The following is a 72,089-nucleotide window of genomic DNA, read 5'->3' as shown; positions in this document are numbered from 1 at the left end:
AGCCACTCAGGGATAAAGGTTATTGCAATTACATTACGTTAGTGTGGAGATTTGATGAAGTGTTTACTTAAGGGGGCGGTTCATTAGGAATTTGTTAACATTGGACTTGAACACATCCAAGTTGTAGTCCGGAGGGAAGCAGGCAGACGGAACAGAGTTCCACAGGCATGCAGTTCTAAGAAAGAAGCTTTGTTCATGGAATCCACGTTTTGATTTAGGCACAGATATAGAGTGGGGGAAATTTTTCACAGTGGATTCAGCTAGACGGGTGTTTTTTGTGAAAGATTGGTGAGGGGGGACCAGAGATTGGAGTTCAGACGAGCACCTGCCATGGAAATAACGATAAAACAAGGATAGGCTCGCAACGTCTCTTTTGTGGGAGAGAGGTTGCAGGGTAGAGAAAAGGGCATCCCCCACTAAGCCACGAAGTCTATTTTGTATTCTGTCAAGTCAGGATAGGCTGCTTTTAGCAGCTCCTGCCCAGATATGGCAACAGTATTCCATCCTTGGACGTACTTGGCTTTTATATAGATAGAGAATTGCATCAGTCGTGAGATATCTTCTGAAGCAGTAGAAGGATCCCACCATCTTTCCAGCGACCTTGGCAACAGACTTGATATACGTGTTCCATTTCAGATCAGGAGTAAAGTTCAAACCCAGAAGCTTGTTAAAACACGGGGCCTCACCCAGACGAGAGCCATCCATCACAATTGATGCCAGATGGGGATCAGAGCATTGATTATGTAAGGATAGGAGTTTGGTTTTCTTCCCCCATTGAACCACGCGCTCGAGATCAGAGGAGAGAGAATCAGAGAGAGCTGTCATTTACAGCCTTTGATGTGTTGCTGTAGATGGTCGTGTCATCAGCATATATGTCAACAAATGATTTAAGTATGTGTTTAGGGAGATCATTGATGTAGATCAGGAAGAGAGTTGGGCCCAGGATTGACTCCTGAGGGACTCCAGCATTTATAGTGCAGGCCTCCGATTTTTGTCCATCTACCACTACTCTTATGAGCCTATCGGAGAGAAATGATTTAATGATTGAGAAAACATTTCCAGTTATACCATAACTGGAAATCTTGTGAAGTAGACCCTTATGCCATACCTTGTCGAAGGCCTTTGATATGTCAAGAGCAATTGCCCTAGAAAGGAAGCCTTTGTCAAGAGATTCACTAATCCTGTGGGATATAACCGTCAGCACATCTGCGGTAGATCTTGCAGAGCAGAAACCATATTGTGTGTCACTAAGAAGGTTATTCCTGCTGAGGTGGTTGACTATTTCTCTATTTAATATGGATTCCAGTAACTTACTCATAACACACAGGAGACTTATTGGTCTGTACTGAGAGGGAGATGACTTATCACCTGAATTCTTAAATACAGGGCAAACTGAGTAGGTCTTCCAGGGAGTCGGAAATCACTTCTCTTTAAGACAGCATTTAAATAGTTTCGTAAATATGGGAGCAAGTTCTGGTTGAAGCTTTTTTAACACTATAATTGGGATGTCATCAGGGCCAGTTGCTTTACTGGAATCTAGGTTCTTGATTAGCTTGGTGACCTCATGCACAGATATTTGTATGTTACCTAGCTAGTTCTGTGTTATAGGAGGAAATATGGGGAGTTGATGGCCTTCGTCGCATAGGGTAGAATAAGCTGCAAAGTTCTTTGCAAATAGTTTGGCATTGTCTGACGCTGACGAGATGATCTCTGGTCCATTGATAATGTTTGGGATAGAACGCACACTTCTGTTCAGGATCCTATTTGTTATTTGCCAAAACTGGTGGGAACCAAGCCACTGATCAGCTACCTTGGATTTAACAGACTGGGCATATAGCTCTCTTGCATTTTTTATTACTCTTATACAGTGGTTGCTGGCGGTCCTGAAAGCAGCTTTAGTCTCAGTGCATCTATTACGTTGGTAGCTATGGAAAAAGTGATTTCTGTGCGCGATGTACAGAAGCTATCCCAGTCAGTGCAAGATAAAGACCCCAGCTATAGTCATCCTGCTTAGGCTCACTAAGGGGGCCTATACCGTGTATCAGCAGCTCGGGGATGACGCGACTATGGAACAAATTAAAGAGGCGTTGTACGGAGCATTTGGAGCGGACCCTTTTGTTGCCTGGCGGCAATATAGCTCCTCTAATCCAAGCTCATTGAGCCTCGATGATGCCCGCAGCAGTCGACTGGCACTTTCCGGGAGCCCAGACAGGAAGGCACACGCCAATATGCGGTCGCTTGAACCCCCGAAGGGGGCGGCAAGCTTCTTCAGGTCGGCCAGATAAACATCTACCGTCTCCCCTGGCCCAAGCCGTCGTCCAGAAAATTGCCGCCAGGCAACAAAAGGGTCTGCTCCAAATGCTCCATATAACGCCTCTTTAATTTGTTCCATAGTCGCTTCATCCCCGAGCTGCTGATACACGACATAGGCCCCCTTAGTGAGCCTAAGCTGGATGACTATAGCTGGGTCCTTTATCTTGCACAACTGGCAAACGCGTTCGGCTTTCTCTACCCATTCAACCACCGAAGGTCCGTCCGGGGAGCCGTCAAATTCTGGGATCAATTCTAGGTCGAACTTGTCCATACCAGAGATATCTGCCGTAATAGCTTGAAGTTGAAGTCCAATCTAAACAAATTAAAAGTCCAAGGGACAGGAAAGCGGTTCGATCAGTACACACACACAGATATGTGACACGCCACCAACACGAACCAGTGTACACAATTACCAACCTACCGTTCTTTCCTTACTGCTTGCCTTCCAAAACGACCTGAATTTATAGTTGTCGAAGACCAACTGATTTGCATATATGCACGGGATTTTGCGAGAGTTTCCGAGATCATACTATTACAAAACGCCGTCGGCGCCATCTTGGAATTCTTTTCCTATCCTAGCTTCGCAGCGATGACAAAGCACACAAGCACACCTAGGCCGTTTGAACGGTAAGCCCTCATTTTCACAGCTTTCGCCACAGCTTTCTTCTACACTTTTTAACATGTGGTTTAATCCGTAACCCATATACTGAGTGCAATGATAGAATTGTTTTCTCTTTGTAGTTGATGTAATGCTCTTGCTTTCTGCTGTCCCACTTCATTACCTTGTTTAAATTTTGGGGGTAATTCTGGTTTGAGTAGATACTTTCTGATTGGAAGAAGTGTTTTTGTATAGACACATTTATTATTAAAAAGGAAATACAACAAAAACGCATTCGGCAGTTAAACATTTCCATGTGGAAAATTAGTTTTGTAGGTTTTCAATATTTCATTATGATTATTCAGTTAGTAAATGCAAGTATCTCCCTTACATTTTTAACGTATTCTGCAAATGCACAAAACTCGATACTAAATTCATGTAGTAATACTTACTTTTTGTTTTCTGCTTTCGAGTAACTTTAACTGCTTTTATAAAGGAAACTATTTTTCAAAGGTGGATGCTGGATGACTTTGCAAACTGATTCAAGACGGCGAACGGAAGAACAAGTTCGCAGAAATAAATTGATGAGAAAAATTTAAATGAAAATCATTTTGAAATAGACCCAGTCTCTTTGGTGAATAGCATAGATAAAATTAGTATTATTTTGTCGCACAATGACGTAGCTCCTTTTAAGGGAGTTGAAGGCTTCTACATTAATAACCCCTATATCTAGCTTCTAACCTTGTGTCTGACTTTGTGATGAAGTTAAAAACGTTTCATGCAGGTGTTTTGTGGATTTAGGAAGGTTAGAGAATGTCGGTTGGGTTTGAATAACAGGTGTTATGAAACTGAACCGGTGTCAGAATAATTCAAGAAACGTCAGACCTATGTGGGGATAAGTAAGTGTTGGCTGCAACACCGGAGGAGGGAGAAATCAACAGTCGGAGACGAAGGAAGGAGGTCTTGTGCGCACAGGAAGAAAGCACGGGACTTTCGGTTGAAGGAGAAAAGAGGATTCGCCCCGCTGCGTCAGTGAACATATGGACGGATTCTGTCACCAAACCTGAAGAGACATAATGAAGAAAAAAAAAAAAGAAGAAATAAGGCACCAGTGAACTGAAGCCGATTACGCTCTCATGTATGGGCCAACGTCTCCAATTACTAAACACTGCCTAACTCACATAACCAGAAAAAGAAGACACTGAAGTAAATTCAAACCAACTTTGTTTCCACCTAAACCGATAAGTACAAACCAAATGAACATTCTTCTTTTGTGGATTTCTCTCCACGCTAACCTTTTCTCTCACAAATTCACGAAATGCTCTTCTGCCGCAAAAACTACCTCTATCTACCTCCCACCAATAAATAAATAAAGCTGCTTTTTCTTACCCTTAAAATATAATGACTGTTTTATTTATTTCTATGGAGTCAGATAGTTAAACACAAACCTGATAAACGCACTTCTATACTCCACACCCACACGCGGATATCTGAAGTTGGAAAAAATAAAAACATTGTGTAAAATGCATCTCTCTCTCTCTCTCTCTCTCTCTCTCTCTCTCTCTCTCTCTCTCTCTCTCTCTCTCTCTCTATTTCTCTCATTCACTCCCTTTCTCTCTCTTTCTTCATTTAAAGAGAGAATTGAAATATAATTTCATTGTTGTAAAAACAGTTGGAGCTTTCGCCCCATACGCGGATGACGTAGTGATTTAGTGTGCACGCAATGGGTCGACTAAATATTCTCCTCATTGTTAAATCTTAAATAAATTATATATTTTTATAAAAATGCATTAGTTTGCTATTTTTGTACAAGTGTTCCATTTCAGTCTTCGGTTCCTCTCCTGAATGCGTCGAGAGAAAGCTGCCTATAACGACGCAATGAACACACAAGATGCGACCCATGCCAAACAGTTATAGCCGACGACAGATCAACCCGTTTTTTTGTTGATGTTTTCAACGTGTGTCTATCGTTAGATATCGTTGGATATCGTTTATTCCCAAGGGAGCTGGTTACGTTCCCAAGATGTTCTTAAATCAAGTAACCCTGCCGGGGAGGCGATAGTATCATAATTTTATTTATGACCACATTTTAATATAACAAAATCAAAAGCAACGATGCCACAATTTTGCTATCAAAAACATCCAAACTGCAAAATACGACACACAGCTGACACAAGTCGCCTCTTAATAGTCAAGTCCAGAATCTGCTTACAACACACGACGTTACAAATTAAATCAGTTAATCACACGCTCCCCTGATCCCTTCAATCACTCATGGCACGTAGTAATTCTACCATCTCAGCAGAAGTCGTTCTCTTTGGGTCCTCATTGTGTTTCTTGTTCAGCTTCCTGTTGATCATTATCCCCCTCATTCTCTTACTCTCTCCCAATCAAGTTATTTATCCAGAAAATGTCTTGGTATACCGCCCACCTCGATATTGTTCTCGAACTGTGTTTTGCCCATTTTTATGTGCAGTGGACCAAGGTGGTTGAACTAAATTCTCTTCTCCAATTCATATAGACTTTAGCTCGTCAGATAACTCTAGACTGTCGCCATTGGTACTTAAATATCGTCTTATGCAGTACTGTTTCCTAACGCTGCCTAGATTCAGGAGTTCTCTTGAACCAAAATCCTGCTTATGCAGGTGATATTCCCTACTGTTGGCGATGGCTTTTATAATTCTATGATATTGTTTCTGCTGGACAGATAGGTTGCTCTATGATGCTGTCTGGCATACTATCTAACATTTTCCGAAGTATCTCCGAATGGAACGCCATTCCATTCTCCATCAGCACCTCTTCAACTGGTCCATGCTAAAAAAATATTTTCCAATCCTTTTGCGATGATTCTGCTGTTTCTCCTTGAATCCCTCTCCAAATGAAAACTCTCCCTGGACCACACACTATCATAGATAGGTATACTCCTCCTTTATAGAGCGTGACGTCAATAGACAATTGCGTCAAATTAACAGCCACTTGAACCTCCTCTGGTTCATGAATGGTTGGTGGCGGGTCGATCATCCGACATTGATCACAGTTTCTCACCACCTTTTGCACACTATCTCTTGTCACCTCCAGATAGACCTTCTGCACTCCAAAAACCGTTCTTTCTAGTCCTATATGGTGTAGCTCATGCAATTCATTCATATGCGACACATCAAGCTGCTGTCTTCGCCCTTTTTGGTTTAAGCCAGCATTTCTTTTTTACTGTAGTTATTATGTCGGCCTTATTTTCGCTAGAGGATACAAACGTTATATTAAAATTAAGTTGAATTCATCAATCATTTCTCTTAGAGTCCTTAACGTCGTAGTATTCTTTTGTTTTTTGTTTTTTTTGCATTTTCACTCCAAACAAGGGACAGTGTCACTTTCAGGTAGGGGTTACTGTTGTAGAACCAATAGTAATACCCCCATTCAGTCTTCCTCCCACTCCTCTCCCATAACCCTACTTCCGGTTTCGGGCTCACCGCCAAGCAGTTCCGGTTTGTAAGACTAGAAAATAAACGCGTTTCATTCCAGTCTCTCAGCGTTCTTGTTAATCACTAATCATCAGCACATGTAAATAATACAACATGGTGTTAGAAGTGGTTAAATGTAACTAGATATCTACGGTTATAGTAGAGAAAAAAATTTAAACAAAAAAGAGAAGAAAAAAAAACGAAAACCAATCGACCCATCAGTCCACGTGCGAACGCGACGCAGGAACTCAAAAACGTTGTATCATCACGGTGTAAAGTGAACTAACGAAATACACGCGTCAACTGAATAACTCAACAACAAGGAAATAAACGAAGTCACAGACTGAGGAATAAAAGTAATAAAAAAATGTTTAAAAAACACAAATAAAGACGAGACACGACACAAGGTAGGCGATTCGTTATTGTTATTATTTTTTACAAAAGCAAACAAATACCATACGCCAATCAGACACTTTTATAAATAAAAAAAAAATTCTTATTTCTTCAGGTGCTAATTCCTTATCAACAATGGCTTGTCAAATACCGCCCCCTTCTATGGATTGGCAGAGTAATAATTTAGCAAAAGATTTTGATAGATTCGTTCGACAGGTCATGTTGCACTTTAACGGACCCCTCAAGGATGTAAGTGAGGACTTGAAAGTTAATTATCTGTTATTGTGGTCAGGGATTGAAGGACAGGATCTGAGTGACACATTTCAGTTTGAGGAAAGTGAAACACGTAATGTAGAAAATTATATTAAGAAATTTCGTGCATATATAGAGCCAAGATCAAACTTCCGCGTCTCGAGGTATCAGCTTCTACAGTGTCGACAACAACCTGATGAACCAGCCCACGCATTTCTTAAACGATTAAGGCAGATATTGAAACAATGCGAGTACGAGTCCCCCGTTGAAAAAACTCTTCTGGTAGATATTTTCATTTTTGGACTGAACAATAAGTCCACACAAAAATCCTTACTTAAGGAAGGATATAATCTCAACATCGCAGAAGCACTACATGTTGCAGAGACAGAAGAAGCAACATTGAAACAGGTAGAGGCAATACAAAACACGCATAGTGTCCCACAATTTTCCGAAGAAAACCCACAAGATGCCCATGCAATAAAGGCTGGGAAAGAATATCATAACAAATGCTATTTTTGTGGGAAAAGCCATTACAGAGGCGAATGCCCAGCAAAAAGGAAAACTTGTGGGAAGTGCAGGAAGACGGGACATTTTGCAGTCGCTTGCCGCACCAGAAACACAAAAGATTCAACTTGGAAACAAGACAGGCCCCCCAAGAGCAACAAGAAACCCAAGAAACAGAAACGCCCATAATATTACAATGCAGAGCGATGAGAGAAGATGACCACTCACCAACATAGGTATATTTCCATACCATATCAGGGCCAAAAATAACAAAATCCCATGTCCCAGCAGATGCTAGAGAGGCATATGCAGACTTGAGAATAGGGAACAAAAAATCACAAATAAAAATAAATGCGAAGGTGGACACAGGAGCCATGAACAACTTTATCCCATGGGAGTGTTACAAACAACTCAAACATGTGCACTTCTAAACACTCCAATCAAACTATTTGCCTTCGGTGGTGTCCCAATCGACCAAGTGGGTATATGTCACCTAGGAGTCAGATATGGCGACAAATTTACGAGTGCCAACTTCCACGTGGTAAAAAGCAGGGGACCCGCACTACTTGGCCTCCAGACTTCTAGAAAACTGGGACTAGTTACCCTTAATTTTACAATAGGGACCAATACAGTGGAGCATGACCACACCGATTCAACTGCAGCAACGCATGCAAAACCAGAAGGAGACATGAAAGAAAGAAAGCGCATACTGAGAGAGTTTTCTGACGTATTCAAGGGCATCGGGTGCCTGCCAGGGGAGTACAGCATTAAGATTGACCCGTCAATACCTCCAGTAATACACTCACCCCGGCGGGTGCCAATAGCTTTAAAAGAGAAATTCAAAGCAGAGCTAGACTCCCTTGTAGCCCAGGATATAATAACTCCCGTAACAAAACCGACGTCCTGGGTCAACTCCTTTGTGTGTGTCACAAAACCCAATTGATCTGTCAGGCTATGCCTGGATCCTAAAGATCTAAACAAGGCGGTGTTGCGACCACATTTTGTCACACCGACATTTGAGGAAATCATCCCCAGACTCCATGGAGCAAAATGGTTCTCAATAGTCGACGTGAAATCTGGCTACTGGAACATGAAACTGGATAAGAAATCAAGAGAACTAACCACTTTCATCACCCCTGAAGGACGCTATATGTTCAAGCGCTTCCCAATGGGAGTTAAGAGCGCACAAGACGAATTTCAGCGAGCTATGTTTGATGCCTTTAGAGACATCAAGAATGTTCTCTCAATATCAGATGACACTGTTATTGTCGGATTTGAGGAGGATGGTAGCGATCATGACAAAGCGCTCAAGGAACTACTAGAAAGAGCTCGGTCTAAGAACTGCAAGTTAAACCCAGACAAATTAGTGGTCCGCGCACAAGAAATTTCTTTTTTTGGACATGTCATACCAAGGGATGGAGTGAAACCAGACCCAAAGAAGATAGAAGCGATCGTTCAGATGAAACCACCAAAAGATGAAAAACAACTAACAAGCTTTCTTGTGCCAGCAAATTACTTGAACAAATTTTCACCACATCTGGCAATGCTGACCAAGCCGCTCCGAGACCTTCTGTCGACAAAAACGCAGTTCATCTGGACAGAACAGGAACAGATGGCATTCAACAACATAAAAGAGGAAATAGGAAAAGCAATTGTGCTCAAATATTTTGACCACAAAGCGCCAATCAATATACAAGTAGACGCATCATCAGCTGGACTGGGCGCAGCCCTCATTCAAAATGGAATGCCAGTCGCTCTAGCAAGCAAAACCCTGTCAGGGCCAGAAACAAGATACTCCAACATAGAACGTTAAATGCTAGCAGTGGTCTTTGGATTGGAGACATTTCATCACTATGTATGGGGCCAAGCAGTGACAATACAAACAGACCACAAACCACTAGAATCAATAGCCTTAAAGAATCTGGCTAATGCACCACCAAGGCTAGCAAGAATGTTACTCAAAATCCAGGGCTATGACTTCACAGTTAAATACAATCCAGGAAAGTATATCCCAATAGCCGACTGCATGTCCAGGGTATCACCAAGACCAGGGGAACCAATCAGAGATGTAGACATCAACATACATCTACTTAACGCACACCTCAATGCATCTCCAACTCGCCTGCAAGATATCAAGGCAGAAACATTCAAGGACCCAGTACTACAAGAGCTCACCAACACCGTTACGTCGGGATGGCCAGCAAATAGATCCAACTGCCACCCTCATATACAAGCTTTCTGGAACTATAGGGATGAAATTGGACTCCAGGATGGGATACTCCTTAAAGGCAATAAAATAATTATACCTCTCTCACTTCAATCAGACATCCTACAACAACTACATTCGTCCCACCAAGGGATAGAGAAAACACGTTTACTGGCTCGAACAGCAGTTTTCTGGGTCGGTATCAACAAGGACATAGAAGAACTAATTAGAGACTGTTCTACATGTCAGAAGTACCAACCCAGTATCCCGTCAGAAACACTACACCAGCATGAAACCCCTTCTTACCCATGGCAGTATATCAGTACAGACATCTTTGCTATGGAAGATAAGGAATTCTTACTAATGGGAGACTATTACAGCCGCAGCCCATTCATACGGCGTCTCCACTCCACCACATCAGCCGCAATAATTCGACAAATGAAACTCCTGTTTGAAGAACGTGATGTCCCAGAGGTGGTATACAGTGACAATGGGCCACTGTATTCCAGTACAGAGTTTGCAGATTTTGCCAAATCCTACAACTTCAAGCACACTACCTCGTCACCACACCACCCCCGGTCAAATGGATTCGCAGATCTGTAAAAAGCTATTGTTGAAAGCTCGAGAGACAAACACAGACAGCCACTTAGCAATGATGGCTTACAGGGCCACACCACTATCAGCTCAAATCAAATCCCCAGCAGAGTTACTGAATGGGAGACCCATGAGGACCCCACTGATATCGAAACAACAACTAGGAGATGAACAAACAAAGGTAGAGCTTGAGAAAAACAAAGAAGAAACAAAAAAATGGTACGACCGAAAGAATAGCCACCAACACACAGAGTTACAGACCGGTCAACCGGTTTATGTTCAAGACAAAAGAACCAGACTCTGGGAACCCGGAAAGATTGTACAGATTGCTGATGAGCCAAGGTCATACCAGGTGAAACTTGCAAGTGGTGTAATACATCGTAGAAACAGACAGTCATTAAGGCCAACAAAGGGCAAGGCAGCCAATATGAAGTGTCAGCACCAACTGAAAACTTGTTGCGGAACACACAGAGTTCCTTATCTTCACGACGCTATTCCAGCACAAAACCCAAGGCAAACCGATGGTCACCTATCAACCATCCCAAGGACACATCCATCAGTTCCATCGACGCCTGCCAAACCACGCAGATCAAGCAGGCCGAGCAAACCTATACAGAGACTCGACCTGTGACACATAACAAACGATCTATTACCCCCTCCCCACAAACCGTCCCCAGACCATCACAACCCAATATACTTCTCCTTCAATAGAAAGGGAGATGTTGTAGAACCAATAGTAATACCCCCATCCAGTCTTCCTCCCACTCCTCTCCCATAACCCTACTTCCGGTTTCGGGCTCACCGCCAAGCAGTTCCGGTTTGTAAGACTAGAAAATAAACGCGTTTCATTCCAATCTCTCAGCGTTCTAGTTAATCACTAATCATCAGCACATGTAAATAATACAACAGTTACTATATACAGAATTAGTCAGCAAGATGTTTGTTCACATTACACTTGAACTTCTGCATGTTAGTACAGTTGGGGAAGCAGGAATCCGTTAAGCAATTCCAAAGTCTAGAAACTTTGTGAATCAAACTATTAGAGTAGAAGGCTTTCTTACATCTAGGGATCTCTACTCTGTAGGATGGGACTTTGCCGCTTATCAGATTTTTCGGGGGTATTTACGTCGACGACGTACAAGGGCTTGTAGTTCGGCAGAGCATCCACCATTAAAATATTTGTAAAACAGGCAGAGGGATGCAAAATTTCGTGGATGGGACAGAGATTTCTTAGATGACAGTTAAGGACCTGTCAGGTTGGCGACTCTCTTTGGAACCCTGTCAATAAGGGAGAGATTCACCAGCCTAAATGTGACAACAATACTCCATGCATGGGTAAATAGTTACCTTGTAGAGGTACAGAATATAGAATATGTCTCGGCTTCAACTGGTAGCGGTGAGAGCATTAAATATCGGGAGAGAAAAATAGGAACTCTTCCTCTGTAGAGGTTGCGAGTGTGATGGTGTTGCTAATCGGATGTAATGTAGCAGTTTATTATCACCAGTGAATGTGGAAGAAATGGTGATCGTAAGTTACATAAGATAGTGGCAATCAGGGTAGATATATTGGATTTTTATGTGGTATCGTAGAAAACATATGGTACTTTTGTCCAGGGGGAATTTCTGTAAACAAAATATTATATATGGAGATAATAAAAAATTATTATGAATCTATTGCTTTTTTCCAAACTAAAATCGGAACTCCTTATGATTCGAATCAATTAAACTCTTCTTCATTTCACTATCTCCTAAAGTCACATGACATTGGATCGACTATTTCTCTAGATGAGTTCGAAATTAAAGGATAGTCTAACCTTCAAATCTAACCCTTATGATCGACATGGGCATGGAATATGTGCCTACATTAAAGATGGCTTTCCATGTGGTAGGGACATCTCCAGAGAAGATCCTAAATTACCCAAAATGTGCTTCCGCGGTGCACTTGATCACACTACTTCATTTACATTTTCCCTCTATCGCCCCCACAACAGCGGAGTTACTATCTTTAAAAGCATATCTGAGAAAAGTGACCACATCTTCTCTGATTATCCTTTTGCTGACATTCACGTCCGTGGAGACTTCAATGTTCACAATGTGGAATGATTAGCCCACTCAAACAAGGCAGATGATGTGAGGAGGTTCTGTCACGATTTCTCCATTGCTTATGACCTCACTCAAATTGTGCACGAACCCACCCGTGTGTCCGACACTGACGACCAAGACGCAAGTCTCCTAGACCTTTTTCTCACAACTTGCCCTGAGCTATATTCATCTTCCGTTCTGTCTCCACTGGAATCTTCCGACCACTCTGTTGTATTAGTTAAGATAACAACGAAATGTCATAAGTCCTCAGACATACCTCTACATCGACAGTATATCCATACTCTATGGTTGATTGGGATAGCTTCCGTACATTTAGATCAGATCTACCTTAGAGTCCCATGTTTAAAAAGGATGTCCTCTATAGTATTAGACCTGACGGAATGGTTAATTGTGGGTATAGACCGTTTCATACCCTCTAAAATTTTCCATCAAAAACCTAACAGCCAGTCGTGGTTCTTTCCAGAATGTGCTGCTGCCATTGCGCAGAGAAATTACTTTTTCTAATGCTTCCAACGTAATGGATGTACTGAGACTAAAGCTGCTGTCAGGACTGACAGCAACCACTGTAAAAGAGTAATAAAGAATGCGGGAGAGTTGTATGCTCAGTCCGTTAAGTCCAAAGTAGCTGAGCAGCCGCTTGGTTCCCACCAGTTTTGGCAAATAGCAAAGAGGATTTTGAACAGAAACATGTGCTCTGTCCCAACTATCATCAATAGGGCTAAAGTAATATCGTCAGGATCAAACAAATCTAAACTTTTTGCCAAGAACTTTGCAGCTAGTTCTACACTATGCAAACAAGGTCGCCAACTCCCCGTATTTCCTCCTACATCAGAAAACACGCTACACGACATACAAATACAGGGTGTTTCAAAAGTCTTGGGAACATTACAAATGCGTATATCTCATGAACTATTTTATGTAGAAAAATGAAACTGGAGCCATTTTAAAGCTTGCTTAATCAAGTTTTTGGTCATACTAATGATTTTCGTCTTATCTTTCCAGGTGCAGTAATGGCGTTCTTTAAACAAGACCAGGCATTTTGCGTCCTCCAATTTGCAAAGACTGAATCGTGGACATGTGTTCAGCGTGCATTTCGCAGGAAATTTAAAAAAGAAGCATCTGAAAGGAAATCCATTGTCAGATGGCATGCTAAATTTGTGAAAGATGGGTGTTTGTGCCAGGTCGCCCTTCTACTTCAGAAGATGCAGTTGAGCAAGTTCGGACAGCCTTTCAGCAGAGCCCCCGTAAATCAGTGAGAAGAGCCAGCAGAGAACTTCAGCTTGCTCCAGCAACTGTCTGGTGTGTCTTAAGGAGACGACTGCAAATGGTACCTTACAAGCTCAAGTTGGTCCAAAAGTTGAAGGACACTGATAAGCCACTTCGCCGTGACTTTTGCATTGCAATGCAAGAGAAGTTGGAAGATAACGGCTTTGATCACCGGCTTGTTTTTAGCGATGAGGCGACCTTCCATCTGAATGGCAAAGTTAACAAGCATAACACTCGCATATGAGGTACTGAGGATCCTCATGAACTTCTTGAGCACGAGCGAGATTCACCAAAAGTGAACGTGTTTTGTGCAATTTCCAAGAAAGGTGTCTATGGACCGTTCTTCTTTGAAGAGGCAACTATCACTGGTGAATCCTATCTCAACATGCTGGAAGACTGATTAATGGCTCAGTTGGAAGAAGCAGAATCTGATGACTTCATTTTTCAACAAGATGGTGCACCACCACACTGGAGTCTTAGAGTAAGGCAGTTTCTTAACACAAGGCTGCCTGGTAGATGGATTGGGAGATCTGGGCGAGGTGATGACGTTTTCATGCCCTGGCTTCCTAGGTCTCCAGATCTTACCCCGTGTGACTTTTTCCTTTGGGGCTTTGTCAAGCAACAAGTCTATGTGGCGGCCCTTCCAAAAGATATTGACGAACTAAAGGCTCGAGTAACGGCAGTTGTGGGAACCATTGACGTCAAAATGCTGGAACGCGTTTGGCAGGAAATGGACTATCGACTAGATGTCTGCCATGTGACGAATGGTGCTCATATTGAGCAACTTTGAAGATTCCCCACAAAACTTGAAACTTTAACCTTTCTAACGGTACCAATTTCATTTTTCAACTCCTAATAGTTTTTGAGTTATTAAAAATCGTTATGTTCCCAAGTCTTTTGAAACACCCTGTATATGTGCGTGATGTTGCCAAGCTAATCAAAAACAATAATTTCAGCAAAGCAACCAGAATATTACATTTTCTCATTTACTTTGTAAACAGCAGGTAATTTGTATTACTCACTATAAATTGCAATATAATTTCTCTAATTGTCATCACTAATAATAAAAAAAGATTAAAATACAAATAGATTGGTGAAAGAAAACAATTAAATCCATGTCTCTTATATAAGAACACTTACTTTTATTTAAAATAGCAAACCTACGTTGCGTTGTCTGGGACATTGGCGGTATACGTTTGGTAGAGATAAAAGTGTCCCTTTTAATTGTTAAAAATGAAATCATTATATTTTTATGCAAATAGATGTATTGTTGCTTATTTTGCATAAGCATTCAATTTCAGCCCAATGGTTCGTTTTATCACAAACGCCGATAAAATCCTGCCCATAATGACGTTATGAAGATATCTACCAGCAGATGGAACCAACAACAAATCAACCCTCATCAACTCTAGTGATTCATCCTTGATGTAACCAACATCTGTATATGAACATCATGTTTATTCCCCCTGGGACTGGTTGCCGTTTGCAGCAAATAACAACTGCTACAGAGACGTTAATACGTGTGGAAAACGTGACTTACCCTAATCTAAAAAAAAACAAAAAACCTGGATTCGATCCTCAGCGATACTCTCCGCTCTAACCAGGTTCCATCCAGTTCTCGAGAACTGAACGGCTCGACTCCCTTATATTATCTCATTTATGCAAATTAATGCGCATTCGAACCTGCTGATTCGTCGCCTTCTCGTCTCCCATCGCTCGGGTTTCGAGTTCGCACATGCGGCCCCGGCCCACCTCCATGACTGCAGTCACATTCAATTTTCACTACCCCTCCCCTGATTTCATGATCATAAACTGGGTAGTGAAGTAGTATCCGTCTTTGCTAGACACAGCTAGCGCTCACTCCTGCTAGACACAGCTAGCGCTCTACACTCCTGCTAGACACAGCTAGCACTCTACTCTACACTCCTGCTAGACACAGCAAGCGCTCTACACTCCTGCTAGACACAGCTAGCGCTCTACACTCCTGCTAGACATAACTAGCCCTCAACACTCCGCTAGACACAGCTAGCCTTCAACACTCCGCTAGACACAGCTAGCCCTCAATACTCCGCTAGACACAGCTATTAATTTTTAAATCTCTCATTTAAAAACGACTTTCCATGCAAGTCGACTAAATCGCAGTGTAATTCTTTTTAACAGCGACTACTTTTTCTTCAAAAACAAAATCGATTTGAATTGTATTCTCACCAAAATAACTTTCGTTCAAAAACGACACCTTTTTTCTCCTTTTCAGCACAACACGATTTCATGTTAAATTCCGTATTTAAAAATAACTTTTAAATACACACACGTCTTCCGAATCACATTTTAAGTTTTTTTAACAGCGACGACTTTTTTCAAACACATAAAATCCGAATTGTACTTTTATAAAATCATTTTCGTTTTTAAAAAAAAACGACAACTTTTTTTCGTTTTAACACAACAGGATCTCATTTTAAATTCCTCGATGAAAAACGAATTTAAATGCACAAGTCGTCCAAATCGTATTTTAAGTTCTGTGAACAGCTGTAGTAATATCATAGAACTACTTTCATATGCGCAAGAGTTGTGGCCCCTGGCGTATTAATATATACGAGGTTCTCACTTTCCGCTCGTATGTGGGCTAGTCAACATGTGTATATCTTTTCCTTATGTATATATGTATTAATAAATCAATTTGTTCATATAAACGTCTCTGCTATAATTCAAGCACCAACACACCCACGCCCACATACCAATTCAACATGGTGGCAGCGGTGGGATATTAAAAAGAAAAATTACTTTAAAAAAAAAAAAAAAAAAAAAAAAAAAACAAGAAGTGACGGAAAATAAAATAACAACGGAAAACAAACATTCTTTTGAAAACAATTGAATCTGGAATCCGAAAAAAAAAAACCAAAAAACAAACAAAAAAAAAACACATTTTTCACAGAATATAAGTATTTATCAGGTATTTAGATTCATTTTTTTTCTTTTAACACTCTGTGTAACTTCTAGTATTCTGGGCGCCATTTTTCTTAAACTTGTAACTACTGCTACTATCTCTTTTTGTTATTACTGTCTGTATTACGATGCCTCGAAACGATATCCCCACAATGAACTGGCAAACAGAAAACCCGGCCAAAACCTTCCAACTTTTCAAACAACGAACGCAACTGTATTTTATTCTTAATAAAATAAAAACAGAACAACAAATAAGTTATATTTTATTGCAAATCGGGGATGAGGGGCTTAGAAGATTTAATACCTGGACATTATCGGAAGAAGAAAAAAACTCTCCTGAATTTATATTTAATCGATTCATAGAACAGCTCGAGCCAAAAGAGAATTTTAGAGTGAGTAATCGATTAAAATTAATGTCCTACAGACAAAAACAAGATGAATCGTTGGATGATTTCGTAAATAGATGTAGACGACTCACACAAAAATGTTCGTTATGCGAATCTGATCAACAACAACGCATAATAGAACTTAATATCGCCAGCACTCCAATTGTAGATTTCCAAAAGGAGTTGTTGGGAAACGACAATACCCTAACATTAGAAGAAGCTATTCGCATCGGAAAAATGTATGAAGTTTCTAACATAGATCTAAAACAACTCAGGGTTAGGTTTAATAGCAACGAAAATAGTAAAACCACTATCCAGACGATAAGAACATCAAAAAGTTCTAAGAAATTTAATAACTGTTTTAATTGTGGTAGAAGCCATGAACTTCGTCGTGAAGCTTGTCCAGCATCTGGATCAAAATGCAAAACATGTGGTAAAGATAACCACTGGGCAGCAGTTTGTTTATAAAGCAAAACAAAACCACAGCAAAGATTGAAGTCACGAAGCAGAGACTACAAAACGTCAAAGCCGGAGTATCAACCACAACATCGGAGAGATCAGTCCAAGAAAAGACGGCCCATCCAAGCTGATGCAATATGCAATACTCAAGGAATAGATGAAGAACTTGAAAGCCTTACTTCTAACAGCATCAAAACGTTCTCTATCACTCAGAGCGACGAAGCTTTTGTTTATGTAAATATTAAATTACCTAACAGAAACGGAGTCCACAGGTTGAGGGTGAAAATTGATACAGGAGCCCAAGGTAACACATTACCAGTCTCTACATATCGTAGAATGTTCCCGGAGAAATTGGATGCCTATGGTTTCCCAAACATAGAAAAGAAAACAAGGAAAAACAAACTAATAGCATATAATGGTACTCCGATAAAATGCTATGGTGGCATCATTTTTTTTATTATTATTTATTTGTAGCTACAACTAAAGGAAATGGCTCGGAGGGGTGATAAGCAAGAAGAGAGAAAAGCGAGTACTCACCAGAGGTTAATTTCAGCAAGTGCTTGGAGAAATAGCGTCAATTAAATCATATTTATATATGTGTGTGTGTGTCTGTGTGTGTGTCTGTGTGTGTGTGTGTGTGTGTGTGTGTGTGTGTGAATATATAGTCAATGTTCTTAAAGAAAAAAAACTGAGTTCGTCGATGCACACACGTGTTCTAAAATTGTCTTCACACACGTGCGTCTGGAAGGTTCCTTTTTTGTGTGCGGGTGTGTGACCACACGTGTTCCAAAATTGGCTTCACAAGCGTGCGTCTGGAAGCTTCCTTTTTCTGTGTACGGGTGTGTGTGTGTTTCAGAATGAAATTTGGGATTCTTTATTGATTCTTAAAATCACTTTTTTGTTGTTACAGAATAGTTTTAGACCAGATGTTATTTTAGTCATTTATCTGGTGAGAATCACGTAAAAAAAGAGGTTTTTTTTACTGCTTATTTTTCTTGTTTGTTTGTTTTGCTTTATTTAGCGTAAACTATTTCACAAAAATAGCTAAAATGCATATTATCGGCATTTCTTGGAAAGCAGATTTATATACCCTTTTTTTTTGTAAGGTTCTACTGTAGTTTTGGAAAGGCTTTTTCTTCTTTTTCTTTTTATTTTACTCTGTCACGTTCTCATCGTTTTCGTTTTTTTTTGTTTGTTCATTGAAGATTGCGTGTATATACGTACGTCAGGCGTTCACCAAATTATAGCGGTTACCATAAATTTTAACGACATTTGAAAAAGGGTCACCATTTCGGTCGGTCCCCTTTTTGAGGCACTTCCGACATTAGAGAGACAACAAGAGTGCTGAAAAAGAATGGTTGTGGAAAAGAAAACATCGGGTTATAATTAAGTGCGACGAGACTTTAGGATTGATGATGTTTTATAAACGTTTTCAAGATATAGGGTACAAAGAAGATGGGACATTTCTTTGATAAAAGTCTTTACCCAGGGAAACTGGTTTGTCATGTGTTGATGCTTCTATCGTTTCCGCATGTCTGAGACAGATTTCTTCTTTGTATCACCCTCCATGACAGTCCTCTATTCTGATTGGCTGAAACCTCTGGTGACGTTGAGAGAAGAAAGGAAGTGAAAAGTAGATGAGTAGGGAGAAAGAAAGAAATAAGGGAATCATACTTAGCAGCATCATAGTAGTAGTTCACTACAAAATCTCGAGTCTCTAGACCGAAAATTGACAGAGTTATTTGATAAGGAAATGCACACACACACACACACACACACACATTTGACATATATATATATATATATATATATATATATATATATATATATATATATATTCCAGATTGAAAAATGAAAAGTTGAATATATATACGTGTCAGTGGATAATTATATTTTAAAAATAATATATATGCCGCTCCCCATTTAAGGTGGTACCAAATTGGTCAAAGGGAAAATTATTCCTAACTCGCATTTAAGTAAAAATGCAATTTCGTATGAATAATTGAATTCATTCAAAAAGTATCGCTAACAAAAACAAATAAAAACATCTCTCTCTCTTTATATATATATATATATATATATATATATATATATATATATATATATATATATATATATATATATATATATAAGAGCAAATAGTTAATAAAACATGTTAAAAAACACTTTGAAAAAGAGTTAAAAACATATTTAATCTGAAAAGGAAACACTTAATAAGAGGATCGTCTTTAATCCGCTGAGTTTCGAAGAAATACTTTCCTTCTCATATATATATATATATATATATATATATATATATATATATATATATATATATATATATATATGTGTGTGTGTGTGTGTGTGTGTGTGTGTGTGTGTGTGTGTGTGTGTAAAGAGAGAGAGATAGAGATACAGATACAGATACAGAGAAAGACACAGAGAGAGAGAGAGAGAGAGAGAGAGAGAGAGAGAGAGAGAGAGAGAGAGCGAGCAAGCAAAAATTCAACATGACCATGTATTGTTATATGTACACGCGATTCATTTTGAATTTGAACCAATACTTAAAGTCGATTCTAATCGTTAAATAAAACAAAGACCGTTTTTTAAGAAGGGATCAATTTTTCTTTAACACCGATCGTTGAAATATCTTTATCTTTTGTACTGCTTAATTTTGCAGAAATGATTTAACATTTCATTTTCAGCTGTTTAATCAAGTGTTTATGTTATTAATTACAAATTATTTGGAGGTAAGTAATTATTATTTATCAGCACGGTTGAATATTGCAAACAGTGCAACATAAAAAAAATGCGAAATCTAAGGAGACGTGAAAATTGTTAAAATTACAAATGTATTCGCTTTCGTACTTATGCATAATACGGACAGTGTTACTGTTGAAATTAGAGCGTTATTATTCAGAAACACATGTTTAACATGAGGAGGAGACATTTTGTAACTTTACTATACTTTAATCTAACAGTTTAATTTAGAAAAGATAACGTAAAAATTGAATTGAACTTGAAAATCCTATGTAAAAAGATTACACTGTCCGTATTCTACAGAAGTACCGTTTGTGTATTTTAATCAAGTTTCAAGTGTTCTTTTTAGTTTATTATACACTTAGTGTCAGTTTTGTTAAGTAAGAAAGAGACAAAAAAATAACGGTAAAACTATACAAACACCGTGACAGCGAATTAACCCTACCCCTACCCCTAACCCTAACCCCTAACCCTAACCCTAACCCTAACCCTAAACCTAACCCTAACCTTAACCCTAACCCTAACCCTAAACCCTAACCCTAACCCTAACCCTAATCCTAACCCTAACGCTGTCACGGTGTTTGTATAATAATACCAAAATAACGTGGGGCCTCGATAATCGTCCCCAAAAAATAAAAAATTAAACCGAATCACAACTAATAACTGGCATCAATCGTGTTCAAACGGACTAATTTTATTATTGTTTGTATAACATTTATTCGTTGTATTTTTATTTTGTTCGTCCCGTTTTTGTTTTATTGGCTATTGTTAAAATGCCACGACCCTCTTTAGTCACTTGTTTACTGCCTGTAACGAAAGAGGATAGCTACTTTTCTCAGAACTGTTCTTTACGGTAACTTTAATATGCTGGTAAATCGGAAGCTTAACTCATTGTTCTAAGGGAGGTAATTCTGTTTTACTTAGAGATTTGTTCATTTTTTTCCCCGCGATAATTTGGGACGCTTAAACCAACGCAAATTTAATGAATTGTAAGCAGTTAACATTTTTTAAAATGAAAACATTACATAAGAAACTGAATTTTTATTAAAGAAAACTGCTTTTTTTTTCGACTAGCATAATAATCAATTGCCAAAAGACGCTTATTTTAATTTTATTCTTTTGGTGCTGATTCGCGCTATTTTTAAAATCGTATTTCCAAGTTTAATTAAAGTTTTACTATATGGTTTGTTTTTTTTTTAATTCAATTGTAAGGTTAAAGTATAGAATAGGTACAAAACACCCCCATGTTAAGAATGGCTTATTAAATAATAACGTTATTTCAGCACGGATCAATAAGTGCACTAGTGCCATTCTTTTTTTTACTACTTTTTTTTTTTAATTGAAAACGAGTTTTAAAAATGTAGTCATGGCCAAAAAGTGAAAAAAAAAAAAAAAAGCAAGCTGTTTTTTTTTTTTTTTTTTTTAGCGAATTAAAATCTATTAAAATCCATCATTCTTGAGTAACTTTTTTGTGCTCCGGAAAGATAAACGCCTTAATTCTATCATATTAAAAGCAGAATGATATAAAACCTTTTCTATTATTTTTAATGGAATTTTACATTAAAATTTTTCACAATCACGCCATTGGGCGTCATCTTTGTCTTGATCGCTAAAATATTAAAATATTTTTTTAAAGTTTTTTGAACCAAATAATTGTGTTTTTCGTCTAAATAAAATTTAGGATGATTTACTATAGGAATATGCAAAAATATTATAATATAAGTACTTGAATTTCGAATAATTCCAACTTTTTATATCACTCTATAGATTTGTGTTGTAGCGAAGTTAAAAGAAAACAAAATTCTATGATAGCTTAAAATTAAGTACAGGCGCCTGTAGGGGAATAAACAAACTATATTTAGCCATGTATTTTTTTAGCATTTCATCTGACGATAAGTGAAGAGTTTAATTCTTTTTTCGGTACTCTTGAATAATTTGACCCAAATTCTCGGGAATTCCTGTCAAGCATGGATCGGGCGAGACTGGCAATTATCGGTGTCAGTCAAATGTTGAAACGCTAACTCGACTTTTTATTTTATTCATTTAATTTTTTTCTCTTGTGTTTTTAGTAATTTTTAAGGTGATATTAAGGGGGCGGGGGTGACTTTTTATTTTTCTGATTAGTTATTTATTATTTAATTATTCTTTTTTTTAATTGAATTTTTGGCCGTTTGATTAACCAATGAAAAAGCGCTATCTAAATGGAAGCAGACGACATTCTAATGGAAAGAAACGATTAAACCAACAAAAAAAAAAGAAAAAAGAAAGCTGATAAATATGTTTTCAAACACGCCAAACAGAAAAATTAAAGGCACGAAAATAAATTTATACATGTTAGAAAAAAAAATGAAAACATCGATGCAGACAATCTTATATTGCCAGAAGAAGAAATTGTTGTCCCCAAAAAATGAGGTGCAAAACAGAAATGTTTACTTAACACAGATCGTGTGTAAAGGATGGTGTCTCCTAGAGATGTACAAATGGACAGTGCCAACAAAAGAACTTGACTGAACAACAAGTCTTGAAAAAAAACAAAACAAGAAAAACAAATACAGTTGCAAAAAAGAAAAGAAAACAACAACAAAAAAAACAACAAACTTGTACTTAGACCTAACAATTATACAGTTAAAAAATCTTTTCTTGGAGAAAAAAACAAAACAAACAAACTTTCTGTTGATAAATATTTTGCAAAAAACAAAAAAACAAAACAAAATATTAAATACTAAAATGAAATAAACATATTTCCATTTTTCAAGGTAGTTTTATTTCGTTGTTATTTTTTATTATTTGCATTTGTATTTTTTCCGTTTTTTTTCTTTCTCATTAGTTTACGTCTGTTACGATGCGCTCAGCTGACACTGATAATTGCCGGTCTCGCCCGATCCATGCTTTATGGGAATTCACGAGAATTCGGGTCAAATTATGAAAGAGTACCCTTTTTTTCATAAGCTAGAATATATATATATATATATATATATATATATATATATATATATATATATATAAGCAAAAACAAGACTCCAAAAAAGGTGTTGATAGCAACAAGAGGTTTATTACATTTTACGTTACAATTGTTTCCATGCCAAATTGACAATTTCAAACAGTATGGCGTTTGAAAATTTTCACAAAAACCAGCATTTCTTCAGACATTATGAATAAAAACACTCTTTATAATAGAACATTATTTAAAGTAAAAAAAAAAAAAGAAAACTTCCCTTAACGGAAAAAGAAGCATGTGAAAAACATACACTCTGGAGATAACCTCCGTGAAAAGCAACTTATTATTATATGAAAATTTACTGGATTACACAAACTCAGTATATTAAATACAAGTCATATATATATATATATATATATATATATATTCAGTTTTGGGGAAAGAATGCCATCAAAGTGCTCAATTACAAAGAAAGATTTTCAATATAAGAGCTTGAAAATAGGACACATAACCCCTTCCATAAGCTCAATGAGACACTAAGTTACATAAACAAAGGATTTTGTCATCCCCCTACAATTTTTAAGAACATGGCTGCCAATATCAGCAAAATAGTCTCCATGCTCTCATCAAATGCTGGCATCTTCAATCAAGCTGCCCCATATTACAATGAGGCGCTCCAAAAAAGTGGGTTCACAGAAAACATCATATACCAGGCAACCCAACATCAGCTAACAAAAAACTAACATAACAGAAGGCAGGACATCATTTGGTTTGCACCTCCATTTTCCCTCAACATAAAAACATGAGTAAGACATTTATTCCTGAAACTGCTGGACAGAAATTTCTCTCTACAAGATAACTGCACAAATTATTCAATAGGAACACAGTTAAGACCAGCTACTTAATCACTCCATCAATAAAAATCATTGTAAGCGAACGCAATGAAAAAGAAGGTAGTACATTCGTATGACACAAAGGACTTTTCAGCAAAGATTTTACATGCATAACAGTTCTTTTAGGGGAAGAACAAGAATAAAGACAGCATTAGCTGCCCGAGTATGGCAATGAAAAGACAACAGAACACCATTCATCCTTAAATAGATGAATATAGAAAGAAGGGCGGCATACTCACCTGCTTCAAAATTGTGCCCCTTTTGTGATGCGGAGAAATAGTAAACCATAAGGGCTATAAATGGCCCCCAAAAGATCTGTTGAATGTCCACAGCAAATGCTTTAAGGCCTGTGTACATAGGAAACAAGCGCCCATACTAAACTGTGAGAACTGAACAACAAAGATCCTACATAAAGGAAAATCTTAGAGTATTCTAAATACAGTCAAATTAAAGCATAAAATAAATTAGCAAAATTGACAGCAGATATTTAGGCCAAAATTTTTAATTAAAGAACAAGCAATTTTTTACAATCGATATAAAAAATACCATAAACTCAAATATATTAAAGTATATGCCTAGATGAAGTGAAATTATATAGGTTGAGAAAGTGCTATTATAAAAGTCTCGATATTATAATTCAGTAAATTATTATAAATTACATAGGACTACACTGACTATAAAGTAAGCAGAAATGTTAAATGGTGAAAGCATATTTTTAGATATATAAATGTGCGTGCATGTGGAGATGCATGTATATATGTATAGTTCTGTGTGCGTATATGTATATATATATATATTTATATTGTTTGCTTTTGTTTTTGTGATACGTTTTGAATGAATTAAACAAACATCTAAGTAAATTGTGATATATCCAAACAGTCGTGCTAGATGGACGAGCAGATAAAGGGTTTAGGCTCATTACCGTGGGGTCCTGATTTCAAATCTTGCTAGATTCAGCCACTCTGATTAGTCGTAGACGACGAAACACGTGCGAGTGGATAATTATATTTTTAAAATAATAAATATGTATGTATGTAAATGGCTGTTTTGGACAATTTGACATAGAATGGTATAAAATATTTACAGATATATATATACAAGAATTCAGTAAAAATTAAGTAAACAAATAAATAAAAAAATTTAACCAAAGAGATAAACAAAAATTCGGTAAAAATAAAATAAATAAATAAATAAAACTTGACCAAAGAGCTAGATAAATGAATACCATCTTCCAAAATAAACAAAAATATAAGAAAATATGATATATAAAAACTCAAATATATCAAACTAAAAAATAGAAAGAACACAAATATAAAAGAATCTTTAGGGTAAGTGAATTTAAGACCTCGACATTACAACTCAGTAAATTAAAATAATTTACATAAGAATATACTGACTATAAAGTCACTTAGAACCTGATATTATTTAAATATACCCAGGTATATAGTAACCAAATATAAAAATAAAATAATAACATGAAATACTGATCCGTTAACTTTTAAATAATTAAAATTAAAAGCATATAATACATATAATAAAATACAAAAATTTAATGATTCATGAGTTACCCCCTTCAATTGAAATAAGAAAAAGATTTAAAAAATTAAAAAGATACATTAATGTAGTGTCTGCACAAATAATTAACAAGAACATGGAAAGTAAAGGTATACAATAATATATTAGGCAGAAAAGTTATTTACATATTTACATGTCTTCAGATATACTTCAGTTGGAGATATTCTGACAGGTGGCGTGTTGCATGTCTTACTGGAGGCAACATAGATGTCTTGCCTATTTGGCGGTCATTGAAGAACTCCCCCGGTATTGGTAATTGATACCTTTATATATCTCACTCACTCACCTATGTTAATTAATGAGCGTCTCCACAACAATTAATTACTTCCCTTAGACTCGTCAGAAATAACCGATCAAAATCAGAAGCAATTTTAATTAAGAACAAAATAGGACAAGATATTAAACAAAATAATCTAACATATATTTACAAAAATATATTAAATAAATAATTGAAAAATTGATATTAAAAAAAAATATATAGAAATAGGGACAGACAAGATATAATTAAATAAAAATGAACATTATTAGAGATAATATGTGCGGTCTTAGTTTTTCTTTAGAAAGATAAACAGAAAAAAATATGTCGGATATTAGCCTAGCATTATTTACCATTTACTGGGCCTCCTTATGTTAGGCTTAAAATCCACGGTATCAATGTTTTTCTGACCTTTTGTATAGCTATATATATATCCATCCATCCAGCGTTGCAATAGCCAAGATTGAACTCACTACACGAGTTTGTAGTGTAATTCAAATCTTGCCGTAGCCAGGGCCATCAAGGGTATTTTTTTAACTATAATGCCATCACTAGACAGGGTGCCTACCATGGTTTAAGAGAGTCTCATCTACCCTTGAAAGAAGGATAAACTGCACCAGTTTCTCAACCTGGTATTTTACCTCACGATACATACAGCGCCTTGCCTTCCCAAATGGTCAATCATCTGGTACTGGCCAGGCTCAATGTTGCTTAACTTCAGTGATCTGGCGAGAACTGGTTTGTCAATGTAATTGTGCCATATATATATATATATATATATATATATATATATATATATATATATATATGTATATATATATATATAGTCATCCACATACAGTACTGTTTCGCTGTTTCACAGCTCATCAGTGCGGCTAGACAGGCAACTGCCTCAAGCCAGGATCGAAACGCGACCGCCCAAATGACATATATGGCTGATGCTGGGTGGGTAATGAATTAACGACGTTTTGACATCATCCAAATGCCTCCGCTTGATTCGTTTACACAAGGAGCGTCACTTAATATGCTAATGGCTGTTTGTATATCATTTCCCGATATGCTCAAGTTGCCTACATAATCCCTGAAGTAAAGCAACGATGAGGCTGGCCAGTACCAGATGGGTGACCATTTTGGGAATGCTAGACGTTGTTTGTGTTGAAAACAACTCCTGAATCTTCTATCACGGTTGGGCATCCATAGGTGAATAAAAAAAGAAATTGCCAAAAGAAATTATCATATTTTTAGAAAATACGCAGTTATTTATCGATTTTTTTTTCTTTTTTGGTATTGATTCTTCAAAGCATTTTCTATTTAATTGTATATTAGCAATATTAGGCTCACTTAAAAATAAAGTATTAATTTGTTTTTTGAAGATTTAAAAACAATTTTTTCGCAAAAATAATAAAAATATATAATTTCTTTGCTAATCTGAAAGATAATTATTATTTACATATTCAATGAATTTCACACTTCAAAACACAAAAAGATAAAAAATAAAATACATTCAAAATTCGGATTTTTAACTGAAAAATCTTATATGTGCATAGTTGATTTTTTTTGTTTGCTTGTTTATTTATCTACAATCCTCACTCTCTCCATAATACAATATATTTGGCTCAATTTCGGCTAATTATTTTAAGCATATATTTACTCATAAATAAAGAACAGTGATTTTGTAGGCCTATATATATATATATATATATATATATATATATATATATATACTAGCATGGGTGCCTGGTGTTGCCCGGGTGTTTGGAGGTGTGTATTGAACAAGATAAGTGGTTATAGTAAAGCAGGATTGAACCCGTACCGCAAAGGAGGAAAAGAACGTGAAAAAAAAAGTAATGTCTTTGCTGTTACGACCATCGCACAACCGGAAGTGACGTAGGTTTAAATTAAAGCTAGAAAGTTGAAAGAAGGGGATGACTTTCGAAAATATCGGCGAAAAAAGCAACCTCTCACTCTAGAAAAGTGCCCAGTTGAGGGTGAAGAAATTAATGTATTAGCCAATTTTTCGGTATTTGTTGTCTGAAAAGTCGAGCTTCAAAACGATACTGATCTTGTAAAATTCCGTCGCCTATGTCGAAAGTTTTAGGCAGACATAAAAACATACATACATAGATTTATATATTTGTAGCTATATTTTCGACCCAAACCGATTAAAAAGCTTGCCTTATCTCTGAATACCCTTTATGTAAAATTTCAAATGTGTAGACCAGAAATTGTCTGAGTAATTTGGTAGAGACCGCAGAGGTCAATTTAAAAAAAAATTGACCCCTATTATGACTCCTTAACATTTATTGTTTTTGGCTCAAATCAAGTTATTAAGTTAGATCCATGTCCAAGGAACCTATATCTAAAGTTTCAAGTGTTTATACCCAAAGTTGTCGGTGGAGTTAGGTAGAGTTCTCAAAGGTCCAATCGTTGAACTTTGACCCCTTAACAGGAAAGTTCCTGGTGGAAAACCGATTACAAAGATTTTCCCAAATCTCACTACCCTGTATATCAAATTTTGAGTCTGTAGAGTGAAAGTTGACAGAGTTATTGTGTAGGGAAATGTACACAGACAGACAGATACTTTCACTTTTATAGATATATAGATAAATATCGATTATGAAACAAATTACACCATTATAAAGTTCATTCTACACTTAATAATCAGTGAATATTTCGTATTGATTTGATAATTACTTGATTTTTGGTAGATTTTTACAGAGAGACTCAGTCAAAATATACTCGCTTCCTTCTTTCGTTTTGGCAGTGCCTATAAATATGTAATTTGCAACATTACAAGACAGAAGAAAATGCGACGATAATTGCAGAGCAATTTTAATTTGCTAGGTACGTACATTAATAGCAAAAAAAAAAAAAGATAGTGGGACATAGTTTTGAAAGCCGTGTTATCATAATTTTTTTTGCAGGTTTCCGACTACTTTTTGATTATATTTGAAAGATTAAAGCCTAAAGTTAATTTCGCAAAGGAAAAACATTTTTACTCATGAAAAAACAAGTTATAATGAAAAATGTTTTCACGGGAAGAGTTGGAAATGACATTTTAGCTAAATTTTGAAGTTAAATAAATTCATTGTAAAAATCTCTTGAAAATATATATATATTGTTTTCTGGGCCTATTTAAAAGATAATTAGTAAAGTTCTAACATACTGAATTAAATAAAAAACACCTTGTTTGTATAAAAATAGCTTAATTACCACCTCCTCCCCGAAGCAAGAGATTCTGGCTTTACACAATCACAGCAAATGAAAATTCGGCTACCATTAGTTCCAAGGAAGCCTACAATGTCAGAACGTAAAAAGGCTATCTGGAAATAACGTCTGTTCGTCAAAGGAAGGGAGGGAGTGCAAAACTTTTCTTTTTTTTCAGCCGTGCATCTGTATATTCCTATTGTAGACATTTATATCATTTTTACCATTTTTTAATTTAATTATTTTTCTGTGTCTCCGCGTTGAATGTTTTTATTTTTTATTTTTCAAGATTATATAAAAATTATGTTACACTGAAGATTACACGTTCATGCAGGCAATGAAAATACTAGAATCTTACATATAAAAATTATGCTAAAAATGTAATCTAACAAAAGAGGAAATATTTTTGGCACTTATAATTTGCTATGTGGAAATATTAAATAAACAATGCTTAATTCAATGATAATACTTTAAGTTGGAGAAATTAATTTTCATTCAAGTTATATCAGTTTTGTTAATACGAACTTTAAGGGATTTTTGTAATGTTCCTGAAAAATTTATTTTTTATTGTTGCAATTTACGATGCTTTATTTTCATAAAAAAAAGCAAAACTAAATTCTTTAATTTCTTTTTACTACTGAAAACAATAATTTTCATAAAGATGTTTTTTCTTTAAACAAAATAATACATTTCAACTAAGATTTACATAAAAATAATGGTAATCATTATATTCCTTAATCATTACATGATAAATACTGAAAATTTCATTAAAATTGGTTAATTTTCTGATGTTTATTGAATTTGTAAGTAAAGGGAGGGGGTCAAATTTTTATACATTTTGAGCATTAGCTATTCATTTTGCACATACCTATAATTTGCTTGTCGAAAGTCATGTTGCAGATTTAAAAAAAATTCATTTTCGTTTGTAATTTTTTTTCTTTTCTTTTTTAGTTGCATCTTTTTCTTACAATATCTCAAATTCTGTTGGCTTTAGCATTCCAACTTCTTGTTTTAAAAAATGAACGGATCTCTTAGTAAAAATAGAGTTTTGCTCAGCACAATGAAGAATTGTAAAATGGTGTCAATAAATATTACCATGGCCAATAAAAGTTACTTTTCTGTCTATCTGGGTTAATTGTTTGTGTATTTTTAATGCTTTTAATTACATCTGAAATGTTCACTTTAATAGAACAAAATTATTCCGACGATGAAGAAAAACTAAGGAGGTAGAAACAAGAACAACTGGTAACAAGGACTGTGCTGTCTGCTCCACAAAGAAGTTGGAGTAATGAGTTGGTGGAAGAAGGAAACTAGAACTGAGGTTTGCAATAACCTATCGCCAGTAAACTGCTCAGTTTTTTTAAAACTGATTCAAGGCAGTAATTGTCTGTATTTTTTAGATGAGTGTTTTCATTGATTTAGATTGTCGGAATGACTTCCTCATCTTGGTTGCTGTAGTCACAACGTTTCGGCCGTTTTGCCGTCCGGCCTCCGGACAATCTCAATCAATGAAAACACCTCGTCTCAAAAATACAGACAATTACTATCCAATCGGTACGGACCCGACATTAGGATTGAATGGCGACACTTAGAAAAGCATCATGTGAAACTGGCAAGACTCGCTAACCATCTAACCTTCCTGTACAGATGTAGAGACTTAAAACTCATACCAGCAGGGTTGACATTACAAACAACAGTGGATTTCAGGAAGGCACATACAGTCGCGGAAAAGGTAGGGCATGCCCTCGTTCAAGAAAGGATCCAACACACCTGCTGGAATAAACAAAAACTAAGGAACGAAATCTCCGACATCTTAACATCGTTCCTTGTCAAGGTGACTCAAGAGGAAGACAGGGTGAGAATCCAATCAGATCTGGATAAATCGTACAGACAAGAATATGAGAAGATTAAAGAACGCCAAATCAAGAAGCTCACAAAACTCAAAGACCAGAGAAATGTAACATCAAAACACCGCTCACCTGTGAAAGCGGCCATCAACCTCAGCAGCCGCCAACTGAGTCACTCAGAGGAAGCAGTACTAAATAAAGGTATCAACTTCACAACAACAGCCAAACGCGTTCCATTCTAAGATATCATAACACACATGGAAGATATAGCCTTGAGAATCCCATCAACCCAAGGTGATGAAATAAGATGGAAAGTGAGACAAGTACTTGAGAAAGCCAAGCCTCCCAAATAAAACATCTCTCGGGAAGATAGGCTGGCTAAAAGAACCCTACAGAGTGACAGCAGTATAATAATTCTGCCAAGAGACAAAGATGATGTTACTGTGGTGATGGACATGTCGGAGTACTCTGAAAAAACGGCAGATCTAATTGCAGATGGTAGCTACGATAAAATAAAGCAGGACCCAACTTTGAAAACCGAAAGAAAGCTGTTACAAATCCTTACCAAAACAAGGAACACATCGCTCCGATGAGATATAGACAGCTGGTCCAGCATTACAGTAAGCTACTACATATGTACGGTCTCCCCAAGATACACACAGACGGTATTCCACTCAGACCCATAGTGAGCTGCCGAGGCTCAGCATGCCACCCACTGAGCATGTACCTTGTGGATATAATAAACCCATAAGTAGGCAAGTCAGCAACACATGTAAAGAATTCTGCCCACTTCACGGAACTGATCAAGGGAGCACCCATCAGTACAAACCAAATGGTAAGCCTAGATGTAGTTAGCCTGTTCACTAAAGTCCCAACTAGTGAGGCACTAGCAGTAATTCAAGACAAACTAGCTGCGGACCTCTCCATAGGAGAGCGCACATGTGTACCATTGCCAAACTTAATGGAAATGCTGACATTCTGCATAGAAACAACCTACTTCAGAATGGGTACTGACCTATATCGACAAGAGGAGGGGCTAGCTATGGGCTCACTAGTATCACCGGTGATGGCGAACATATACATGGAATACTTCGAAGACATGGCCTTAGGTTCAGCTCCCTTAAAACCAACCATGTGGCTAAGATACATTGATGACACCTTCATACTCTGGCCCCATCAGGAAGACATCCAGGCTCTCCTAGACTATGTGAGCTCAATAAGACCATCGATACAGTTCACAATGGAGAAAGAAAAAAGATAACCAACTGGCCTTCCTTGATATACTCATATCACGCACAGAGCATGGGTTTAAGATATCCGTATATCGCAAGCCTACCTTCACCAGACAATAACTTTACTTCAACTCACATCACCCATACAGTATCAAACATAGAATCGCACGCTGCCTACAACATCGAGCAGAGACAATAAGTAGCAACACCATTACATACCACCAAGAAATGGTCAGGTTGAAGAATACCCTCCATTTTAACAACTACCCCGATAGCATACTATCCACCAGACGTGTTAATAGTATAAGAGAGGAGACTGAAACCCAAAAACCTCCAACGGTCTGCCTACCATACAAACGAGGCATCTCCGAAAAGATTCAGAGAATATGTGCCCCCTACAACATCAGGACGGTATTCAAGAGTGAGTCAACACTCAGACGACACCTGGTACGAGTGAAGCCCCGCATGGAGGAGAACATGACCAAGAACTGCATATACTCCATCCCATGCAGTTGCAGAAAGGTTTACAAGGGTGAAACATGCCGCCCCCTTTAAGTAAGTGTGGAAGAACACCAAAAAGCGGTAACTAAAGGGGAGATTGAAAAATCGGGTATAACGAACCATGTCTGGATGGAGAGGGGGGAACCATCGCCTCCGATGGGATGAAGTAAAAATAATAAACAGAGAGACCCACTGGAAAGTGAGAAAACTTAAAGAAACAGTTCACATGCTCGGACATAACAACCTACTGAGCAAACCAAGCATAGCGCTGAATGCAATTTAGACACCTCTAATAGAAAGAGAAAACCTTGAATAACAACATAGGTTTAACATTAACAAAAAACAACTAAGAATTGTCCTAGTGACATATGGCCGAGTGGTCCTAGACATTGTATCAAAGTTTACAATTACCCAAAGGTGCTGAGTTCAATCCTGAACGAAGGCAGTAAAAAGTAGCATTCAAAACAGAGAATCAGCAACTATGTCCCAGAGCCTAGCTGGAGTCCGAACACGGTACCCCCGTAATAATAATAAAGGGTTGGGGTCGAGACTCCTAACAAACGCTTCCCCAGTTTGATACAAAACACCTGATGAAGGCCGGAGGGCAAAACGGCCGAAACGTTGTGACTATAACAACCAAGATGAGGAAGTCAGTCCGACAATCTCAATCAATGATTCAAGGCAGTCATTTATAACAACAGGAACATGTCTCACACCCCACTTCCTAGTCTCTCTATTCATTTGTCGTTTTTGCTAATAGTTTGGATTATTCTCCTTATACTGACCCCACAAACATAAGTAATCCTATTTTTTCTCACACTCAGAAAAAAGAAAAAGCTAAATCAAATCACAAAAATATGTGATCAGAGAACTACTGATACAATATCTTATTAGCCGTAGTCCACTACTTCAGATATAAATTATGCAGGAAGCAAAGTGAGTCTACCCCAACGTTTTTTTTTATGATTCTCATTCTGGGCAATACCACTTTTGTCCATTGGGAAGTTCTGGGTTGATACCAACACATCGGAAATTGAAACATTTGTTGCATGTATCAACACCGATCATGTTCTGATTTTGTTGCAAAGAGTTGCATAGGGAACACAACCAGATCTACTCTTCAGCAATAAGGGGTGAACCAGAAGACTCCTCCACTTCCACTGCAACAGGAGGGCCATCAGGAGTTTGAGAAAGTTCCAAGGGATATAGATGTTTCAGGGAATGTACCTCCCCAATCTCATCACCATTTTGAAAATATGCTGCCCTAATAACACTTACCTGGGATCAGTTTGATAATTGTTCCTAAGTCGCAAAATGGTCTTAAGACATCGCTCACAAGTTCCTCCATAACAAAGAGAGAACAGGGGTGGTGGTTTTGAATTTTAACCTACAAGAACCTTACTTTTTTTTGATAATATTTAAGTAGAGAGACGTAAGTTTCTCAATACATCATTTTACAAGTATGAATGCCCACTACCAGTGTCTAATAGGCAATTAACTGACACATTTCATTCTGCAGGAGAAGATGAGAGAGAAGCTGCATGGATATCCAGTCAAAATTGAATTGTTTACATCCACATGGAAGGAAGTAATAACTAGTCCTATGAACGAATTTTGGAGATGTACTCTGGCCTATAGTGAACGTGGACTCGGCAGAGGTACTGCACTTAAATTTTTAATCTCTTGCTTGGTTCACCAGCTTGTTCTAATATGGAAGACAACAGTATTCCATCGCTGGAATATTTGACTTCTTGTCCAAATTTTCTCAAAAAAGTTTGTTGCTGTTTACAAACCTACATACAATCATATCGACAATCCAAATGTGTTTCTATATACATGGCATTCCTGATATTATCATTGTAAATAATGGACACCAGTTAATATCCTCAGAGTCCTAGCACTTCTGCAACGAATAGGGTATCTAACACTGAAAGTTAACCTCTTTTATTCCCAAGTTAATGAAGAGATAGAGCAGTCCTTCACAACAATGTTGAAAACCATCTAGGCGATAAATACACGATAAGAGGACGGGAGAGAACATAGTTCACACCCCATGATGGTAGAACTTCGGCTAAGTTACTCATGGGTAAGGAAGTAAACAACAACATACTAAGATTACAAAAGAGGCCTGGAAACTAAGCTTGGAGAATAGTATGGCAAAAAGACAGATCGCAAAATCGTACAGATCCAAAACATAACTAAATAAACTAACATTAAAAACGAACTTTGTACGAAGTTCCAAAGCAACGCCATTTCTGCAAGTCATCTTTTTTCTTGACTATGTTTAATTTGAATGCCTTACATTTCTGGTCGCGTCATAGAGTAGGGGTAAGACGTCAGATTTTCTTTCACTTTCTTTTCCGCTTTTGCATCATGAGTTCTAGCCTGCCTGCTTACTATCACATTTTTTTACACCTCCAAACAACCGGGAATCACCGAGCACTCAGCCTAGTCTAAAATATAATACTTACAAATATTTTAAACCAAAAAGAGCAATATCTTTGCAGAAAAATTGAAAACTACAAGAAACTCACACTCATACTTCTGAATCCCATATAAAAATTGTCACTTGATATTTTAAGTATGTTTCAGCAATGATTAATAATATATTTCTTTACTCAGAATGTTCCTTATAGTGAGACCATGAATTCACCTGCTCCAACCTTATGGAGATTTTCTTTATTTTTGGTATCTTTGTATTTTCATGGAGGGGGATTTATTGATTTGCACCAAAAGTTATTATTTTCTGGTAATTTTGGTTACAGGACCAAAATAACAGGGGTACATTTTTGCTGTAATCCAATGTTAATATCTGACATTACGTCTGGCTGCTAAATAATTTTCTTTGAATCTGTCTGTTATTTTTAAATTTATTCTCGACCTATTCTATCTTCTTCTTTTAATGTTCAATTGATTTACACCCGTTATACTAAAGTAAGTGGGGTGGTTTGGACAAAATCCTCCTTATCAAACCAATCAGAGAATTCACCTTCGCTGTGAGATTCTCCAATTCACACGGAAACAACATGATTTAATTTGAAAGTCATTCATGACCAAACCCCTTGTAAGCAACCTGACAGTACAACTGATTTTAACAATTATAATTCTATTTGCATCTGGATTTTTTGGTCTATTTTGCTATCGTTAGGCAGTAATGTTGGAATACTATGAACATGGTGTGATTTTCAAATCATTAAGCGTAGCTTCCGTCATGAAAGGGAACTTTAGGAGAAAGTGGTTTATTGAGTAGAAGTGAACCATTGGAGAAAGTGAGGTTTTCTATCATATTTCAGTGTAGGAACATGTGCTTCAATTGCTGATTTGAACCATTCAATAGCCTTATTTGCACACTGTTGCATAGTAACAGAAAAGATATTGCGCTCTTTCTATTATTTCTCACAGTTGCAGTAATTCTTACTTGGACTTGAGTGACATGATCGTTATAGATCTCAATTATACAAATAATGTAACTAAGTATAATTTCCTGTTATTTACAACTAACAAAATTATATATTCTAAAACAACATATTTACACTTTTACATTTCCAATCAAATATCTCTCACTCACTCACTCTCTATTTGAGCCATGTTATGTTAAATCCCTTTTACAAATTCCCACAATCAAGTCGTTTTTTAATCTCAATGTCACCAAGTAACCCTAAGTAAATTTCATTTCCTTGCAGATATACTCGTCAAATATTTAACAATTAAATATATTACATTAACGACTGGTCAAATTTATATTCAATAATTAGCTTATGTAGTTCAAGTAATAATAGTATGAAGTACTTAATTCTTACGTTGAGGTAGAATAATGTTGTAGACCAGTAAGAATTCAGAAGAAAGACACAATTTAATATTTAGTTTAAACAAAATATATTGAATAGAAAAGAAAATACAATACAGAATGTGATTATATGCTTGCCCAAATGCCAAGTTTGCATGACATGTGCACAATCCAAGGAACATATTCTCCCAGTCATTATAGTAAGTGGAAGAGTTCATTTTTATCTGTAAGGTGGACACAACAAAAAGTATGCCTTAATAGAACTTTTGTTATGGTAATGTTTTTTTTTATTACAGGTAATTATTTGTGTAAAATTTTTGGTTATGCATTTCATAAAAATCACATAAGAACACACATGCTAGAAAGGCCATATTCTTGTAAAATGTTATATATACATATACACATGTATATATATATACAAAAATGCCTATATACATACATGTATATACACACTCATATATATATATACATAAATGCATATATACATCTTATATATGTATATCTATATATGTGACATCACATACATTTATATCAATTCACACAGTAAGTCTAACTTTGATTTCAGCAAGTTGACACTGAACTTTTATTTCTTAATTTTAACTAACTATATTATATACCAGTGAGTCTATCTGACTAATATTTTATAGTTATTACATGTGAGAATAAATCAATACAACAGCAAATAGTATATATTAATATAACTTATATTTACATAATGTTTTATAGATACAAACATGGAACAGATCAAATTTATTATTAACAGATTGTTTAGCAAAAGTAAAAACATTATGAGGCAATTTATTTTATACTGAGGTTCAATAGGCATTAAAAGATCTTTCTTTTTATTGTAGATACAAGCATGGAAAAAGATACGATACTAAAACCATATTCCTGTAAAGTTTGTGGCTATGCCTTTGATAAAAAGTCCAGCTTAAAGAACCACGTCAGAACACATACTGGCGAACGACCATATTCTTGTCAAATTTGTGGAGCCTCGTTTTCCCAGAATTCTCATGTAAAACCTCACATGCGAATACACACAGGAGAAAAACCATATTCTTGTCAAGTTTGCAACTCAACATTTTCAATGAAATCTAGTCTTAAAATGCACATGAGAATTCACACAGATGAGAAACGAGAGAAGCCATATGCGTGTAAGCTTTGCACAACTACTTTTTATGACAATTCGCATTTGAGGACACATATGCGAATACACACAGGAGAGAAACCATATTCATGTAACGTTTGTGGGGCGGCTTTTTCACTGAATTCGACTTTGAAAACTCATATGAGAATTCATACCGGAGAGAAACCATATTCTTGTAAAGTCTGCGGTTCTAAATTTGCACAGAATTCAAATTTACAAACTCATCTAAAAACTCACACACATGAAAAACCCTATTGTTGTACAGTTTGCGGGTCATATTTTTCAATGAATTCGAGTCTAAAAAGTCACATGCGAATACATACAGGAGAGAAACCATATACTTGTGAATTTTGTAGTTCAACATTCTCACAGAATGGTCATCTAAGAAATCACATGAAGACACACACAGGTGAGAAACCATATTCTTGCAACGTGTGTGGCTCTGCATTTTCACAGAATTCTGTGTTTAAAATCCACATGAGAATACATACAGGCGAAAAACCATTCTCTTGTAAAGTTTGCAAATCTTCTTTCTCGTCAAATTCAAATCTAAAAACGCATATGAGAGTACACACTGGAGAGAAACCTTATTCTTGTACAGTTTGCTTATCTGCATTCTCTCAGCCATCTATGTTAAAAATTCACATGAGAACACATACAGGTGAAAAACCATATTCATGTCAAGTTTGTGGAATCACATTTTCTGATAGATCTGCGTTAAGAACTCATATAAGGATCCACACTGGTGAAAAACCATATTCTTGTCAAGTATGTGGCTCTAGATTTTCCGTGAGTTCTGCATTGAAAACTCATATGAGGGTCCATACGGGTGAGAAACCTTTTTCCTGTAAGATTTGTGGATCAGCTTTTTCTGTGAGCTCGACTCTGAAAATGCATCTGAGAATACACACTGGGGAGCGTCCGTATTCATGTAGTGTTTGTACCTCTACCTTTTATGATAATGCACATTTGAAAGCACATCTGAGAATACATACAGGCGAAAAACCATATTCTTGTACAGTTTGTCATTCGGCATTCACACAAAGATCCAATTTGCAAACTCATATGAAAACCCATTTCCGGGACAAACAATAATCTTGTAACGTTTGTACATCATGTTCTATATCTTTTTCTAGTCGTAACAAAAAAATGCTGGTATATATATTGTAAGTTAACAGAATAAACAAATATACAATATATAAATGCTACCAAATATAAGATAAGATAATACTTTTCTTACTTTCTTGATAATTTTTTTTTGTTTTCACACATTTTAAAGTCATTTTTGATTAAAAAAGACACGTATCCTTTATGTTAAGTAAGAAAAACTATGGCTGCAATTATGCGTTTTTACATGTTAAAATTAATGCAAATGCACACATGAGAGAAATATAAGGACTTTTAGAATGATTGAAGAGGGACATGGTCTCTGAAAGAAAGGAATATTATACTAGTTATGATAAGAGCAAATGGACTAATGAAAAAAATCTTGAAAAAATTGACACATCCTCTGGAAGACTAATCTGTATCAAAATACTGTCAGTTATAAAAGTGAAAATGTCTATCTTTAAAAAAGCCTACGAATATAAATTTACATCAGAATAAAACCATGTTTTAGCTCCAGTAGAGAACCGTTTGTTCTATTCGAACTGATATTGATGTAAAATAAAAATAATAACCAAATTTGTAATAAAACAATGAGATAAAAAGTTATATGAATATTCTATAAGAGAGGGGTTGAATGCCTACATGACACCCTCGAAAGTCTCTAGTTTTTTTACAGGCATTCATCAGAATAAACTGACAAAGATTATTTGCTGTAGGCATAAATGATAGATTAAAATTGATAGCAAAATCATAGATAATAAAACTTACAAGAACATGAACAAACTAATCTAAATAAAATGTCCCATTCATTTTAACTATTTTATCGTCAGAAAATTTGTATTCTTTTTAATGGAAAAAAGAAAATGAATTCCAACGTATTTCTTTATGACATTGAAAAGGGAAAAACTCAATTAATTGTTTCAGTAGCAGGAAAGAAGTTTTTCAGACATTTCATTGAATAAGTGCTTAAATGCTTAAGCTTATTTGCCCAAAATCATTGTTTTAAATGTCAAGATTATGTAACAAAGCCAGCAAAGCAACCGATACTCTATGGCTGACTGGGATAGCTTCGATACATTCATATCTGATTTACCTCTGCACTCCATGTTTAAAAAGGAAGTGTCCTCTATAGTATCAGATCTGACCGAATGGTTAATTGTAGGCATAGACCAATTCATACCATCTAAACAATTCCAACAAAAACCTAACAGCCAGCCATGGTTCTCCCCAGAATGTGCTGCTGCGTCTATTGCGCACAGAAATCACTTTTTCCATACATACCAACGTAATAGATGCACTGAGACTAAAGCTGCTTTCAGGACTGCCAGCAACCACTGTAAAAGAGTAATAAAAAATGCAAGAGAGCTATATGCCCAGTCTGTTAAATCCAAGGTAGCTGATCAGCGGCTTGGTTCCCATCAGTTTTGGCAAATAACAAATACCATGTCTTTACTCTGACAGTACTCCAGTTTTTCTGTTTTCTTTTCCACCTGCTCTCGAATAGAGTGGAATTTAATGTCAACATGTTTAGCCCTTCCATGATGCTGTGGATTATTTGCCATACATATTGTTGACTGATTATCCTCGTAGATAAGTGTTGGTGTAATTAAAGTTCTTAATAAAGCACCTTGAAGGCGCTGCATCCAAACAGCCTATTTTGCCACACTTACTAATGCCATGTATTCAGCTTCAGCTGCTGACAATGCAACACAGGTTTGCCTTTTACTTCTCCAGCTGACAGCCGCTCCACTTAATTGAAACAAATAACCAGATGTTGATCTGCGATCATCTAAATCACCAGCCCAGTCTGCATCTGAGTACCCCTGGAGATTGGTAGCTTTCTCCTTGTCATACAATAAACCGTACCCTCGCATACTATTTAAGTAACGAACGATATGCTTTACAAACTTCCTGTGTTCCATTGTAGGCTGAGAGCAGAATCTTGCAACATTTCCGACAGCATAGGCAATATCAGGTCGTGTCCTTGTTGACAGATACAGTAGGCTTCCAACTGCTGATTGATATAATTCTTTGTTGACCAGCTTACTTACTTCAGTTGCCTTCATTAATTTTGCCCCAGCATCAATTGGAGTTGATACAGGTTTTGAATTTTCCATCTGGAATTTTTCCATGATTTCTGCTGTATATGCTGGTTGTCCAATCCATATTTTCCCTGATTGAGGATAAACAACCTTAACACCCAAAAAATAATGCAGTTTTCCCATGTCTTTGATCTTGAATTTTCGATATAGTTTTCACAAAATCTTGAATATGTGTTGGGGATTTGCTTGCCACAATTATATCATCAACATAAACAGAAACGATGAAGATTTCTCCTGCTGAAAATTGTATGTAAATACAGGGAACTACTCGAAGTTCATCTTTTTCAGCTGAAAATCTAATGTTTCATTCCAACATTTTGTAGATTGCTGCAAGCCATAGATGCTTTGCTTCAAGCCATAGACGCTTAGCTTCAGTTCAGATGTTCTTTTCCTTCAACTTTAAAACCCCCCATGTTGTTTCATGTAGATTTCCTCCTTAAGTTGACGATTTAGGAATGCAGTGATTATGTCCAATTGATGTAGCTTCAGGTCATGTTGTGCTGCTAATGCAATAACAGTTTGCACAGATTCGAATCTGACGACTGGGCAAAAGGTCTCGTCATAATCAATTCCTTGCTTCTGAAGAAAACCAATAGCGTTTCGTCCACTCGGCAATTCCGTAAGATCCCATACTTTATTAGTATGTAAGAAGGACATTTCACTTTCCATTGCTTTCATCCATTCATTTTTCTCAGGACTGGAAAGTGCTTCTCTCATCGTCAATGGGTTATTTAAACTATGCGCTATGTAAACCCATTCACCATATCTATCTGGAGTTTTCTTTATTCTTGATGATCTTTGAGGTACTGTTTCCTGTATTTTTTCACTAAGTCCTTCCACCTCCTGCAAGTTGTCATCATCATCATCATAGCTGTCTTGATATTTAATTTCTACTGGAGATGGGTTTGCTACTTCCTTTTCCTCCTCTTCAGTAATGTAACCTGTTTCATTGAATATGACATCTCTGCTATGGAATACTCTAGATTTTCTGGTATTATAGAGTCTATGCCCCTTTACGCCAATACCATAGCCAAGAAATATGCTTTTCTTTGCTTTGGGATCCATTTTATATATTTCATCCTTTGGTACGTGGACAAAAAATTATATCCAACAAAGCATAAATGTTTCACATTAGGTTTGTGATCCTTCAATACTTCATATGGCGTCATACCCTGTACAGCAGTTGTTGGGCTCCGGTTTCGAATATATGAAGCCGTGGATAAAGCCTCTGCCCCAAATTTCTTAGGCAGCTTCGAATCTGATAACATTGCTCGCACTGTTTCCACTAATGTTCGATTCATTCTTTCTGCTACTCCATTTTGCTCTGGAGTTTTGGGAACAGTATATTCATGTCGAATACCCTCCCTTTTCAAATTCTTCTGAAGTGTATTCTCCACCATTGTCAGTGTGTAGGGTTTTTATATTATGTCCAGTTAATTTCTCCACTATGGCTTTCCATTCCAGTAACATTTTAAAGACACCACTCTTGTGCTTGAGCACGTATATACAAACAAATCTTGATTTATCATCAATAAATGTTATGAAATATTCCGTGCCACGAAGCGATTTTGCCTCTATCCTTCCACAAACATCGCTACACACAATTCCTAGGAGTTGAGTGGCTCGCTTTCCACGAGATTTTGGAAATGAGGAACGATAGTGTTTTCCATCCACGCAAGGTTCACAAAAGTTTATATCCTTGGTTACGTCATAGTCAAGGCCAGTTACGAGCTGGCCCTTTACTAGTTTTTGTAAACTATTTTCTGCAAAGTGGCCAAAACGTCTATGCTAAACCCCCTCTTTTGTGTTACTATCTTAGCAGGAGTTCGCTGCATGGATTGCTTCATTTACGTTACTGCAGTTTAAATAAAAGACGCCCCCAATGTTTGAACCTTTAGCTACTATTTTTGTCTGTTATCCAGTATTCGACACTTTAAGTTATCAAAAATAATGTTTTTCCAGATGTAGTGGCTCTAGAAACACTTAATAAATTGTTAAATTGTAAGACAATTTGGGAACGTATAAAGTATCATATAACCTGCATTTTTAGTATTTCCCATCTGATTCGTTCACATTCAGTTCTATTGTTCCTGTTCCTAATGCCACAACAGAGAATCCGTCACCAAGGGTAATTTCCTCTGTTACATCCAATTTTCTAAAATTAATGAATTTCTCAACATTATAACACATGTGACATGTTGCTTCGGAATCCACGATCCAGTTGCTCCTTTTATACTTGGATAATAACGCATGATGTATGAGGAGTCCAACAACGCAATCAGTAGAGTCACTTGAGTCACCCTGTGTTTTCTTAGTGAAAAAAACTTTCTTTTTCCGAGGGTTCGACTAGAAATTCCCGTTTGTATTAAGTAAACGACAGTCACGTTTAATGTGTCCGTTCTTCCCACGGTGATAACACTTTGGACCCTTTTTGTTAACGTGGTGTTTAGACGCCATGATTTTCAATTCGGTATCATTTAGTTCCCTCTCTTTAATCTTGGTTTCCTTATGCAGCAATCGTTCAGTGACTAACACCCATTTAGGAACGCCCTGGCTTGCTTCGAGTGCTGTTACCAACATATTATAAGAGTCTGGGAGCGTAGCCAGAAGATGAACAATTCTATCCTCATCATCAATTGAATCGCCAATGACTGCTAATTCATCAAATATTTCCATGATAATTTTGATGTGTTCATGTACGGAATAGCTGTCTTTTAATCTAAAAGAATATAATTTTCTCCTCAATGCTAACTTGTTCGCCCACGTCTTCTTTTGAAACTGATTAGCCAATTTCTTCCAAACTACTGCGGGACCGTCAGGATTTACAAGTAAATATAAGAGTGAAGTTTCCACCGATAGCACAATCTTCACTAATGCACGATCCCTTCTTGATAAATATTTTATGTGCGATGCAGAATCTGTTCGTTTATCGGGAACTATTTCCGTTTCATTAACAATGTTCCATAAGCCATCCTTAATTAAAGCCATTTGACATTGGACCTTCCAAGTATTATAATTTGTACTATTCAGTGGCCCAAGTTACTAAGTTTTGTTTCCATCGCCATTGTACATTTAAAACAATACAAAACTTTCACTACAACAAAATTTAAGATGGCCGAACGAGAAAAAAAAACGCCACGTGTTCTATTATCTTTAAGACGTTGACTGGGCCCATAACCAATGAAAAGGACGGATTAAACAGTTAGACAAGTGTACATGCCTCGCTTGCTTCAATCTTTATACTCCATAGTAAAAAAATAACCAGAAACATGGATTGTTAGCGTAGAGTGAAAAACGCACTAGACGTTCTCTTTTATCTACATTGAAATAAAACAAAAAGTACAAAGGGAGATAATCCCTACAGAATTTTCTTAGAACAAGACCATATTTTAACATAAATGACCAAAAAAGTGTTGCTACTTTTTATAGAAATAAAGTAAAAGTGTAAAAGACTTGTTAGTTTTTACTAAACATATACATTGTCGTTTCTTTGTGTTACAATAGCTTAAGTTATTTCAGTCTTGTTAAACCTCCAGCCAAATGTTTTTTTTTTCTTTTTCTAAATTTTCAAAGTTTTGTAATCGTAAAATAAAACCGAGGCACTTGGTATCTTTATCTGAGAATTGATCCTTGAACAGCTCGAATATCAAATTACAGTATAAATGCGTTCGAAATGTTTACATCAAACTTTTACTTAAAACCTAAGCTACTCGCTTCGTAATATTAAATAACTGAATTATAATGTTAGAACCCCTGTATAACAGCACAGATAACATTCTGTTAATCTAAGTTTTCAACAAAACATGTGTTAGCAACTAAAAATGTGACCGACAGAAAGGAAAAAAAAATTCAAGGGGGAAAGAAAAATTAAAAAAATAAAATATTACTTACTTGGCTTACAGTTCTTTTTTTCAAGTTCATCTCCGTTTGGGCAGTTCTTTCTCCTTCCTTGCGATTATAAGGTTTCAAGGTATCCTTTTTTCTTCTTTCTTTTCTTTAATTTTACCTTTTTTGTATAAAAAGTCTGGTCAATACAGTGCCAAAAATATCTCGTACCGTTGCCCGTGGACCAACACACATTGTGCGCAGTTTTAGTCGCAAAGGACACCAAACAAAGAATAGGAAATAACTCCAACTCGCTTTTTGTTGGTACAGCAACATTTATGTCCTCGTCGTTTCGGCCATGACATTACCTAGTAATCTAGAACGTTCTCTATGTTTCTTACAAGATTTAGAACGTTATCGTATCTCCTTGGTGATTGTTCTCTTCCTCTTTCTGTAGTCTTTTCCCCACCAGAAACGTCTCTTTGCATGCATCTGTGCTATGTTCCACTTTCCTCTTCAAGTAAACCCTGACTAAATATTAAAAATAACAATATTTAAAGCCCAAATAAGATCTCTGTATGATTATATAATAGTAGCTTATACGAGAAACGGTGCACCTTAACTTGTTGTTATCTATATTAACAGCATGAGGATGGACACTCCACCATACTATTAATATATGGATACTTGTCTTTAAATCAAATGAGACCAAATGAAATATATATTACTAGCGGGGCAACCCGACGTTGCTCGGGCTCGTATAAAAAAAGAGGAAATTTAATTTGATTTTGAATATATTTGTTACTGTTAGGAGAGAGGAATTTTTAATGCTTGAGATTCTCGTTTTCAAGTATATTATTATTATTATTATTATTATTATTATTATTATTATTATTATTATTACTACTACTACTGCTACTACTACTACTCCTCGTATTTACCATGCCTCCCTACGGGACAGAGTTATACACCAGAGGCATGTTTTTAATGTGGAGAAAAGGATCGAAAAGTGTCTCCGTCGTGAAGGATTTTTCCTAATCCATAATAGTATAATACTACCCTCCTCCTATTACGAATTATTTAATTGCCTTTTAATAAGAATTATTAAATTGCTTGTTGTAAGTACAGAAGGATTAAAAAAGATCCCCTCCCAATATTAAGAATGCCTTTCTAATTAGCAACGTTTTTATTTCCACACGGTTCATAATCCGTAATGGTATAATAGTACCCACGCCAGAAAGATCCCCTTCCCGATAATAGTAAGTTTTATATTTTACAATGTGAAATGCGGTAATCACGATGCTAGAAATATTTAGACCGGAAAAATAATATAAAACTACTAAAAAAAAAATTTTAAAAAAAACAAAAACAAAAAAAAAAACAAAGTAACGATGTTAAACTTGGAAAAGAAATCTGAAAAATGGAAACAGGGAAAAAGAACATCGAACGGAATGAAACGGAAGGAAACGAAATGGAATGGAATGCAAATGATATATTCTATCTTTATGTATATAAAAAAAGAGAAAATGGTAGTAATTTTTTTTTACTGTAAAGAGGAATAGACGTTGATTAACTAATATGATGCATCCCCCCTGTCCTCTTTGCGTTTAGAGTGTCATGTAGAAATGCATTGTCTACATTTTGTAATCGAGTAAGTTTGGTCCTTGGCGTTAAATGGTTTTAATCACTCCTAAAATGAATTGGTCGTAATCGAAGTAGTGTAAATTTGATATTTTACATTTTGAAATGCGATAATCACGATGGTATAATTAATTTGAGAACAAAAGTAATATATAACAAACAAAAAAAAAAAACGGAAAAATAACGATGGCGAGAAGAAAAAATAGCGATGGCGAGCTTCTCCAAAAATCGGAAAAATGTAAACATAAAAAACAAACGGGGAACGAAACGAAACGAAATAAACCGGAAATGATGTATTGTATGTTTATGGGAAGAATGAAAAAAATTGGAAAGATTCCGTTTTTATTTATTTATCGTAGTGTGACAATGTATTGAAGGAAATGGTAATTTAACAACATAAAAGTAAGCGTGGTGCGTTTCCCCCAATAGGAAGCATTTCAGTTTTTGTAAGCAACTACTGAAGCCGAAGTCGGTGTGCGTTCGTAGAAGTTCCTCGTGAACGATCAAGCAGCGGTGTAAGTGGGGAGCGGGGAAAGGAGGAATTGAATAGAGAGAAAATATTTTACAACTTCCATTAATTCTAACCGATTTCTGCCCTGGACTCTCACCAGAAAAATATAGGAATGTACGATTATCGTGCAAGTGTAGAAGTAATAGGCCTATAGCACACCTCAGATAATCTGCTGGAGTTTGTGCATATTACATTTGCATGAAATGTCTTGGTTTTAAATCCTATTAAGGTCAAACTCAGAGGGGGAAAATGAGTTCATTTTATTTATATAGATAGCTAGCTAGAGATAGAGAAGAGATAATGTAGCTAACTAGTTATTAAGTGAGAGGAAAATTAGTCTTCCTAAATTCTTTACTAACGCAACCTTTGAGAAATAAAAATACTGTAGTGGAATATTCGAATAACCATGCATTTCATATAGAAATCAAGTGTTAGCATCAAGAAAAGATCCACTTTATTTTTAAGAACTTCGACCGAAGTAAAATGAAACAATAAAAAGAGAAAACCATTTTGTCAAGTTTGTGAAGCATCATTTTCACAGAGGTTCAATTTGAAAATGCACATAAAACTACATGCAGATATATACCCGGTTAACCAAGAGCAAGAAAATACAAACAATTTCACTCCAAAGAACGGGTTGACTAGCAAAAAGATCACTCGATTGAAGTGACTGAAATAGTGTGTGAATGTCTTGCATCCAGTAAAATTACTCATCTCAACAACAACAAAAAGATAAGAAAATTAAAACAAAAGAAAAGATAGTATAGAATCTGTGAATCATTATTTTCGCAACATTCCTATATAAAAAGGACATCGAATACACACAAGAGATGAGGAAGAGATATGTGAGACCAATGAAGATTGAAGAGGTCTGAAGGAAAGGACTCAGCTGCCGAAAGAATAAATAAGGAAAAGAAGGATATAATAAAAATTCCAAATAAAAGCTAAAACAAGAGAAGTTGCGATTACCTTTTATATTTTCTTTTATTAGGCCATTTTGAATTTAAATTTGACTTTATAATTTAATTTTTTTTTTTTTTTTTTACAGCTTTGAAGGCTAAATTATATGCGACTAATACCCCTGCCCGGAAATGTTTCGGTCGAGCAATGCTGGCTGGGTATATACAGCCGATATATATATATATATATATATCTATATATATATATATATATATATATATATATATATATATATATATATATATATATATATATATATTAGTGATGGGACGATTCAAATATCTTTCCCAATTCCGATTCTTTATAAATCTCTAAAGCAAGTATAAAGTTATTATTTTCCCTGATTTCTGTAAAAAAAAAAAAAAAAAAAAACTCAGATATGCAGGTATTTTCATAATATTAATGATCTGTAGATTTTAGCTTTACTTTAGGAAACAAAGTGTAGTATCTGTTCTTCAGATGCTGCACTTCTATTTCTTGTTCTCTTTCGGTGGAGGAGAAATCCTTCACGACTGAGACAATTTTTATTTTTGTACCTTTTCTCCACGTTAAAAAACGACCCTGGTGTCTAACTCTGTCCCGTGGGGAGGCATAGTAAATAGGTACTTTAGGAAAACTGGTCCCTTATTTCATAAATATCGATTGAAAACACATATTATGACCGTTCTTGAAGGAGATATTGTTTTTAAAGTCGACTATGCACCCCCATAATATTTAAAATAAAAATTTTAACTCTTGTTTAAAAAAAACAAACTTAATCACGGAGTTAAGACACGAAAAACGAAACCATATATTTATTTTAAAAATACTTTAGTTTTAACACTTTTTGTGTTATTATTACGAAACAAAAATAAAAGAAAGAAAACACGTATTACCAAAGAAAGCAAATATTTTATTTAGAGTAATTAATTTACTTTAAACACTTCTTTTGGTCAAGATAAAAGTGTAGTATCTGTTCTTCAGATGCTGCACTTCCATTTCTTGTTCTCTTTCGGTGGAGGATCAGTCCTTCACAACTGAGATAATTTTTTTTTTGTACCTTTTCTCCACGTTAAAAAACGACCCTGGTGTCTAACTCTGTCCCGTGGGGAGGCATAGTAAATAGGTACTTTAAACACTTCTTGTGTTTACGAAACAACAAAAAGGAAAACACGGTACTTATGTATTTTTGGTACCGCGCTGAAATAATAATGTTATTATTTCGAAAGCCATTCTTAACATGGGGAGGGGAGAGTATCGTTTAAAAGTCAAATTACTCGGCAAATAAGTAACCAACAAAATTTTTTTCGGAACAGAAAAATATTTGAAAACGAAAACATTTATTGTATAAAAATGGATCAATATATATAACTGTAAAAACATTTATTTAAAAGTCTACGCAAGAAAATATAATTTTAATAAAACAATTTTGTAATAAAAACAACATTGGATTTTTATAAAGTAAAATTGCTTTTCTTTTTTTTAACAAATATATAATTTAAATGAAACATTTTTTTGAATTAAAGAAACTTTGAGGGTCAAAAACAAATTAATAATTTAAATGTTTTTTGACCGAGAAACGCCACCTGGCGACAGTTTAGTGAAACACACCAAGAAAAGATGGCCACTATCCGCATACTGCACAAGTGCCTTTTGTTGAACACAAAGTCTTAAAACTAAATTAATTTTTCGGTACTTCACGGGGAACGTGGACCCTGCTAAACGGTGTTTTTATTTAACGATTGCTCCTTCAAAGCGTTTTCTTTCACTTTCGTCGTATATATCGCATAGATTTTATTTTTAATCATGCATATATTTATTTTATTTTTAAAATTTCTTTGGGTAGGGGAGGGTAAATTTGATTCATACTTTTATTTCGTGCTTTTTTTATTTTATTTTTATTTCATTTTATGTTATATTTTACGACCTGCCTCAGCATGTTACAAACACTCCCAACCACCCCATATTAAGAACGGCTTTCGGAATAACCTCTCCCCCAACCTCCCAATGTTAAGAACGGCTTTCGAGGTTGGGGGGTGTTAATTCCGAAAGCCATCCATAAAATTTTAAATACGCTGGTGTCGCTGGCTGGGCTGGTGCACGTCGTAGAAATTTACCCATTTTATTTTATTTTTTTTTATTATTTTCTCCACTAAATATTTTTTGTTAAATTATTTTTTCATACATACTTAAATAAAGCTTCTCCCACCATTTTTTTTAGTCTGAAATAGTACCTTCAAAAGGTTTTCGTGATTAAATAAACTAAAGAAAACCTTTTGCGCATGCGCTTTGAGGGAACAATCATAAAATAAAAACACCGTTTCCGCAAGGTCCACGATCCCCGTGAAGTATCAATTTTCTAAATAAAATATTTGTTTTGTTATTTGATAATACAATAAGTGTTTTCTTTTTTGTTGTTTGTTTCGTAATTACACAAGAAATGTTAAAACCTAAAGTATTTTTTTTATATATATAATATATGATTTCTAGGTACGGGCAAAATGAATGCCGATACTCAAAATGGTGCCCGGAAAACTCGTACCGGGAAAACTCGTCTCCGGAAGACCCGTACCCAGAAAACTCGTACCCGGAAAAATCCCCCCTTTTTGCTAGGTAGGAAAACTGGTCCCTTATTAAATAAATATCGATGGAAAACACATTTTATTACCGTCTTGAAGGAGATATTGTTTTTAAAAGAGACTATGCACCCTCATAATATTTAAAAAAAATATTTTTAACTCTTGCTTAAAAAATAAACTTGATCATGGCGTCAAGATACGAAAAACGTAGCCAAATATTTATTTAAAAAAATACTCTAGTTTTAACACTTTTAACACGAAACAAAAATAAAGATAGAAAACACGTATTATAAAAGAAAGCAATTATTTTATCCAGAAGAATTAATTCAGATTAAATAATTTTTGTATTATTACAAAACAACAAAAAAGAAAACACGGTCTTATGTAATTTTGCTACCGCCTTGAAATAATAACGTTATTATTTCGAAAGCCAGGAGGAGAGGGTATCGTTTAAAAGTCGTTGCGGGGGCACTTGTGCAGTATTTAAAAATATACAAATTTATTTTATTTTGGAGGTGGAGGGGAGGACTAGGAGGCTCGTTTTAAAACTATATCTACCTCAGTATTTTCTTTAATTTTCGGACATTTTTTTTGTTTAAAATTATTTACTAAGTAATGTCGAGTGCGATATTACTTGTTATTTCTTTTTAACTAAATAAACTCTTTAAAATAAGTTTAAACAGCAAAACTACTTTAAAAGCCAAAACGCTAGGTAGAAAACGAAAACTTAGAAAAATCAATTTAAATTTTTTTTAAACAATAAACATGTAAAAATATTTTTTAAATATTATGGGATGTGCATTATTACCTAAAAATATACAAATTTATTTTCTTTTGGAGGTGGGGCTCGTTTTAAAACTATATCTACCTTAATATTTTCTTTAATTTTCTATTTTTAAGCAATTATCCTCCTAAAACGTGATCCTATTATGTCGGACATTTTTTGCACGCATTCTGAACGAACTTTGTATTCAAACTAAAATTAATCGCTTTTAACAGTTGTTTATTTTCAATATATAAGTAAATAAACGTAAATATTATATGAAACAAGTCGGAACTTTTATGTATAGTGGAGATTGTCTTTCAATCACCGCGTTGTTCGAGTTTTTGATCTCCATAAAAAAAGAGTATAATGAGTTCAACTGCCAAATAATCGATAAAATAATATTGAGTTTTCCCCGTAGTATTCACTAAGGAATTCTAAATAATTTTTCTATTATATTTTTTGCTTATTTTCGTTTTCTGCGAACCTCAAAAAAGCGAGTCACGATTTAAAAATCATCCTTTCTAGAACGCACATTATCAACTAAAAGTAAGTATTAGTATTACTACATCAATTTGATATTTTGTGTCCTTTTTACGACGATTGTCTCAAACAAGCCAGCACTAAGTTTTTATGTAAACAGGAGCAGTTTCCCACCCTACATGAAAAAAATGTACAGGTTATTATGTAGAACATGGGCCTGTTGTGTGTGTGTGCTTATGCACTTATGTCACCGTGCTATTTTGTAAATAGTATTTTCAAGTTAAATATGAGTTCACAATATTTTTTTTATTATTTAATTGTTAGGTGGAAGTACAGAAAAACACTCTCCCTTCCCCATGTTAAGAATGTTTTTATAAAATAATGTCGTTATTATTTGAGCACGGTAACATAAGTGTATAAGTATTTTTTTCTTGAGTCTGTCAGTCAGATTTTACTAAACCTTGGCTTATAGTATGTCTACAGAGGCGAGAGAGTAGTGGCACTTGTTTTCATTCAATGTCAGTTTATACTTAGTCGTAGCAGCACTAGGTGTATCAGAAAGTGGCCATTAAAAATGATGATTAGAACTTTAATAATTCAACTTACTATTTTTCGAAGCTTATAAAAAAGCTCATATAAAAATGTAATTCAAATCCTAATTTTGTTTCAATTAAATGTTTTAAAAAATAACAGGTTTTATAGCAAATTATGCAATATTTGTTTTCTTTTAAAGCGTCTTTCTTTAAAAAATATATAAAGAAAATCAACATATTTTGACTTGCTTATAAATATATGTATATATATATATATAAATGCCAGAAAACACTTACCTAAAAAAAAATACTATTAGATGGGTAGTTCCATTCTTCATTGTTAAGAATTTATCCATATCTATATTTTAAATTCCATGTATTTTTTTAAAAATAAAACAATTTTTTAAAGCGAAAGTCGTGGAAAATCGTATTTTCGTAACGTGTTTTGTGCCAAGCTTAAAAGAGCTCCTCCTGCAAATATGAAATTTATCAAATATGGATTCATGAAAGGGACATAAATAATGTCTCTTTTTTTATTGCATGTGTTAAAAAATTAGTATTTTTCGTCCTCCGTAGTTAAAAAGAAATGCACATTGACTTATAAGCTTTTCCCCTAAAACAAAAAATCCAGTTCATCAATTGTTTTTTTTTTTTAATTCTCTTAATGAAATACAGGAGTTTTTGATTGATATATTTTAATACTTCTTTATCAACTGAATTTTTTTTTAATATCTAAAAAAAAAGAAAACATGGAATGAAATAGAAAAAATTGCCGTCAGTGTTCAGTATTTACTTGACGATATAAGCATAAAAATTAAAAAAAAAAAACAAAAACAAAAATCAAGGTGTTTTTTTTTTAAAAATAGGTTTTACACTTTGGACTGAGATAAATCTAAAAAAAACTATATTTTTTGTTTTAAATTAGAATATTTTCTTTATTGATCTTCAATTTGTGATATATAAAACTTTGGTACATAAATTAATTATTAAAATTTTAATAGACATTTCAAAAAAAACGTTTGTCTAAAATATTATATTTGGTTTATTGGAAAGAGCATAAAATTTCACATTAACCGTGAAAATATCGTAATAATTGAACCCATAGAAAAATTTTGATAGATTTTTTAAAGTTTAAAAATTGAAAAATATTTAACTCATAAAATTCAATTGATTTCATTACGCATAGCTGCATGAACGCGCGCAGGCACTTTGTAAACACTGTTTTTTTTAAATAAAAAATAATAGAAATATTATTTTTTAAACAATTTTATTAGTTTATTTTGGAAGTATATTCCATAAAGCAAATAAACAACCCACATTAAAAAGAGAAATGACGAGTTTTTTTTATATTTTAATCGCAGTTTTGTGTTAGGGGTGTCAAAGTTTCCCCCCAAATTCTGACACACCTATGGCAGAACTCATAAACCTTTTCAAGTTTGTGCTATGCTTAGCTTGATTTTCTCCACATATTGTAACATTATCATTTAGACAGAAATTCCTTTGAGTTCTTCTCAATTGATGACATTATCAATGACTTGTTGGAAACTTGCTATTCCATTGGTTACTCCAAACAAAATTTGATGAAACTGATATAGTGAACTAGAAGTTTTGAACGCTGTATATTTTTGTTCTTCTGGCTTATATTTGAGAAATCGGATAAGCCTCAAGGAGAGTGAATTGTTTTATCATTTGGGAGTAAAACATAGCAAGTTTCTTGCTGTAATTTTCAGGGATGCTAGAAGCATTTGTACTTGATAACAGGAATTGAGGGGGTTCTATAATACCTTAGCATACAGCATATTTCAGACTGAATAAATTCTGCACCTGGTAGGGTATTCTCCTGAATTTAACTACTTTGGGCGACAGTCAGGGGTAAAATTTATAAAAGAGAGAGGGGCAAGGAGCGTTTTTAATGGTGGTTAGTCTACAAACATTGAGTGGGGGAAGGAGTTCCTCCAAAAGAATGGTATTTCCACTGAATAATGTTGACTTACCATCGTCTATAGCAGCTACTCATGCAAAATGATCTTTCTTTTTACAGTTAATACATATTGATTTTTGGCAAGCTATTCCGTGCTTTCATTTTCCAAAAAAGAAACATTTCAGTGCAGAGTTGGCCGTGACTGAGTTACTCAATGCACACCAACTGGTCGACATCAACTTCTGTTTCTGCATCTGGTCAGAGAGGCAGATAAGTAGCCGAATTAGATGATAGAAGTTAGCTGTCTCTGGGCTACTTCTAGTGTAAAAGCCTGGTCATATGCTACACACAAATCAAGGGTTCTGTTTTCCAGGAGTCTGTTTGATATGAATTAACAATATCTTGTTAATAAATGCATACCTGATGTAATCATCTTTCGCCTGTGTGACTGTCACTACCTAGGAATCACAGTCGCTGGCAAGTCCTTTCATAGACTGCAAATACTTGTCAATGTTCTCATTTGCTTGTTGTCGCGAGGTAACCTGTAAATCCCTAGCAGAAAATAATGTTTTACAGCTGGAGGAAAATCCCTCTGAAAATGTTAGTAGCCACTCGGTAATCATTCAAATCTGAAATATGTTTGTAGATTGCCAGTAAAATGAGTTTGATTACTACATTTAATTTTAATTCGTCTGAAGGCTCAGAATTGTATACTAGTTCTAGAAAAGTGCATAAAGATTTTTTCAATGTATCCATATATCTGCAGTGTTTGGTTTCATGTGTTCCAAATTCAGTTGATAGGGTCTGAGGTATTTCTCAATTTTTATGTTCTAAGTTAAATAAATTGTAATGAAAAAGCCAAAGTTGGATAAAGCTTTATTCAACTTGGAAAATTGCCAAGACTTTACATGGGCTGACGATGATGTGAAAAAAAAGAATGCTCAAGGGAAGTAATTCACTTCCGGAAAACAGATAGATTAAGAATAGTTCTCTTTTTTAGCACACTAACGTATCTGACTTTATAATAAATAAGCCAGATTCTTGTATTTCAGGAGTAAAGTGTTGTACATTAACTGCTGGAACAAAACCACAGTGATAATATTGTTTGCTGCTTTGAACATAAACATTCACATGACGAGAATTAACTTCTATAAAATCTGCCTTCTTTATATAGGGTCATATTTCCATAATTGAGATTTGGTTTCAAAACCATTTCTGGTGATGATCGTTATGTTAAAGAGAACAGTCATTCTAGGGTCCGTAATAATAGTTGAATAACCATTCATGGTGTGTACCATTCACAGTTTTTAAAGCAATGTGTGTATTAATTACTATTCATCTAGCAAAACATTGTCCTTATATGAAGCTGTTGTGTTTTTAATGCTTTTAATAATCTAACATTATAGCTTTTATACTAGCCATTTCCTTGGAGATCATATGCCTACTTGAAATTCTATATCTTTATGAGAACATTTACACTTTAACTGACATAAAACTTGAATCTGTCTGAATGCATGTACATTGGTATATCCAACATGACAAAGAGTTGAATGAGGCGTTTTATAACGGTTTCTGGTGACATCTAAGGAAAGACAAAGGGGAGGATATTCGTCTATTACTAAAAGTGGAAATCGGGAATGATTAGATATGTGAATCTACTTTACAATCTAAATCAGGATCATGTCCCAGTCGTTCACTAAGATAAGCATCTGAGAAGTTATCATGAGTTGTTTGATTAGCTGAAAAAATAAATCAAGCTCAGAATGAGCATTGGGTGCATAAAACCTCATGCATCTAAATGCCTTATCTTTTATGGTAACATTAAAAACGCAAAATCTCTCATATCCAAACTCAAAAACGACACAATAATATCTGAAGAGCATTTTACTATCCAGGCTAATACACTCAAATGAACATCAAATTATGCTGAATATCAAAGTCCACATGCAGCATTTCTCTGACTAAAGTAGATATATTTTTAGCAGCATATATCCACTTCAAGGTGTTGAATGTGCTACCAAGCCCACAATTTATAGAAACAGGCTATGATAACTTAGATATTCACATTTACGAGATTGAGTGCAATTGTAGTGCTTAGGGTTGATCATCAGAAATGAATATTAATTGGGCCAAGTTGCTAATAGCTTATCCCATGAAATATAAGCCTGTGTGAATATGGATAAAACTATCTTAGGACAAGCCACCAGCATCTAACAAAATACTTCATCTAGCTCTCTCATAAGCAAAAGAGTATTTTTACTGGAAATTTCCCAAAAGAAGATTTATGTAATATTTTATAAACATGATCCTTTATAATTATCAGGGGATAATTTTAAAAGAAATATTTTTCCTGAGGCTTCTTCCCAACCACCTTTTAGTACTTATTACGGTTAACACTTTGTTGAATTTGCGAAGCTAAAGGCGATTCCTATTAACTCCTGTCTACTTCCTTAACTCTAAAACTTTTCATGATGAGACGGAGAGAGCATATCAATCTTCATGTGGAAAAGAAGAAGGGATAATATGTATCTGTAATGTTTGATAATTCCAAGTGGAAGAACTGAGGGTTGGTGTTTTCATAGAGGAATAGAGGGCATGGATTTAAGGTTTAAGCGAAATAAAATGATAAGCTGCTCTTCTGAGCTGAGGAAATTCAATTTATTTAAACTCTTCGAAATGGGAGCGGTAAAAAATGAAAGTACAATTTTGGGCTGAAGTTTCTGTCTGCATCTTTGAGAAACATAAGCTAGTCATTTTTTAAGTAACTTGGGCGTGATATCCTTGTTGATCCTGATTTTAAATGGGTGTATTGAAGTTCGATTTTTCATAAGATGAAATGATGCGGACATTTTTAAAGGGATTGAAGACTGGATTTTGGATGCGGGAAATGAGCACTTGGAATTTTTAAAACCTTTTTCTGTATATTTGTCTTTTTACATTGCCATTTCAGTTTGGTTTGGGTTCTTTTGATATGTTTAATAGTTATTGCCTCTCCTCCTATTTCATTTTCAATATGTTCTGCCATGGTTTAATTTCCCATCTACCAAACTCTACTCATTCTCTTTCTTTCTTCAGAAGTTAATAAATGTGGGTAAAATAGCAGGTTAGAATTTTTTTCACTATTAGGTGACGTTAGTGTTAGTATTACTATTAGGTGACATAATATTAGCTATTGACTACCCTATTTTACTCTATTTTTTTGTGTTCTTAATGTTCCCAAACTCTATTTTTCTTGTGTGGTTGAACTGGCTTTTCTAAGTTGCCACCCCGGCTTTAAGTGGCTCATTTCTCTACATACCCAACTTTTGAGAAATAAAAACCTGTAGTTAAATGTTTTCTGTCCGATAAACGTAAGGAAGTCATTGAAGACTTGCTAGTTATGTAAAATGTCAAAGTTCACACTTCACTATGAATAGACGATAGGTCTCCATATTTTTTATAAAAACGGGGCTAAATTTTTCTGTGTAATCTAGGAGAAACTTAAAAAATGGAAGCTAACTTTCTACTTCACATCTGTTCAGTTCTTAAAAGGTAATCAATAGTTCCCTTTACAACAATCTTCTACATATTTGATCACAAACAATGATTACCATGTATTGTAGCCTCTGGTCTTGATAATCTTCTGTGGCCTCATGTCTTGGGTGTCAGTTTATTGGAAAACAATATACTTTAAAATCCTAATAAGTTTATTGGTCTTTTCATCCTCAACAAACAATTAAATATTGAACATAAATAGAAACAGCCTTTGTTTTTACTTTTTTCCTTCAGAAAATAAATATTGCTACTTGGAATAAAAGGCTACTATTTAGGATTATTTTTAACAGCAGACTGTGGGGAGGTGACATGCAAGATATGTGTTCACAGTACAATCAAACTTAAGCAAACAATCTAGTGAAAAAAGTACAATATTTACGACCAACATAATAGTTGCTAATTAGATAAAAACATAAAAACCAACAAATAAAGAATTAAGCAATATAAATAAGGATTTCATTTTTCCATGTCAAAAGATCTAGTTTTCATTGTGTACTTTTTGGATGTCGTAACTCGTTAACAAAGTTTTACTGAGCCAATATTATCCATCATGGAAACTATTCTTTTAGTTTCTGAATCTTATTATTTCCAATAATTATTAGATTGGTGCAAAAACGATATCGTTTTCTCACATATGTTACTTTTATATATGATTTCTGAATTAATTCATTGATATATATAGACATGTTACATATCATTTTCAAGTGCCTTTTTCACTCTATCGAATCCTGTTATTCGTTACCATTCTCAATCTCTTCATTAATTTTTTAAGGCTTTTCCACAGCATGGACAAAATTCAAATCGCATGATTCTCTTGTTCCAGTTGATACTAGTCTGAAAAGCTGCTTAGACAGCTCATGATATCAATAATGCATTTGGCCCAGGAACCTCTAACAAACGTGTGCCACAATGGTTGTTCAAGAAATTTTGCAATCATGACAAGAGCCTTGAAGATGAAGACTGTTGCAGCCGACTGACTGCGGTTGATAACGAACATTTGAAAGACTTAATTGTAACCAATCCTTGCAAAACCATACGATAAGTTGCTGTTGAACTTGAGGTCGACCACTCAACAGCTGTTCACCTTTTAAATCAAATAAGGAAGTCAAAAAAGTTATATAAATTGGTGCTGCATGAATTAAACGATAATAAAATTGTTATTTTGAGGTGTCTTCTGCACTCCTGGGCAATAAAAACGACCCATTTCTCGAGTGGATTGTGACATGTGATGAGAAGTGGAGCCTCTGCAACAACTGGCAACGTTGAGCACAGTAGTTGAATGCCAGAGAATCTCCACAATACTTCCTGAAGCTGATATTGCACCAAAAAAAGTTATGGTGACTGTTTGGTGGTCTGCTCCCAGTCTCATCCATAAAAGGTCTTGAATCTGGGCAAAACAACTATGGCGAAGTACTGCTGACAAATTAACGAAATATACCAGAAGCTCCACTGTATGCGGCCAGGATTGGTCAATATAAAGGCACAAATTCTTCATGACAAGGCTCGCCCACTTGTTGCTAAACTGACTCTGCAGAAGCTGAACGAATTGGGCTACGAGACCCCGCCCCACACGCCATGTTCACTGGACTTCTAGCCCACCAATTATGACTTTTTTAAGCATCTTGACAACTTCCTGCACAAAAAATGCTACAAAAATTCAGATGATGCCAAATCGCCTTTCAATGACTTCATAGCTTCCGGAACTCTGGATTTCTATGCTAACGGAATAAATAAACTTGTTCCTTTTAGCAAAACGGTGTCGATTCTAATGGTTCTTATTTCAATTAATAAAGTTTATTATGAAAGGAGTTATGATCTTTTGAAATTGAACATCAGAAAACGACAATATTTTTGCACCAATCAACATCAAAAACCACTTTTTACCCCAAATTTTAGTTGTTTACTTTTATTAATGTTATTTTCACAATTGCATTACAATCAATGTTTCTGGACTAGATAGTCGTTTCTTATTTCAATAACAAATCTTTCGTTTTTAATTTGCTCTTATTAATGTTTTCCTTGGTTGTTAATATCAATTCCTTTGAATCATGCTTTCTTTAAATCGAACTTGCCATTTAAATTTTTTTAAAGTCTTATTTAAATGATATAGGTGCTTTAGCATCTATATGGAATTACGTTTTAGCATAAAATTTTAAAATAAGATGTATAAACTCATTTTGAAGTGTTTTATAAATTGAAAAGTTACCCAATCAATGTATTATTTCTTAATTGCTTTCAATCTGTGTTCGGGTAAGGAAAAGCATTTTCAAATATAAAATATTGATGCATTTTCATTTTTTATTAAATGTTATCCATATCCTTCCTTCAAATTAAAGTCCAATTTGCAGTTATTCCGTAAATAAGAGTAAATACTTTCTTGCATTTTATTTTTTAGTATATTTTAAGTTTTTATATTTTTAGAAATTACATATTACAAGAGAAGTTTAAATTTATTTTCTTATTTGTACATTATATAGGAGAATTTTAACCTAATAAAATGTTATTAAATTATTTGCTGCAACGAAAGACAATTTCTGCACATGTATTTTCTTTTTGCTGGACTTCATCGGAATGAGACTTTGGTGTCAATTGCCATGCTTATGTAAGAATAAAGTGCAATCCTGAAAAACAACAGTTCATAGGATATATTGTTTCTCCTGGAAGAGAAAGAATATACATTTTTTACGGTAGGGTGAAATATCTCATGTGTTATGTGAGTGGAGATATTCAATTTGATTGGAGCGAAAGAACAGCTGATTTATATTGAAATTGTGCTCGTGAGTAATAAGCAGCTGGAGTTCAATCTGTTGCTAGAGATAAACTTGATGAAAAAGCTTAAAAAAACGGCTTTTTTTAAAAGTTAACTAATCACTTTGTATCTTAATCGCCTCTTCCAAGCCACCATTCATGCATGCATGAAGTATTATTATCACATTTGGGCTGGTGAATCTGCTACTAGACTCACTCCTGCATAGGGTTCCAAATGGATTCGCCAACCTGATAGGCTTGGAACTGTCATATAGGCTTTAGCATCTGTCCTATCGGTGAAATGTTGCATCCCTCTGCCTGTGTTACAAGGATTTTAATAATAGATGCTCCAATGAACTACAATCCCTTGTACCCTCTCGCCATAAATACCTCTGACAAACCCGAAAAGCAGCAAAATCCTTCCCTTAAATAGTAGAGATCCCTAGATACCAGAAAGCCCTCTACTCTAATAGTTTCTTTTGCAGAACTGCTAGACTTTGGAATTCCCTTTTGGGTTCATGCTTCCCTGACTGTACTGACATGCAGAAGTTCAACTGTAATCTACACACACATCTTGCTGCTGAACTCCCTACATAGTATCCCTGCAATTATGTCCCAGATAGCTCCCGACATCAAAGTGGCACTGTGCATTGTTTGGGGTGAAAATGTAATAAAAATCAATTACTGATTTACATTATTGCAGAATACGTTATAATAAAAATCTGTTTTGTATCATCCCGTTTTCTTCTATCAAATTCCTGCTATGCTAAATAACTGAATATAATACTGCCCTTCAACAGCTCATAGAGAAATAATGCCTACGAAATATAGACATGCATAAATTGAAATTGGCTGCTTATGTATCCTAAAGACAGTTTCTGCTAATATTTGTTTTACAGGAGGACAAACATTAGAGTTGTTCTGTTATGGATTAATTGCAGCTATATGAGATGATTAAACGAATCTATATCTACCAGAGTCTATTTAAACATGACTACCTGTTCTTTAGGATATAAAATAAAAAAATTAAACTCTGAGAAAGCTAGTTTCCTTCAAAAAGGCTTCTTTAAATGAATGGAAAATTTAATATGATCAGACCTGTTGGCATTCCCCGAAAGAGGTGTTAAAAGTAATAAGCAATAAAAAATATTTTCTGGAAGAAGGAGATAATGCATGAGATCATTATATCCTAAAACCAAACTAGAAGCATACTTTACTTTGAAGTCCAAAGTTTTGATGTTATTCCATTCGTACTAGATATAAACATTGCAAGGTTATTTATTGGAACTTCTTACATCTACCTTGTTATTGCCATTACCACCTAGATGATTATTAAGCTTAAACACATGCATTTTTGATCGACATATACTATTTTCAATTCACTTTTATTTTTCATTTCGTTACTAAAATGTAATGAAATGAATTTTAAAGATGTATTATACTCAGATCATAATAAAAAAATGCTTGTATCAAATTTTATTCAGGAGTTTTTCCTGCTATGACTGTACACATTTTATAGATTTATCAAAAAAATGAAAAAAATAAATTATAAAACTTTGTTTAATATTATTTTTTTCTCATTCACAGATATCAATTCCGACTCATCTTATCAGGAAGTGAAATATTTCCTTTATTTGGCATGAGAATATATCACCCTACAAGTTAACTCTAAACAAATATTCAAAATAACAGTCAAAACCCAAATAATAGAGGAATGGTTCTTATTCTCTTTGTAATATTACCTAAGGGAGATATTTTATTGAATATTAGAATATTTATAAATCTATAGAGATTTACTGTTAACAGCAGATGTAATGTTTACACATGGAGCAGTTTACATTGCAAAGGAAACCAAAACAAAAGATAACTCGGATTCACTTTTTGTAACAACATAATTTATTTCTCATTCTCCTGCCATGCGTGATTTCTTGTTACAGCTGTGACGTCTCTTATATAATCGCTTTCTTGAATGTCATCATCGTCCTTTGTCTCTATTTTATAGTCGTTTTTCTTTACTGGTGACGTCATTTTGCATGCATTTGCATATTCGCCTCTGTGTTTTGCTACACAGAAGCTGTTGCTTTAATTGTGAGAATTTTAAGTGAAGTAAAATGAAACAAAGAGAGAAACCTATTTGTGAAATGTGCAAGTCATCGTTCTCAGATTCCTCTGCTCTGAAACGACACATGCTGACACATACTGGAGCAAAACCTTTCCGGTGTGAAATGTGCGGTTCATCGTTTTCGAGAAATTCTTCCCTAACAAGGCACATGTGCGTACACACCGGCGAGAAACGTTTTTCTTGTGAAGTGTGTGGCTCAGCATTTTCACTAAATGTCAATTTAAAATCGCACATGCGAACACACACTGGAGAGAAACCATATTCATGCGAGATTTGTGGGTCAACATTTTCCAAAAATTTTCATTTGAAATCGCACTTGCTGAAACACACTGGTGAGAAGCCATATTCTTGTGAAGTGTGTGGTTCATCTTTTTCAAGGGATTCTTCACTAAAACGACACGTACAGTCACACACAGGAGAGCGATCTTATATATGTGGTATATGTGGATCAGCTTTTTTACAAAATACTGATTTAAAAAGACATTTGAGAATACATACTGGAGAGAAAGCGTATCGTTGTGAAATCTGCACATTAGGATTTTCAAAAAATTCTTATTTAAAAAAACACATGCAGACACACACTGGAATCAATAACGTTACATCTAATGAAAGCACTGGGCTAGATAGTTTAACATATTTCGATCACACAATGAATAGATCACAATTAAAATAAACTGCTTAATTTGATCACTTGAGGAATAAAAATCAATGTAGTATACATATACCTAGCCACAACAAAAATATAATTGAAAAATAAATGATGTTTCTTCTATTAACAGGACTTAGCTTCATCCTCCACCAGACGATATTAATTATAATTTGCAAATCCAACCAAAAAAATGATTGAGATAAATTATTTAAATTAACTGTTTAGTTGAGGATATGGAAATCAATGTGCTTAAATTATTTACTAAGTCCAAGTTTAAGAAGTAAATGAGTACTTTGAATACTCTAGCATTTCTTTATCTCTTATCAAGATCAAGTGTTAATAACAGATTTACTTTTGATTTCTTTGTATCCATTTCAAGCAAAATGAGGACAGAGATAAACCTTATAATTGTGTATCTGTTGATCAGCATTTGCACTCAATTCTGGTTTAAATACATGCAAACTTACACTAGAGATTGATGACGGCTGTGAAAGCTCCTCTTACTATACTGTTTTCTATTGTGTGCTTTTATTTATGATGACAAACTTTTCATCTTAGATATATGAAAGGAAAGAGGCAGTATGAAGAGATATGGCAAGACAATCCTTTTAAAACAATATAACACATTCCCTTATATACACACACTTTGCATAAATTAACTATTACTAATCTTGTATAGTTGCAGACAAAAAAGATAGTTGTTTATGAATACATTGGTTTAAAAGACTAAGACTGTATATAAATGACACCTTTTGTGTTTATAGACTCTTCTATAGCTTTACATGAACGTCATCAACATTAAGAATTCTTGTTCTTAAAAAAAATATGTTTTACTCGATAGTAAAAGTATTTTTTCCATCAAGGGATTAAATCCTTTTCAATAAAATAAAAAACAATATTTTTCTATCAAAGAAGAGAAAATGTTACTTTTTTATTGAAAGCTAAAACCGTTTTTCACCTAAGAAAAACATAATTTTGTAAACTCAATTCACAATGTTTTTCTTTTCATTCTTTCAAACTGTTACATGTACATTCTTCTTTCTCAGATTTTTTTTCTCGGGCTGGGGTGATGTAGCAGTCAGAAATACGTAAATTAAATTCCTCTAGCTGTTATCAGGTTTTGTGAGTTGTGTTAGTCATACGAGAACTAATCAACCTCCATGAAGCACTCATTTTAACATGCACTTTTAAGAACTGCTTCAAGGCTCCGTTAAGGTTAGACAGCAATCTTGGATAGATTTCAACTAGCAACACAGAATGACGTCTCCTCTCTAGTCAACTTGATTTCTTAGCAAAACTATCTCCAACTGGGACCTTCGGTGGCCGATCTTTTCTTACTTCCTTCATTATGAAACTGTCTTAACTTTATTTCCAACATCCAATGTTTCATCTCACTCAAATAAATAGAACATTGTTGTTTATGAAAAACTTTGCTTTAATTTCGTTTGACGTCCATATCATAGACATTTGTCTTATAGTCCATGCTAAGATTGGCTCCTAAAAATTGGTGACATCAGCTTATTAAAGTAAACAGCAAACAAAAACGTACAAAATTCAACTCGAATAAAAACATAAAAAAGAACAATAAAGACTAACAACTACAAAAAAAAACTTTTAATCGCAATCAAAAAACAACAAAGACGTTTTGAAAGATCACTTCTGCACTTGGATTGAGATTCGTCTTTATTTTTTCTGCTGCGACTTTACACATTTTAGACATCTAAAACTGAAGTTATTTTCTCTATGAAAAAATAAATTATGAAACTTCTGCAATTTAGTGTTAAAATTGTTGTGGATGGACTTAAAAATGTATAAAAACTTTTTTCTGTGTACCAGATTTCACAGGTCACTTCCTCTTTATAATTGAGATTCATTTTTGTAATATTCCAATATTCTATTTTCACATTACATCCTCACTAACATTAATGCATTACTTTTGATACAACTTTAATAATCTTGTCTATTAAACGAATAGAGATTAGATTGATGTAATAAATCTATGAATACATATATGTAATATATAAAATGTTCATTTGCTTTATCATCCGTAAAGTGCAATAAATTTATTATCATGCACTTTTATAATAATAATTTTAGTTACGTTTGTAAAATTCGTTTAGTATTATTTATTTCTCATTTGCAGATATCAGTTTTCAAACATCCTTTTAAAATTAAAAACAAAAAATATTTTTGTAGTCTAAAATGTTACCAAAAGCAATATAAGTTGCTCTTCAGTAATTAAGCATTTAAAAAATTAATACAAACCTGTTTCATGCAGTCTATAGATTTTCGTATGGAAAAAAGAATGAAAAGAAAATGTCCGCCTTTTCTTTTTATATGCTTGTGATATTGTCACCTAACATGCAAATGAGATGTTTCTGGTTAGATATAAAAAAAAGCCTGATTTTTCAGAGAATGAGTTGATTTGGGATTTGGATGTCAGCGTAGCAAGTATTGTCAGCAGTGCGTCATGTTCTAGAATTGAGTTTTTGATAACAGAGCATCGAGATTTGGAGTTGAGTTTTGACAGCAGGGCGTCGAGATTTAGAATAGTGAGTTTTTAGAAGCAGTGTGTCGAATTAAACATTTGATTGTTTTAATCACAATTTTCTAAATTTATGGATGAGTGTGTAGAAATTTGAAGTTCAGTACGTTTTATAACTTATATGTAGAGGATAAATATGCATGTTCTCACCTCCGATATTAAAACAGGATAGGACCGAATTACATATAAACAATATATTTATTTATGAACAATGGAAAAAACAGGAGCATGTGTGTGTACATGTGTTATCAGACAGTTGTGAAATGTTTTTTAATGTTGCATGACAATTTTTCATTGCAGTCCATGTATTTTCTGGATAAATTAAGTTGGCTTACCTCGAATTTTTGTACATTTGTCCTTTTTGCGTGCATGAATTTTTTTGAGCGGTGCAAAATGCGTGTTTTCATCATCACATCGAGGTGAAAAGAGAAAAAAAACAAAAGTGAAAAGTAAAAGGTGAAATAAGAAAAAGGGAGATACTTTTTTATTGTTTCTCTTTTACAATTTGTGTCTGTGTTTTGGCGCAACACATGCAAACCTGATATAGCAGTCGTAATAGTTCCTACAATACTCCCCTCAGATAGTCGGAGGCTATGGAGCAAAGGAAATGAAATTAGCTTGCAGATGTAAATGTGGTGTAGCATGTGTATATGCAAGGGTTTAAGAAGTGATAAAGTCTGTACACTTCGATAAAAAATATTACACGACAGCTACTGTGAGTCATAGGAGAAGAAGGTTAGATAGAAGGAGCTGAAAGGTGCAGGTTAGGGTCATTATAAAATGTGTGAGAAGCAGATGTAATGATGGAATATGGATCAGGCATGACGATTGTGTCTCGGCTGAGTGTAATGATGTGTTCTAAGTCAGAAAAACTCGTTGCATGAAACGTTAAATCATACAGGCTTTCTAAGAAGGCTGGTTTGATGCGATTTATTGTGATTGAGTCACATTTGCAATTGCGGTCGATGACAAAGTATTTGTCAGAGCGTTCCAACACTAGATTTAGTCCATCGTAAAGTTGCTATAGTTGTCTGTGTATCAATTTGATATGGACGAAAATCTATTTACATTAATGAAGATCGAATGGATATTATCGTTTGGAAGTGACAAAGCGCAGTAGAATGTACATCACTCGAGACATGACAAGTTACAGACGATCTACATAACTGGAAGTGGTTGCAGGTATTGATCTGTCGATTATGAAAATTTTACTGGGAAGGCGAAGGTTGGTTCCAAATACTATCTCTGCTGGTGTAGTGTTCAGGTCTTCTTTAATAATGGGCCGAAGTCCTACAAGAACGAGTGGTAAATATTTGCTCCAGTTATGCAGTTCGGGCTGGATAGATGATGAAAGCGTTCTAGCATTTGGTGATAGGCGGTTGTCACAATGTGGGAAATTCCTATGGATTGGCAAAGGTTTCAGAAAGTATGTGGTATAAACTAGTAAGCTCTGCCAGGGGTAACAGTGGTGGTTACACCAAAGTAAGAGATCCAGTTCTCTATGAATGCATGGACTACAACTTCATGGAATTGTCATGCAAGGAGACTGCTGCTGGCCAAGAAGTGAAGCAGAATGATGCGATGTCTAGTGAAAAGTAGCAAGGGGCCAACAGTGTCGAAATGGATATATGAAAAACGAGCGTCAGGCACAGAGAAGTTGCCTGTGATGGATTTAGTATGGTGATGTATTTTTGTGGTCTGGCAGGAAGTACATGCCTGAGTCCAGTGGTATATGTCGACATTCATATTAGGCAAAAAAAAAACAAAAAAAAAACGAGCTGTAATCAACTTGACTCTTGCACGCTTGCCAGGAGTGTTAAGTCCTGGAAATGACAAAATATTTTCTTCCGGTAAGAATGAGGCAAGTATGGTCGGATATGCAACAGACGTATCACACCAGATGAGCTTGTCCGAAAAAAGGATCGACGTCCTTTTCAGAAAAATAGATGAAGTTGGCATAAATTCTCTCCATAACGTATCTTGTTTCTTATTCAGTTGCAATATAATTCAAGTCAAGAGGTTTCTCAAGACTTGAGACTGTAAAAGCAGGAAAGTGTGTCAGTTGTAATATTTGTATTGCCTAGTAAATATTGAATGTTGGCAGAAAATCATGTCATGAAATACATCTGTCAGAAATCTCTGGGTGTATGTTTACCTGAAATGGAAGATCTAAAGAAAGTAGTCAGTGGTTGACGGTCATTGAAAATAATGAATTGTCTCCCTTCCAACATGAAACAGAAATGTGTTACTGCTAAGTATATGGCGAGTAGTTCTCGACTTAAAACACCGTATTTACGTTGATAAATGCTTAGCTAAGCATAAAAACAAAACAAAAAACAGTAGTCGTGTTTGACCATTGGCGACGTGATTGAGTACGACACAAACAACTATATCATAAACATCTGTAAAAAGTAAGAGCTTAGATTTTGAGTCAGGGTCGGTATATGATAGCTTTTTCACGTTTACCAGAGCTGTCTTGGATGCGTGGAAAGATGCCAAGGTTTTGTTTAAGAGAGATGGAGTCTTCGTTCATGTACAGAGTGCATCAGTAGGTTATCAGAATTTTTGGACAAGTCGCCATTGAAAACTTTTCATTAAATAGACTCTCCATGTATAAAAATTTCTAACAATATGAAAATGTAATTTCAAAACATAATTTTTATTTCAATAAAATGAGGAAAGACCAAAATTTTATATCATAAAAGGGTTCACCAAAAAAAATATACTTACTCATACTTACCTGTTTCAAATTATTAATATTTGATTGCTTCTAATGTTCCGGTATGAGAATTTAATTATATTTATATATTATATTCCATGTATTTTTTAAATGAAAGGATTTTTCAACCAAGTACCGTGTCTCCGACGTTTGTTTATCAACCATTAAAATAACCGTATGTAAAAAGAATTCTCACTTTGATATGTACGGAAGTATGGAAAGGGGGAAAACCCCGTTTCAAGGAAGCCTAATCTCCCTTGTGTACTTTTCACATATTTCAGTAGAAGTCATTATTGTGCTACCATACTTGCAAAGTGTATATTTTTAATTTATGGATTGTGACTATTTACACATTGACCGAGCCAGGCGAGCCACTTATTTTCGATTTTTTTTTTTTTTTTTTACTATCTTAGAGAAATACCAGAACTTTCTTTTTAATATATTGTCAGTCTTAATTACTGAGACAATTTTTTTTTAAACATCGAAAAAACAAAACAATGACTAAAATAGAATAAAATATCCTCAGGCTCAGCGTCCAATATTGAATGGAAAATTATAAGCATAAAATAAACTCCAACTTAAAAAAAAAATGAAAAATCCACCTGGTTTTCGAAAAAAAAAAAGGAGTTACACTTTGAACTTTACAGGTAAATTGGCAAAAAACTTTCTTTTTTTTTTTTTTTTTTTGAAATTTGAATATTTTATTTACTGACCGCCAGGCGCACATTTCAACTAACACCGGTGATTCGACCTTGACATTGGCAAAAGCACATGGCATCGGTTGTTTTTAAACACGTCAAATAGCAAACATGCTCGAATATTCGCGAGCAATTTTTTTTTTTAAATATATTTAGAAAACTTTTGAAGAATTAAAAGAAAAAGTATATATTTATAAAACATTTTATTTTTAAGTAAGTAACAAAACGAACGTATTTAAATAAAAGATATTTTAATAAATGGGTGTCTCTTTCTGTTTCGGATTTTTGCGACCAAGATAGATTTTTAGGTACCGTGTTTTGTGGGGGTGGGGTTCTGTGTGCGTTTTTAAGACAATTAAATATTTATTTAATTATTCTTTAAAATATTAACTTCAGCGACAATTAATATATTTTTCCAAAAATATTTTGGAATATTAAATTTTTACGAATATTCGCGAGCAAGATTTTTTTTTCAAATAAAAGATATTTAAATAAATGGGTGTCTGCTGAGTGCGTTTTTTTTTAAATAAAAATAAAAATTATAAAAAGATTTCTATCTAGTGATACTACATTTCATCTTTATAAAAATAAAAGTTATAAAAAGATATGTGAATAAAATAATATATTTTTTTATCTCGATTGTTTATACTTGTGATTTTATTATGGATAAAAAATTGCCTCGGCCTAAAAGGATTTCTCCTTCACAGACCACCGACATACATCGCACTGTAAATAAATATTGAATTGTATTAAAAACGTACAAAAAAATGGCCAAAACCGTATAGAATGAACCTTTTTTTTATAAGTTTTATTCAAACAGTCTTTATTTGAACTTAATGGACTGTTGTTGTTTTTTTTATTATTATTTATTAACTGTTTTATTCTTTTTATCAAACAAAAATAGAACTTTTATAATGAAATATATATTATGGACTGTTTTTCAAACATCGAAATTTTAAAATTAAAGTTTTATTTAAAACAAAAAAAAAAAGACGAGGTGTTTTTTCTTTTCGAGATATTTTTTTTCACCATTTATTACTTTGAAATTAAAGTTTATAATTTAATTGAAAAAAAAACACCTCGTCTTTTTTTTTTTTTAAATAAAACTAACTTTAATGTTAAAATTTCGAAACAGTCCATAATATATGTCATTATAAAAGTTCTATTTTTTTTTGATAAAAAGAATAAAATAGTTATTAAAAAGTTCTGTAAATATATTAAACACGCACTCAGAAAGACACCCATTTATTGAAATATCTTGTATTTTTAAAAAAATCTTTCTCGCAAATATTCGTAAAAATGTAATATTTAAAAATATTATTTTGAAAATATATTAATTGTCGCTGAAGTTGATGTTTTAAAGAATAAATATTGAATTGTCTTAAAAACGCACACAGAACCCCCCACCCCCACAAAACACGGTATATAAAAATCAATCTTGGTCGCAAAAATCCGAAACAGAAAGAGACGCCCGTTTATTTAAATATCTTTTATTTAAATACGTTCGTTCTGTTACTTATTTAAAAAAAATGTTTTGTAAATATATACTTTTTCTTTTAAATCTTCAAAGGTTTTGTAAATATATTTAAAAAAGAAATGCTGGTGAATATTCGAGCATGTTTGCTATTTGACGTGTTTAAAAACAATCGACGCTATGTGCTTGTGCCAATGTCAAGGTCGAATCACCGGTGTTAGTTGAAATGTGCGCCTGACACCGCCAGGCGGCGTCGTCTGCTACGGGGTATCTATTCTTTACTTGGTCCAATTTGGGACATATAAAATTTTGCTACATTAATTATGTAAATCTAAATAGACATTTCAAAATGGGGGGAGGGATTAAAAAAACGTTTGTCTAAAATATTATATTCAGTTTATTGGAAAGAGCATAAAATTTTCCATTGACTCTGAAAATATCGTAAAAATTGAATCAATAGATGAATTTTGATAGATTTTTAAAGTTAAAAAATTGAAAAATATTTAACTCGTAAAAATCAATTGATTTCATTACATAAAAAAATGGCTACCCAGAAGCGTGCCGGCACTTTGTAAACACTGGTTTTTGAAAGATAAAAAAATAATATTTCTATTATTTTTTATACAACTTTAATAGTTTATTTTGGAAGTATAATCCATCAAGAAAATAAACAAACCACTTTTAAATGAGAAATTACGAATTTTTTTGATGTTATTCAGTTTCGTGTTGGGGGTGTCAAAAATTCCCCCAAAATTCTGATACACCTAGTGCATCAGTGAGCTTGGACAGGCGATGTGAACAGTTGAGAATGAACCGATGGTAGTGGTTCACAAGTCTAATGTTACAACGTAGTTGATGCAAGCAGGTGGGTACAGAAAAATCTTGGACTGCTTGCACTTTTTAGGGCTAGATTGTAAATTCAGACTTGTCGATCCAATGTCCAAGGAAATCAAAGAAACTGACAATAAATTCGCATTTTGTAACATTGATTTTTAATTTATAGAATTGTAAACGTTGAAAGACTTCAGTTACTTGGCCAAGTGTTCTTCCTATGAGAAACTTGCAATCATGATATTTTCGATGTACGCGAGAATGAAGGGTAGTTTTCAAAGGACTTCATCAATTAATCTTTGGAATGCCTGAGTGGCATTATGCAGTTCAAAAAAACAGGCAGGTCCGTTCAAATAGTCCAAAAGGTGTGCATATTGCGGTCTTAATAATGTCCATTTTGGCGACGAGAATTTTGTTATATGCACAGACTAAGTTGATGCACGCTTTTTCTCACTCAATTGCTGGTACACACTATATGCGCCACAAGACAAGTATATCAGAATGATGCATTTGATGCGCTACATCCAACTCAGCTGATATTTCACTATTTACTGACTGGATTCACTGTCATCCAATACTGGTAGGAACTTTTGGTAGAAGGCCATAATGGCCGAAATAGCTTGTTGCTTCATAAGGGAAAAGAAAACAAAAACCATCACATGCGGCAGCACAATCCTGAAGAATTTTGTCCATATGACCTGACATGAGCCTGAACAAATCCATCAATTCGAACTCGATCATCTCCATTGATACAACATGACACGATCA

General features: G+C 34.8%; 1 protein-coding gene, 1 long non-coding RNA gene and 1 pseudogene across 2 annotated transcripts; 2 read left to right on the top strand and 1 right to left on the bottom strand.

The window, feature by feature from the left end:
* Positions 1–20,094: 20,094 nt before the first annotated feature.
* On the top strand, positions 20,095–40,524 carry LOC145263243 (uncharacterized). Its single transcript, XM_080120326.1, has 2 exons — positions 20,095–20,204; positions 37,302–40,524. The coding sequence occupies exon 2, from the start codon at positions 37,310–37,312 to the stop codon at positions 38,690–38,692; it is 1,383 nt and encodes a 460-aa protein (XP_079976452.1). The 5' UTR covers positions 20,095–20,204; positions 37,302–37,309; the 3' UTR covers positions 38,693–40,524.
* Positions 40,357–40,929, bottom strand: LOC145263307 (uncharacterized; annotated as a pseudogene).
* Positions 40,930–51,413: 10,484 nt separating this feature from the next.
* Positions 51,414–64,826, top strand: LOC145263253 (uncharacterized). Its single transcript, XR_013864507.1, has 2 exons — positions 51,414–51,613; positions 61,871–64,826. It is a non-coding gene; the product is annotated as an uncharacterized LOC145263253 (long non-coding RNA).
* The last annotated feature ends 7,263 nt before the right edge of the window (positions 64,827–72,089 follow it).

This window comes from Euprymna scolopes, chromosome 38 (assembly GCF_053919585.1).
Source record: "Euprymna scolopes isolate OS-2025 chromosome 38, ASM5391958v1, whole genome shotgun sequence".
Lineage (NCBI taxonomy): Eukaryota > Metazoa > Mollusca > Cephalopoda > Sepiida > Sepiolidae > Euprymna > Euprymna scolopes.
The sequence above is the reverse complement of the archived record's forward strand: the minus strand, read 5'-3'. Positions and strand labels throughout refer to the sequence as shown.

Bases quoted from the DNA above. Each gene is read 5' to 3' on its own strand.
- LOC145263243 (XM_080120326.1), top strand. From the start codon at position 37,310: ATGGAAAAAGATACGATACTAAAACCATATTCCTGTAAAGTTTGTGGC.